We start from the raw sequence: 72,089 nt of genomic DNA, 5'->3' as shown, positions 1-72,089 counted from the left end.
CTCTAGAAACTGAAAATACATTGTGCAGCTTCTTACAAAATTCAGGCTCTCTTCTTCCAGGATACTCATTGTCTTTCACATATTTATTAATTGCAGTTTCTCACCAAGGACATTACTTAGCAATGTGGGAGCATGTTTTCAATATGAGATTGACCTGTGACTTACCAGGGTGAAAAGCTAATGAGGTCAGCAGGAGTACCCAGAATGAGGGGGGACTCCTAAAACTCTCATGCTTTTAAAATCCTCTCAGGGTAAAATGAATTCACTGTCTCTTCTCACCTCTGCAAGCCACATGGATGGCAAAGTAATGGTGGGTAAGAAAAGCAATATATTCCCTGCTGTTCTGATTTGGTTTATATACAGGTCATGCAAGTTTATGTAATCTGGACATACTGCAGCAGCATATATCAGGAAAAAATCTGAAGTATCAGAGGCTGTTCTTGATACAGTAGCACTCAACTTTTTTTCTAAAATTTCTTGGGGAAAAATATGTTGAATTCCCAAAGAAGGAAGTCTAGCATGTGAAATGAGTGGAATTTTAGATTGCTTTCATTGAGAAAGGATTTTAGGATGGGAATATTGTGACGTAATTTCATTATCTTTTGGGAACCTGTTATTAGTGGTATTCAGGTTATAGTCAGATCTCTTGCTGCAGATGCTTCAGTTGAGCAAGAGAAACAGCTCTTATGATTCTGGGAAAGGAGAAGAACTAACTGGTAGAGAGGGAATGAGAGCACCATCAGTGGGACAAGCCTCCTGTAGCCTGAATATATATCCACCATGCCATTTTCTCCTAAAGAGAGCTCTATACAGCTGTGAACAGAGTATCAAGTAATTTTTTTTTCCTGCATGCTAATTTCTCATCTTAGTCTCCTCCTCCTGCACCTTCCTAAAACTATTTCAAAACATCCATATTCAGATACAGGGCAAATAGAATCCTTCTGAGTGACTGGAACCAAAGTCAGGGACTTCAAGTAACCAGTCTGCTTATTTTTGAGATTTGCAGAGGTTTACTGTAGGATACAAAGAAAGATACCCAGCAACAAAACGTGATGTCAGTCAGTTATCTTTTAAAAGGTAGTTAAAAGTACTAATCCTATTTTCAGCACTTTGTGTGATCACCATGAACTAAATGTCCATTAGAGCACCTTTCTAACAGCAACTAATATGGGAAAGAGCCATGCAAATCCACTTCTTCCCAGCCACTGTGAATATTGAAAAGCAAGAAGAAAAAATTACTTCAATCCTATTAAGACAACGATGCCTATACATTCCAGTCCAAGATTAATTTTTTCCCACAAGGGCATATAGTACCTGACTTCAGCCACCTTTCCAAAAGAAAGAAAGAAAGACATTTTGAAGAAAAAGGAGAAAATCCTGATTCCTTAAAGTCATTGAGCATATGTTTAAGTACACGTGTAATATTCAGCAAAGCAGAAGCATGAAGTATAGATTTGGTTTTTAATCATTTTTTGATTAAGCTGAATGTTGTATGCAGACATGGGAAGAAGTAAAAGCAAGTTGAAGGGTTAGCTGTTTAAAAGGCCAAGTTAAACAAGATGTAATTATGGCTTCACTTAATCTTTTCATTCTACTTCAAAGCTTCCATGTGTGGGAAGGGGCTTGACACATTAGAGTCAGCTTTGCTGTCTCATTTATCTTGACTTTTTTTCAATGATCAACACTTTTCCAATATGCCTATTTCCTTAAAATACCACAGGACAAATTCAGCCTACCACCTCCAGAGAAACCACACTGATACCAGTTAGCCCAACTCCTTTATAAGGTTGAACCATTATTTTCCTAATTTGGATTTTATTACTGGCATAAAATCTTTAAAATTACAGACAGAAACAAGCTTTAAGGCTTTGAGAGAAAAGATAAAGGGCCAGGACCATAGACTCTGAATCCTTTATCTTAATATCTAATAATAAGCCCACAGGTAATAGCATGGCCTGTGAGACCTTCTAGTCAGGTGCTTAATTAAAAAGCAAGATCAAAGGTCATTGCTTCATTTAAAATACAAATCTCTGCCTTTGATACTATAAGGGAGGGGGCAGTGTGCAACAGCCTGAAATAGGAAGCTTTGGTTCATGGGTCCCAGGCCAAGCCCAAGGTCCCCGAGGCTGGAATGCCCCAAGCACATCCACCCTCCCTAAACCTTCCTGAGGATGGCATTTTGGGCTTGTTCTGCCTGAGCCTGGTCTCACCTGATCCTGGCTGCAGGCAGGGTGTAGCCCCACATTTCACAGCAAAAAGCAAGGCACAATTCTTCCCAAGAATATTCTTATCATTTGCTGGGCCTGTGTTTGTGCCAAAGTAGAATGCAATATGGAGATTGTTTATCCAAAGTGAGGGTGTTTTGTTTCCTTGTGTGTGTGTGTTGGGACTGCCGGGTGACAGTCACGGGATTCTGTGCAGTGTGTGCAGGGCTGAGTGCTTGGCAGACTCAGTTTTAGATGCATAGAATAATATACTATGATAAAGTAATTAATTAGCCTTCTGATATCAATGGAGTCCTCCTCATCATTCTCTCTCCCCTCATTGGGGGCCCCTGCAAATTCAAAAGCAGGGCTCCAAGGTCCAGGAGAGCGTGGTCAGCACCAGGGTGGTGTCCAGGAAAAGTGGAACCCCTGCCGGTGAGGTGTAGGGTAGGCAAGGGTGTTTCACAGCAAAAGTTGCCTGCCCAGCTTACAACAGGAAATAGTCTGTTCCTCAGCTTTGTCCTAATGTAGCATAAAATAGAAAGCAGGTCGTGACAATATTAAAAATTTTGAGTTTAGTGACAGAGGTAGGTAACATTTTAAGTTCAGAGGTGGGTAGGATTTCATTAGGCACAAGTGAAAAGATTAGACTAGTTGTGATAGTAAAAACCAAATCTCTGTGTAGCCTTATACCTGTTCCTCATATGGCTTGGAGTTGTAAGTGAGAACACCCCAAACATATTTGAAAACTTGAATTTAACAGGAGATATTACTCTCATTTAATTCAGCCAGACTATCATTTAACATAAATCCACAACCCTAAAATATAAAAAATAAAAAAAGAAGCCGTCCATCTTTTTTTGTTTTTTGATTATGTAGTCTCTTCTGAACCTTCTACTTCAATAGCAACTGCCTGTTTGTGGTGTTCTCCCAGTGAAAAACAAGTCATGACACAAAGATTAGTGATTGAAAGTATCTATAAAATACTAAAATAAGTTGATCAGTTGTAGCATTAATTACCTCTGCCACGATGTACAACAAAATTTAAATAAGTGTAAACTAACTTTGTTATTGTGCAAAATCCTGCACAATAATGTGAATTTGTTGTTATGGGATTAGATTTTGATCCCTGGGATTAATTTTCTATTATTGCTGACATAACTGACACTGAAAATTAAGTATCATCAATGCAAATTGTTTTCCTTCAGAGATTCTAGAGGAGCCTTTGGTTTGGGCTGAAGCTCACCCCATTCCTCAGTGTGGCACTTGGAGACACAGTGAAGGACTTGGCAGTGCTGATTAACAGTTGGACTCAGTCTTGGAGAGTTTTCCAACCTAAATGATTCTATGATTCATTGTGAAATAACACCTCTTTCTGCCACATTAAAATCTGAGCAAAAACTCTCAAGGAGCTTTACCTTGTTTTGCAGTTCTTCTCTCATCTAATGGGATTAACATTCAGTTCTCATTGCAGTAACAGCCCAAGCCTAAGTGTTTATGAAAGTCTGACACAAAACCTTTACTAATTTGATTAATTTCTAAACACAATGAATGAAATTTTCTCTCCTTCCTAACATCAACATCATTTAATTGTCAAGTTTTTGGAAGTACCATTTTGCTCTTGATCTTAACATGTAGAGTATCTCTTCTAATACATCCTAAGGATAGTTGGTCACTGTCAAAGTTAGAAGCAGCTATCTTAGTGCTCTTCTCCATTTTTTGCTCTTTTGGCAAATATTTTCATTTTATGTTTGTCTTGATCTGCTCTTCCATCCTTAAAATGAATGTATAGTGGCTCATATTCTATGGTATCAAATGAGTCATCTGAATAGTTAATGGATGATGTCTTTACTTGCCTTCAACACCACTTTCTGTGGTTTGCACAATTCTGGGCATGGATGTTTTATTTTAAATAATAATTGAATTCACTGAGTAAAATTTTTGATTAATGTAGGTGTAAATTATTCCAGGAGCACTAGACACTGGTGAATAATGGAAAAATATATTTTCTGAATAATTTATTTGAAAGATAAGAATTGTACAATAAATTATTCAACCAATATGATTCAACTAGTCTTTAGTAATTTTTAAGGTAGCATGCACTCCCTCTACTGGATGACTCAGTGCTTCCAAAGGAAGCTAAAAAACTGAAGTCATGATTTCAGAATTATTTTTCCAAATATCTAAAAATTCTTGGCTACAGGACAGGGGATCTTTCATATTTATACATAAACTCAGAAGGGCATATCTTATTGGGTAGCCATCTTTTTTAAAGGCCAAAGATTTAAACATAATTACTTGGCATAGTAGGCTGATGTAAAAAAATATGTATAAATTTCATCCTTAAGTATTATGTAACACTCTGTGATGAGCTATGGCTTGGCCAGGGTAGACCAAGGCATAAGACAAGAGAAGTTTTAATTCAAACAATGAATGGTGGCATCATTGACCATGGGAATCCCAGGATGTCTGCAGCACCCTGAGCTTTGCAATCTTAATGCTGGTCCAAGTCCTCAACAAATATTTCACTGTATGAACATAATCTATTAAAATATTGATGATGGGAAATGGTGAGCAGATGTTGATGCCATCAGAAAAGGGATGGGCACTGACAGCTCAGTCTGCTCGTTAGGTGACCCCCTAAATACAGGAGAGAGCATCCTTTCCCCTCCCTCATCATAACTATGGCAGTGGCTTTGATCTGTGTCATAATTAAGGTAAACACATTTCACTTCTTGTCCCAATTCAGCTGGAGACACCAAGCATGGAGCTGCCTGGCAGGACTATATAATTTGAACTATATTATCCCTTTTCCAGTTACTTAGCCTGCCTGGCCCAGTCTCCTCACAAATAAACAACTCATCCACAATTGCTTTTTCTGCACCAGTCCTATTTTGTTATATCAGTACACAAATTTGATGACTTTTTGATGGGTTTCTCAGTCATTTCCACCCTGTATGATATTTCTGATGTGCACAGTTGTCCTTGCAAGGTATGACCATCAAAAGGCTGCCAACAATCCCATCTAAATTCCCATGAAGTTCAGCCTGCTGTCATGTAATTCATGCTAACTCTAACCTTTGACAGCCTCTTACTTTGATATCTGTTTCTTAAGCCATGTCCAGCAGTCATTCATAGTAATAATAATAAAAGACTATGATCTGGTTGTTCTTCCTCAGCATAAGATGCTCGTCTTTTCTTGACTTGCCCTTCAGATCTTTTGATTTCAGACTGTGAGAGGTCCCAGGTCTTTCCAATAGAGTTCATCAGACTCCACTGAAAACTCTCTAAAAGGCTCTCTAGAGACTTCTGCAGAGAAGTGTTTTAAAGTTTGTGATGAGCCTGATCCAGCACATACTGAAGGACAGTCTTTCAAACTGTCTATTCTTTTTCTCTGAACTTCAGTCATGTCCTTTGAGAATAATTTATTCTGACAAAACCAAATTCAATCTAATTTTTAACTTACATTGAAATCAGTATAACTTCAGCGAAGTGACAGAATACAGATACAATAAATGAAAGAAAAAAATCAAACCTGTTTTTTGTGACAGCAAAGGAAAAAAATCCATAATTACTAACATTAGAATTGGTGCTTTAACTGATGGACATCAACCAACCAAATATATTCAAAACCCATTCACTTTCATGCTATAATCTTAACCCCATATACCAATAAAATTGCATCACACTGCCAATCACGCTGCTATCGATGGTCTTTAGATTGCAGCTTTTATGGTGAGAGAATGGATGGCATCCCTTTGGAGAAATAAAGAGAACAGGAAATATATTCATGGCTTCATAAGCATAAATTTAGAGTGGAAATCTTGAATTAATTTGCTTAGTTCAGATTTAAGATTGTATAAATGTTTGTCATTATTTCTTGTGTAAAAATGAAGATTCGTATAAAGAGAATTTGTCAGAATGCTCATCACATGTCCATTATCTAGAAAAAATGTGACTTGGGATCCATTAAATACAAAAGAGTGAACAGCTAACTCACTTCCTGATAGTTATATCAAGATTAGTTAGGGTAATATATCTGTACAGTACATAGGAAAGTGTTATAGATTTACTTATAATCTCTCTAAAAATGGTGTTGAAGAGATATTTTTAGCAAAAAGAAAATAATGTAACTTAAGAGTAAGGGGCAAAAGTGTTTATTGTCAAAACTATCCTTTCTTTTTGTACTAATATAACTAATGTAACTAATATAAATAGTCTCATTGATATTAAAATTCTGGAATTTAAGCATCATTAAAATGGACACTTTTTTTCTTTAATAACATTATTCTTGTTCTTGCCTTGATAACTGCATCAGACTCTGGAACCTGCTTTGGCAGGGGGTTGGACCAGATGATCACTGGAGGCCCCTTCCAACCCCAGCCATTCCCTGATTCTGCAATTAATGTCACCAAAACTCCTACCCATTATTTCCTTCAGCCCAGTAACTCAGTGCACCCTGAGTGTGCAAGTGTCTGTAGCTACACGGTCAGTCTTATTACCTCTGCAAAAATTAATCTCTAAGAGCATGAACACATTTAAAACTGAAAATAACTCATTTTTCTATTTAATTTAATTTCTGTTAGAAGAAAGGAGTCCCATATCAGGATCAGGAGTTTTGCTGTCTTCAGACCCAGTGCAAAACCAGACCCAGACACCTCCAAAAATTACTAGAGACCACACATATGGCACTTTTGCTTATCTCCAGTGGGTCTGGGGTGTGTTGCAGAGACTGTGTGTGTGCATTTTGCTCTGTGCATGAGAGAGAAATCGGATGCATTTGAGATCTATTTCAGTTGTGATGCACACACAGGTCACCTGCCAGGCACCCTGAGCCCAGCACATCCGAGACACTGTGGAAGTGGCAGGTTGAGTTACCCCATGAACAGGTGGCAGGTGACAGGGCAAGAGTGAAGCCATGTCAGCTGGCTAGGAACTTGCCAGGTGGTGGGCTGCCAACTTTACACTTTGGTAGATAAGAAAATGCACCAGAGACAGAACAAAGACACCACATGGAGCATTTTCCAAGCAGGCATGGGAAATGAATTCATGTGCTCTAAATTCCATGTGAACACCCAAACTACAAGACTCTTCTTCAGCTCAAAAAAAAAGATCACGTTGGGAAAATATAATATAGAAAATGTAAAGATATAAGAATAAATTTACAAGTTCTAATATAAATAATATTTCATTTTGTCCAGGACAGCAGTGTAATTTTGGAGGAATTCAGACCCACCTTTTTCTTGCTGAAATATCTGAATTTCAGGAAAAAATTCTAAAATATTTAAAGGAACAAGATTTCCAAACCTGGTCTAACACTAAATATTCCTATTACAAACCCATCTTATAACAGGTTTGAGAGGCAGTATTTTTTATTTGTAAGGAACAGAGAAGCATTCACAGCACAAGCCTTTTTTTCAGAATTGAAATAGAAGCCTACACGACCCTTAGGTTATCAGGCACAGCACTTTTTTTAGAGTGCTCTTTGAAAACATCAGCTGTTACTATGGTTGCTAAACACTGCAGTAAAATGTTATTGTTTGCATGTGAATTGTCAAATCCTAGTAAATACAGATTGAAATGTTATATGTCCCATGACTGCCTCAGACTGAAGTTTTGTGGAGCATTCTGTGTCTAACCATTCACAGTCTTTCTCTGAATGAGGCTAGGTTTTGTCTGTGTTGGAAATGCTGGTGACCTCTTCTTTCATAAGCTCTTGTCCTTAGAGAAGACTCTTGAAATTTGGCAGGAAGGTGTGAAACTGAAGATTCACAGCTGCAGTGGGTGTTAAAAGAAGAAGAACTCCAAACACATAAAATACCATATCATATTACATACTTGAAAAAAACCTCACTAAATTATTCTCTTTTTTGCTTTATTTGCTCCACACCTTTGTTTGACAACTGCAAAATGCAGCTGACAGTACTTATCTTTCAAAAGCACAGGGAAAATAAAGGAAATTTTGTGGAAAGCTGAAAGTCTTTCCCAATAAGCTCCACTTAAAAAAACACATGAGAAATTAATGATTCTGTTTATAGGAGATGGTTTGGGAAATATATGGTAAACAAAGTAGAAGCCACTACAAAGAACAAAGATGAAAAAGTTTTCTATTTTTGCTGTCTAGAGGAGCTCAACCTCTCTGTGTACTGAGGCACAGGTTTGGGTGAGAAGGCTCAGGAGATGGAAACACTGGTTTGTAATAAAAACATGAATAAGTTGTATCATTGCATTACTTAATGTATGAGCCAGGCAAACAAACGTAATACAGCTTGCAGAAACTCTGAGAACAAAGCACCTGGTTCCTCTGATGACAGATGGAGTTCCTAGGTGTAAAAATGTCAACTAATATTACACATGGATGCTACTTTCACCTTCTCATCAAGTTTTCACCAGCCTCTAATGGAAGTAGGCATTTTTCTGTGGATATGAACATTTTTCCTGATCTCTTCTCTTTAATAGATCTTTTCATTTCAGCTCTGGCAACACAAGCATCGTTGCAATTTGGAAAATGTTTGTATCCTCTTTTAATCATTATATGTTAGAGCTCCCACTCTCTTCAAAAAAATGCAATTTTTGAAGCCTGCTAGTGAGATAATTAGGCTCTCAATGCATTCTTGAGCAATTCCTCAGGTTTTATTAGCTTTTACAGAAAGACTGTGCAACTGTATGAAATATATGCAAACTAAATATGGCAGTGTAACCACGTTAGCTCAGATGCATACACTGTGTCTGTCTGTGTGTCTGTGTGTCTGTGTGTAGTTTGCCACATGGAATAACAAGAAGAGTTAAGAATTAGGACTTTTGTCTGTCCTTACTTTAATATCCCAAGTCTGAAGATTTAAGCATCACCCCAGTTTCTCATCTTGCCTTACAAGAATCATTCCCTAAGGACCCAGGCTGTTTATTCCAGTAGAACCTCCTGGTGCCTGGCTGCTAACCATGTGTACACCCATGACACTGCAGAGCTGCACAACATTTTTAGCCAGGCACTCCTCTGTTGCCTTATTTCTACATCACTCACAGAGGTCTGGGACCAACACAAACGACTGATAGGGATTTTTTGCAGTGATGGGGGAGCTCCCACCACCTAGGGATGAGCACTCATGGAGGGCATGGGAAGGTCAGTTTTGGCAAAACAGTAGAGCACTGTGTCATTAGACATTCATTTCTCTTGTAAGCACTTCCTAATGAAGATCTGAGGCTTTCTGGAAATCCTCATCTCTGGCAACAACTGCAATCAACTGTCAGCACCACAGAGCAAAGTGTGACACAAAGTTCATGAGGACCAATTTCCTCTTGCATTCATCAAGGACCACAACTATTATTTTGGACTCAGACCAGCTGTATGAAGCACAGTCTATGAATGCCATGTTCAACTGCAGAGAGAGCCATCTCAGGCAAACCTACTCTAATTGATTTGTACTTTACTGCTCTCCCTTCTGCTATTGCATCAGGACAGCTTGTAAGCGTCAGGGTGTCCTGTGGTTCCCTAGAAACAAATATTCCTTTTCTTTAAATTTTATGTGGCCAGGCATACTTGATTCTAATAGTGTGTGAACCAGGAAAGTCTGTGACAGGAATTTTTGTCTGCAAGTAGCAAATTAAATTATGCATAAATATAAGAAAAAGGTGTAATGTTTATACGATAAGAATGATTTCTGCTGAGATCTGGAGTTTTTTCACTGTAACCTTTCTGAAGCTCCTTTGACACTGTACAGTGGGTATTTTTAAGTTATTCATGCCACCACTTACTAAATAAACATCTGAATTATTTCTTAGATCTAGGATAAACTATATCAATTTCTCTTTCTTCTGCTCTGGGGTTGCTTATATTAAGAGGCCCTGTGACTCAGTTAATCTTTGCAAAGGAACCATTACACTGGTAATAAAATGGGAAATGAGTGCATGGCAAACAACACCTCTATTCAGAGAGTCTAGAGGTGCAAAACAATTTCAGAGAACTGTAGCCATTAGCAAAAAGAGCAGATTACCTGTGACAGCCAGCTAGATATATGCACAATATATTTGATAGAGCTTTCACAAAGAACAACCAGCTCATTGTTATAGAAAATGCACAATAGGTTTTAAAAGAATGGTGACCAGGATGAATGCTTTGGGACTGTAAACACCAACATCAACATCCCAGGTTACAGAAAATCCATGGAAACAGCCCAGAGTGTCTCTGGTGGGTATGGTCCTAACTGTTCTATAAAGAGGCTCTTCCTTGTCCCCTCTTACATCAGTCAAAGGTAAATGGAGACTGAAAGGGACAGGTAAGGAAGAGCAATAGCTCGAGCAGTCTTTGGGGATCACTGGCTTCTTTAGGTGTTTTAAGTCTACATGGATACCATCAGACAAATTAACAGGAGAAAAATCTGTCAGGGGTTCCCAGGTGTGCAAACACCTTTCCTCATCCCTCAGGTTCCTGACTAGCAGTGTCCTGAGGCTGGGAGATGACCATGGGGAAGCACCACCAACACACCCATTCTGTGCTTATGTTTCCCCCTAAACATCCACTACAGCCCACAGCTGGAGCCCAGCCACGGGAAAAGGGGGGTCAGTGGGTCCCAGCCTTATTGGAGAGGAGCTGCCAAATGCTCCAGCAGATGTCAAGGCTTCTCTAAGGCATGGCAGTGCCAGGGTGAGCAGCAAGGCAGCCACAAGGATCACATTTACCCAGCATCCCCAACAAGCCTCTCTGCCACAGGAGCCGATTACCCCAGCGATTCTGGACGAGGACCCCGGGAGGAATTCTGCCCAGGCACCAGTCACTGCTGTTAGATGCTGCCTCCTGGGGGCAGCAACAGAAACCTGGAGCTGCCAACAACCTGTAGAAATCTCCATCTTGTGCCTTTTGGATCCCCAGTGACCCTGGAGCAGCAGCCTTTGTGGCTCTCTGAACCCAAACCCAATCCCAATAACAGCTGGGGGCTGAGGCTGAGGTCCCCAGCACCATTGTTGGCTCACATTAGAATGGTATGGAGAGACCAGCACTGGTGAGTGCCTTTTCCAGGCCCAGGTGTAGGCTTGGTGGCTCTCTGAACCCAACCCTAACCAAAATGACAGCTGAGAGCTGAAGATGAGGCATCCACAGCATTGGTGGTCCAGACTGGTAAAGATTGGATGCCAGTTGTATAAGGCTGAATTTGTGAACTCATGAGTTGCAGGGTAAGACTTAAGCAGGGCCCAGACTGGAGGACAGGCATGTTTTAACAGACAAGAGATATTTCTAGGCTGAGGAACTCATAAGAAGTCTCAAATTTTGGCTAACCTTTTGCTGGAAATTGTTTCATCCCCCACTGAGCACAGAAAGTGAAAAGCACAGCAGTAAGGAAAAGCAATCCTTGCTTCTCTCTAGGACTTGTATTTCTGAGGAAGTCAGAAGAGAAAATATCCCAAACTCATGGGACATCTCCCTTCCAGGTGATTCACAGCAATGTGTTAACTCTGATTGAATGTAAATGTTGCTATACCACACTATTCTCTAGATTCCTTCAACAAGTCAGTGGAGACAAGCCCCTTCAGGGTGTAATTCATGTCATCCTAAGGTAGGTATCTAACTAGGCCAGCTAATTCACACCTTAAAAATGCCAATCTCTTTTATTCAGATTTAAAATTAGGTCATGATGGTGTGTTAAGATATAAACACCTGGTGTAGGAACAGGTAAACTTTGGTGGTATAACTACCACCCATCATCACACAGCTCAGGAAAAGGCAGTTGTAGTGTTCCATCTCAAGGCCATTGTAGTGCCTACATTTTGCTCCATTTTTTTGGCAGCTCTGATCTTGCTGCAGTCCTGGGATGTAAAGCTCTAAAGAGATGGTACCTTTTCTTCAGAATCATCTCAGATAAAAGTCTGTTTTCTACCTTTCTCACAATGAAAATTAGCAATGGGGCTTCATGTTGCAGACCTATGCAAAACACCTTGCTCTTACACAGCTACAAACCCTTTTAAATCAGCCTTACCATAATGGCTCTTTTAGTCACAGAAATACAGCAGGGAACAGGAGAAAATCCACATATAAAATTGTTTCTGAATGCACTGCATCAGTCCTAAACCCCATTTGTTTTCTCTTCTCTTTTAATTAGGTTTTCTGCAGGCTCCAGCCATTAACTCTGTTTTAAAACAAACTGTCCAAGGCTTTTCTTTGATAACGGTTTAATTTTAGCTTTTTCACCAACCTCCGAAACACAATTAACTCTCATGTCTGGTATCTCTCATCAGATTTCCCTGCATCTCCTCCCTTGGCAGTCCTCCAAATCAGGTTCATTTAACACCCACAAAGTTCCCACAATCCCATCTCTACAGATCTCACTTTCCCTGCACATCAGCTCACTATGGAGAGCAGCGGCTTCCTGTATCATTTACATCAAAGCCATCAGATGCTGCGAGCAGCAGTGCTTGTATGACACTGTTTAATCCAATCCTCACTGCTTAAGTGCCCAGTCAGGACATGGAAGGAGACTGCTGCTACTTGTTCTAAATGAGCAGCACAGAGACATTGCCAATGCTGCCACCATGAAAACAACAGCATGGGTTTGGGCTTGGAGTTAATTACCTTCCCTTTTCCTCCCTGCAAAGGCAAGAGATGATCAGTTCTTTTGGATTTTTCACTGAGTGTAGACACAGCCCCACTACAAGCTGGTTTTTCCCTGCGATTTTCAGCCAGCTGTGCCAAGGGACACAGCTTAGCCCTTCCTCCTTGAGGCACACATCACCAAACCAGCACTGCAGTGCTTCGGAGGAAAGCAGTGGGTCTGATGGGGACAGGAATGCTCATCATCATTCCCTGCATTCCTGGAGAAGCTCTCATCTGAAGGTTTCAAAGAATGTACCTTTTCCCAGCATCTCATATAAGGCATAAACCTTACAATACCATTGGCAGGCTAGGCAGCTGCATTGCTCAGCTTGCTGAGTCCCTGGGGAAGCTAACCCCAGCACCACCTAAAGCAGAGGCACTTTGTTTGAAGGCACTGGGATCTCAGTCCTTTGGAGAGCCAAAATACTTCCTTTGGGCCTTGCAATTCTTGGCAATTAGGACTAAAAATCTGGACCACTAGGTAGCACAGCACAGTACTGAGATTTGACACAGTGGAGCCAAAATGCCTTTGCTTAAGAAGGCACACATAATGCACATGGCAGAAAAATGCATACAAACCCACTACAGCAAGTGAACTGAGAACCTGTTCATAATTTTTGATCACCTACGTCTCCAATTTAGAGAACTCATCTCTCTAGAGCCATGGCACAGCAGTGAAGTATGCACCTCAGTCCTCAGTTTTATTTTTGGGGGTGAGATGTCTTTCTCCTGATAAGGAAGGGCCCAATGTACATATTTCTTCTCAGGTTTCCTGAGACTCTGAAAGCTCAATTCAGTGTTATAAGACTACTTTTCTCTCAAGATTTACATAATATTTGGAACAAAAAATAAATAGACAAAGTTAAAAAAATAACACTGAAAAAATTAAGACTACAGCAAAGGAAATTAATGTCAGTCCTAAATGCTACAGAGATCTGCATGACAGAATTTATACACATTCTGTCTTACAAAAATGTAATTGGAAATCTGTCAACATCATTAGATGCCTGGGCATTTTTACAAATCTGCCCCTGAAGGAGCTGTGGCATAAAGTAAATGCTAAAACAAGGGGGTTATTACCAATGATGTTTTCAGCAATGGATTATGGAAGCTTAAAATTATTTTTGTGTTCTCCTTAGCTTTGTATAGAGTTGGTAGGACAATAACATTAATCAATGCGTACAGAACTATATTCCTTGTTGTGAGTCAGTAGTTCAGGACTCTGGCAGGCTGTAAAGCAATTTGCTACAGGGCTGCTGTGTGACTGTAGAAAAGTATCTTTTTTTTAAATTCCTTTTTCTCTCCATTTAGGTTCTAAGAGTGTTGTGGTGGAACTCTTGCCCATAGCACAGTATTCGGAGTATTCCAAGCAAAACTGATGACATGTCCTTATATATCCTTGTTCATCCATAACCTGAAAATTCTTGATTGATAACTATAGAACAAAAAGTGTCTTTGGAAAACTGTGGAAGCAGGAAGTGAATTTTGCACTGTATTGTGGTAGGTCTCCTCCATTTTGTTTCTGTGAAAACTGTGCCACAAGCTGGCTTATGTTTGAGTCCATCAATATGAAAAATTGATGGATACAAAAATAAGTCATCACTGTTGGTGTACACAGGAGGCTTTATTAGAGCCATCAGTGTAACGAGTCAATGTAATGTGGCAATTATATTTGTGGTTGAGACTGAGAGACTGGTTGTAGATGGCAAGGGAAGGAAAGAGAATTTGCTCTAACCACAGAGGACTTTTTTGCCATAAGGCAGGTCTTAGAAGGAGGCAAACTGAAGAAAGCCCAAGCTTCAGAGAAGAAAGGTGCAGCTGACAGGTTTAAAATAGCTGGCAGACTCTGGAGAATGAGAAAGGAGAGCTGGTGATGGAACAAGGCATATAAAAGTCTGTAAGAGATTTGACAAAAATGTTTTCAGTGGAGTAAGAAGAGCAATTACTAAATTGGTGGGTGAGCCGTTAAGTAAAGAGATTAGGAATAGCCAGGGTTTAAGACAGATATAGCCAAGGATGGGGGAGAGAGATTACTCATGAAACAAAGGGGAAAAATAAATCAGGTAAAAGCAAATGAAAATGTATGTATAAAAGTGATATGAATTTTTTGTGTGCGTTCCTTTCTATATTTTATTATATTTCATTTAGATTCGGAACCAAGTCAAGATTGAAAAATACAAAATCCTTTGCAAGAGACAAGGTCTATCTCCTGTATAATCTTTATTGCAAGTGAGTTCTGGCTAAAATCACTTTCTGCTTTTCATGTTTGTCTGATATCAGATTACTAAGACACTTGAATATTTTTGGCCAATTGAAACTTCTACACTTTTGTATAAACCTATCCTGAAGAATTCTGAACCACTTAGTTCCAGAATAATGCTTTTACTTATTTACAATGTATTCAGTGGCAGTTCTCCATGAAAACTTTCAGGTTTATATGGGAAATTGCTTTTCTAGAATATTTAGAAACTATTTTATTTCAGTTTAATTGCTGGGGGTGTGACTCCTTTAGTTGTGATGCAATCCATCACTTACCACTTTTAGTCTTCAATTATTTCAACATATTTTTTTTTAAATATGGTACAGTTTCTTCCAGAAAGGGAACACACTTCACTCTTATAAACTCATCACATGTCAAAGTAGTCAGCTTCCATTTTTTCCCCAGGAAAAGCTTCAAATTACAGATGCTTTTAAGTGGTAATCTACTGACTTTCATTGTTGTCATGACAACATCATTGAACATTTTTCTGCACATCTTTTCCATTCAGGTTTTGCTTGTAAATGTACAATTTTCTTTTAAGATCATTTAGAGGATGAAATGAAGCTATATTAAAGCTGTATTTAGACAGTCTTTACACTTATGTCTCTAAGGTTGCCATCAAATTTCAGTAGATGCAAACTGACATATGCCATATTTTTCAGCTGAGACAAGCCTGAGAGAAACAAGGTCTATGGTTTGGTCTGTAGCAGAAATCAATTCATTAAATCTTATGCCAGTTTCCCAGGCAGTAAGACAAACCTTTCTACAAAGAATAGATTCTCATATCTTGAAAACAAGATGTGGAAGTTCCTGTTTTGCATGTGTTTACAGCAAAAGTGTGGACAGTTAGTCACCTACCTCAAAATTCATTAGTTTTAATGATTCATTTTCCAGTTGACATTGGGACACTGCTCTTGCAGCAGTGAAGGGTAATGGTGGGAGAATTGCATGGAAACTGAGGAGCAGTCCCTGTCTGTAGTGTTGGCTGAAGAAGAGGAAGGGGTATGTGAGCACCAGAAGCAACTCTGCCAGTGTGACAGCACTGAGTGCCTTCACATCCCCTCCTTTGGGCAAGGACCAACTGCTCTGCACAACTAACAAATTATGGCCCCTGGCTTCTCATAGCATGCTCATATTTCTTAAAGCATACAGTTTTTATCTAATTTCTGTTCTCCTTACTCCCCTGCTTCTTACCACATCACAGAGAAAATACACTTTCAGTGTAATCAATTCTAACTGCCAAGGATGCATTGCTGAGCCATTTTTTCACACACTCTTAGTTTTCTTCTTCTGGAACCAGATCCCTTTCCTCTTTAACCCTTTCAAATTCAGAATCTGATGCATATTCTTAATTAGGGTAATTTTTTACTTACATCCTCGTGGGTACTGTGATTCTACTTCATTGGGAACACCTTGATTTAGAAAAACCCTAGAGCCCCACAGCTTTCTTACAGCTCAGCTCTACTGCCAGAATTTGTCATTTCCCTTTCTCCAGGGAATTTGGCAGTCCAGACCATTGACCTGCAATGCCTGCTAGTTCTTGGCATTTCCAAACATTTCATGGCTTCTCTAATTGTATTGCCTCCTCCAGTCATTTGCTCCATGTGTCAGGAAAAGCCCTCAGGGCTCTTGCTCTCCATTGATTTTCAGTTTCTGGCAAAGTGCTAACAAAGTTTCATATCTCTGTTCCACTGTCAGCTGCAAATAAATGCTCCTATTTTCATCTGCTCTTTGGGGAGCATCATGCAACAATTTCTATTCTGTTCAATATGCAAATACCCTGGCTTCCTTCTGTTCCCTCAGAAAGTGAGTAGGGTTTCTAAAGAGAGACAACATATTTTATTAGATTAATGGAGTGAGAAGAAAAAAGCAGAGGAGCTTGAGAGCACAAAAGTTTTTCTTTATTTGCAGAGAAAGCTGTATGCATGCTGCTAATATATATCTGTAACAATTTCTTAGCTGCCTCACATCAAGAAATATCTTCAGATGGGAAGGAATTTAAAAACCACCATTGTGTGGTAAACCTTGTGGGATTGTCAATGTAAGGTGTCTGGGAAGCCCAAGCAGGATGTAGGTCCTTTCAGAGGACACCACACATCCTCTCAGGTATCTGAAATGCACATGTTTTGAAATAATGAATTTTAGTAAAATTTATGCTTTCTGTGAGAATTCATAGCCATATTTCCTTGTTATTCTTCTGTTTGAAAATCAAAGAGCAGAAACTTAGGCAGCAAGTCACATAGCAGGAGTAATGAACATTGATAGTGTGAGTGGATGGCTTGTGAGCAGTCTATATCTCAAATGTTACTCATTCAGATTATTCAGAAAACACCTATGAATAACAAATAGTCAGAGAAAATAAGGGACAATTTAGTGAATGGTCCCATCTGCACTTCTCAGAGCTAGTTATTCGAAGGTCATGGCAGTGGTGATGTTAGTGGTGAGTTTGACAGTATTGAAGTCACTGCAATAAAATCCTATTTCAAACACACTGATGGCAACAAGGGTAAACTATATGGGAGTGCAGATGAGACCCAGAGGAAGACTCTCACTCCCATTAGTTGTGTGCAACAGTGGCTCTGCTGTTAGTTACTCACTCCAGAGTAAGCTCAGAAACCAGCTGATCAGTTAGTTATTCAGCACTCAGGAGTCCTTTATACAATCTACAAGCAGCAGGGAGATTCTGGTGAAGGTTTTCTATGAGGACAGAATAATGAGGATGTATGTTCATGAGGATGTGTACCTTAATGAGGTAAATAAATAATAGAAAAACTAATTTAAGTAAGATGCAGAAACAAAATCTTTGGCTCAGACAAATGATAGAGTCTACCCAACTTCCCAGTGGAGTGGGATGCAGGGATCATAAATAACTGCAAGCTTGTGAGCTCTGGACCCAGAAGCAACATAGCCACATCAGAGTGACACAGTGCTTCAGTTAATTAACTCAATTAGATGGCACTGACATGTTCATGGTAGGGTAGATATGCCTCTAACTGCTTCTAAACAGGCTTTAGGTGTTATGCCCAAAAATGTGATAGAGCAGAAAACGTAATGCCAGAGTACTCTGGTGCCAGATAATTAGAATGAGAGCTGCATTCTGCTGAGGAGTGGGATAAAGTTGTCCCCAGGCAAGGACAGTGGTGCAGGTTGTGCAGTGGAGCCCTGGCCTCAGGTCCCATGGGAATGGAGACACCAGCAAGGGTGAGTTGTTTGTTCCAGTAAAAGGTGAGATTTGTAATCCAATTTGTGCAAGATTTCTTTCTATCTAGTACTAAATTGCTTTCTGCTCAGCGGCTTATCTGAATCACTAATTTTATTAATTAATTATCTCCTGGGTTTTGACATGAAATATATATGTTTTTCATAGAGTTCCAGCTTCCCTCCAAAGACAACAACAAGCTGACTTGCAAACAACTTTGTCCTTTATAATATTATAAATTTATAAATATCTAAGCAAAAATTATCCTCATTAACCCAAGTAGATTTTTGACTGAAAAAAAAATTACAAAGATCTAGTTAAGAAAGAAGAGACAATATGGACAAACACAAGAGTGAGTGAGGAAAACCCTCACCTGGAGCCCCTGTGTATCACTCCTATGGCACATACCCAGCCAAGGATCTCTCTTTCTTCTCTCCTACTGCTTCCCAGCACAGTCAGGTTTTCTTTTAGAGAGGAGATATGTTCTGCACATGACAGCATTCAGCTTTGCTCGTGATCTAATAAGCAGTGTGTTCATATGAAGCCATGTCTGTCATGTTGTCATGTCGGCCTTACAAAGTGATACAGCAGAGCTCTCTCACTTCATAGGAATCAAACTCTTTGTACAACCAGAGGCAACCCAAATCCATTTAAAAAGAAACAGTATGTGCAGTCTCATATTGAAGGAATGTCTTGTAACAAATGCCTTTCAGGGCTGTCTTGTAGTTTGTGATTCCAGGATCTTGCTGAAACACCTGAATAGCATCAATGTGGCAAATTGCTGCTGTGGTGGCCAAGAAGATAATGTGTATTATTATGTATACATTATCTAGTCAACAGCACACAGAACATTAGTGAAGCATTTTAAATTGTACCCTTCATTTTTTACTCCAAACAGTGCACCAAATATTTTGATCATTATTTTTCATTAAAATTATGTCTTTAGCTCCTCTCTCTATCTTGCTATCAGCTTTCACTAAACACATAAGATAGATTAGTGGAAGTAGGATCCCATGTGGTTCAGAGATTAGATAAAGAGATGATGAAAGGTCTTAAACAGAATGAGGAAATAACCTGGGTGTTCTAAAAAAGCAATAATAAAATACTCAGAAAAGAAATGAACTCTCATTTTTTGTGCTTGCAGTGTTTATGAAAAAGCATAAAATACTTGTATTTTCACAAATAAATTGTAAATTTTATCAGTATTTATTTTAAGCTGTGATTCCCAGCATGGTCATCTTAAGGTTATCTTGTTTGCAAAGAAAATTCTTTTGAATGCTGTCATAGAAATACTCACTTATTTGTCATATGAATTTTATTTGTGTCTCACTCTGTTTCCTAATTTGCCACAGCTACTGCATTGAAAGCAGAGTTACGCTATTTCTTTACAATCTCCATGCTCCTGTAAAAGTCACAACAATGTCAGAGTGTTAAATTTGTGACAACCCCCTCGGCACCAAATTTCACAATAAATCATGGAAATCACCAAGATAATATTGCTTCCATGGGATGGGGAGGAAAGAACAATGTAGAAGGTGTGAATGGCTCTTCTGTCTCATCCTGACAGTAGCAGACCAGTTCCCCGGGACCTCTGTCCCTGGTGTCCCCTGTCATGTTGCAGGCCCTGAGCAGGAGCAATCCTCATGGACTGCCACTGCCCTTCCAGTGTCAGGGAGGATGCAGACCTGGCACCTCACCTTGGCATTCTGCATAGCTCTGCCTTGCTGCTTTTGTCTTTGATGGGCTATGTCCCATCAGCTCCCCTAACCACACCTCTCTCCTGCCCTGGATAGTAAGCCTGATGAGCAATCTGATGAAGTTTCTTCACAAAAACTGTCAGGACTGCTCCTGAACTTCAGTCTCTCCTCAAAAACTAGAATATTTGTGAGACAGGAGCCAGATGAAGTAAGAGTTGGGTATTTCTTCAGTTGCCCACAAATTTATTGGTGACAAAAATACTTGCCTTTCTCTCAGGCTGCCTGGCTGCATAGCCTGCATACATGCTTTTGGGTGTGAAAGGCTTCAAAGCCAGCTGATCCAACTACTTACACTGCTTTCTGCTGTGCATGACCTTTCTACAAACTGCAGTTGGAAGATCAGCGCTCTCTACATGCACACTGTGATACAAGGTACAGCAGAGGCAGTAATGACAGTCCCCAGCATGTTCTGCTGGCACTGTCAGCTCCTTTTATGCTGAAATCCTTACAAGATGATTCGACTGATACCAGGCAGATGGAATAAATAACCTGAAATTCTTCCTGTAATAGCCCAGAGGTCTTCTGCTGAAGGCAGCTGGTACTTGTTAGGTAGATTGTACCTGGTCAAAGGGTGCCCATCAGCAAGACAGGTGTGTGGGAGGATGTCTGGGGAGAGCTTGGTGCTAAGGACACGTCTGCATGCTCATGCCTGGCAACTACACACATGGCTGTACATTCTACAAGACACCTGAGATGCTGACAAGACACAGTCTCCACCAGCTGCATGCTGAGCAGCTCCATGAAGTCTCCCTGACACTTTCATTCCCAAGTTCCCATTGGAGGAGGTAGAGCACCCTGTGTTCCAGGAGTGGAAAGGTTCAGTACCAAGTTTAAGATATTGGAAAAATATTTATGTGTTTCATTTCCCTTTAAATTAGTAGCAGTCAGGCACTGAAATACTGTCAAAAACCAGGATCTTGTGGTTTTCCCATCCCTACTGCAATAGTGCGTAATGGAACAGAGAATTGCTATCACATATCTTAACTTCTGTGCTACTTCATTAGCTACTGGACCATTCTCCCACTGTGTGTAACAATATGGTCTTACCAAGGTTACTCTCATCCTACCAGCACCTTCCTGCCTTCTTGCTGCCTTCCTCTCTCCTCCTCTCATGGAAGTGCAGCAGCCCAGGGTGCCAGTCACTGGTGCTGGTAGATGACAAAGAATGATCTGTGCCTCCTTATTTCTTGCATTGTGTTTTTATCCCTGTGTTGAGGGTGGAGACCTAAGGTCTAAACATGCATGTGCAGTTAGAGTTCAAAACAAAACAACTCCCAAAGGAAATCTTTGAAGTTGAAACCAACAGCAGCCTTTTTCTAATTTACTTTTTCCCCCTCTTAATTTCAGTTTTCCTAGAAGGAAGTGGGGATCTCAGCTTGCTTCATGTTAAAATAAGGATAAGACATAACCTATGCATCTCTAAGCATCTGCTCTTCTTAGTGTATTTATATAAAGCACATTTCTGGGTTAGAGCAGTTACTATGGTGTATGTTCCCATGCTGCCATTTTACATCTCTCTAGAACTCGGGGGGGGGGGGGGGGGGGGGGGGGAGTTAATTTCCTATAAATGCTTTCTTTTGCACATCTGTTCCCATGTGAAAGGGCCTTTCTGAGGACTCTGTATAGCTCCTGAGGAGTTCAACAACAATAGGAATACATTCTTAGTTTGTATAGCCAGGATGTGGATCCATTATTTAGAAAGTATTTCAATTGTCTGATGTCATTCAAATTTTCTCTTATTCACTGCTGACTACCTAGCTCTCTGTGGTGGGAGAAAGAAAACAACCCTTCTTGCAGAGGTAATCACACTGCAATCAAACTGTGCAATATGATTAGGTCTGCCTGAGTCCTTGGTGCATTCTCAGTGCATTGAAACAGTAATCCCAGAGGAGCCATCCATTGTACATCATTCCTCTCAGCACCGGCGGCTGATAGAAGTCATCGCCTAAAGAAGCTGCAGAATCTGAAAAACAAACATACTAGAAGGGGAATGAAATGGAAAGCCAGAGCAAAGAAAAACAGCATGAAAGAAAAAAAGGTGTAATTTAGGAGGGGGAAATACAGTCCAAAGGAAAAACACATCCCAAGTAAACAGACACAGTGTTAAAAAAACTCCAAAAACTAACAAAAATAAATTCTCAAGAAAGTAAAGCTTGGTGTGAAAAGAAAGGAAGGGCACGGAAAGAATCAACTCTACTTTCTCTTCAAAATCAAACCCAGAAAAAACTAGGCAAACAGAGAAAACAGAAGAACATAGAGGAAACTTAAGAGAAAAAATATGTGAGGGGAAAAAAAACACAGCTCCTATGTGAAATCCAGACTAGTCTGCAAAGGTGAAGGTGTCTTCTCTCTTAATGTCTTGTAGGATATACGGCCTATAGTAGGGACTGTCTGCAAAATGTGCAGCTCAGAAATACAGTTAGTTAACTGGGATTACTATGTTTTTATCATTGAAGATGGAGCTGGTTTTATCGCCCACAGAGGGCTTATGGTACCATATCTGTTTTATCTTGGATAGTATTGCTCTTCAAAGCAAGTTTAGGGTGCAAATACCTGGTCATGACTTTCAATCTGCTCTTCTCAGGCATCTGGAGTTGTCAAAAAGGAGGCCCCATTGACTCCTGGAGTTGAGTTTTCACTTACAAAGTTTATTCTTTTGGCAAACTTTCCCACCAAGAAAAGCATTCTCTGGAATTTTCAAAAAGCAACCACAAAAGGACAAACCCAGTGCTGCAGTGGAGATGTTTGAAATGACAGGGAGCTTCACCCTTTTTTAGTACTGTCACTTTGAGCTACCTGAAAGTGCAAGCAAATGTAAAACGAAGGTTTTCTTTCTTTGCTTTGCTTACTTCTTCTATTAAATCAATTTATTTCTGGGCTTGTGCTTTCTAACACAAAACTAACATCAGGTGAGTCTGTCCTCCATTGTGAGTAATCTCCTGCCCCTCTATCCCCCTAGTTTTCACTGACTTTCATGTTTAGATGTTCAGCAAGTAGGCCACCCACTAGAAAGCCAATTCCTATGGGAAAAAAAGTGCCATGTTCTATGCAAGGAAACCCTTAAGGATTTATTAGGAAAGCTTTTTCAGGAGTTTTTTTGACAATTTTTTTAAAGATTTCTGTTAACACTGAACTGAAGGCTTTGTGAGCTCTCGCTGTGATACACAGTTGGGAGCTCTGTTTTCCATTTCTGAATCTGTACAAAAATTCCAGGAGATGTTCATTTTATAGTGACAGAACCACACTGTCACTTTCAAATTTTATTTTGTAAATCAAATGACAGAAAGCTTGAGCATTGACTTAAGTCATGACCACATCACTAGTTCTGATTGCTTTAGTTTACATAGTCCCACAGAATTGTTGAAGGTCTGGATCCCAATTATAGACACCTTTGACAGCTGAGTCTTAGTTTTGTCTCATTCACAATATAAGAAAGATGTTGAGAAAGTAGAGCAATCCCAGGATAGGACAGCCACAATGATAGAGGCAGGACTGCAGGCAAAGACTGGGGAATCTAGGCTGGCTCAGCCTGGAAAAAGAGTGATTTTGGGAAGACTAAAGGGCAGCTGCTGCTATCTATGGTCACAGCATCAAGGAAATAGGTCTGGGGTGTTCATAGCAATGCATGGGTGGAGGATGAGGAACAGCAGACTTTGAAACAAGAGAGGTTCAGAATGGAGGTAAGGGAAACATTTCCCCATGTCAGTCCAGCAGTGGCACAAGCTGTACGCAGAGATTGCACAGTGTCTGTCCTTGGAGGTTTTCAAGACCTATCTAATACAGCTGTCAGCAATTTGTCTGGTCTCACAACTGAGTCTTTTCTAAGCAGGAGATTGGTCTGGAGACCTCTTGAGGCCCCTTCCAATCTGAATTTTCATGTGATTCTGTTTTACTGTTAATGACCGGTGACCAAATGAACATTAGGACTTACAATAGGTTTTACACGAGTAACTATGAGTAGAGCCCTTACACACTGCTATTAGAGATAGCCAGATCCATCTGTCAAGTACATTTGTAGATTTTTAGGGCACTTAAGAGCTTGAATTAGCCCATACCAGGACCTTGACTAGGACTTAAACAATGCAACGTTTACCTTTACATTTGTAATATAATAATTGTCTCCTAGGGCTAAAAGGATCTCTGACAGAAGTGCCAAACTGCTCATGAATACAGATAATTAGGAAAAGAGAAACAAATAGAGGTGATACAAACCAGCTGGAGTTATGCAGCACAATTATGCCACATACATAATGCTTTATAGAGAATATCAGACCTATAGCCCTATGCAGTGGTGGAGGGAGATTATTTTACCATGGGCACCTGAATGTTCTGTGGTGTTGAGTATAATACTTTAGTGTTAGTTGTTAACTAAATATGCTATAAGCATTAGTCTAAGAAATATTGACTTTTTGTATAGTCTTCAGTGAAAGCTCTGAATTGCATCTCTGGCCTGTGACTATCTCTAATGGAGAGGCATAACCCACACTGGGTATAAATCATGACACACTATACATCATCTGGCTTCTAGGTTTGCCTCCAAAGAGTCCTGCACATTACAGTTACTTTTGCAAGTAGTGTACAAATCTTTTCTTTGAGCTGTGAGGAGCTCAGCAGCTCTGGTAAACAGCACACAGTGGTATAAGAGCCACTGCAGTCACAACAAAAATTATGTGTTTCTTCCCTAAAAAGCTGCTAGCATGGTCTTCAACTTGACAAAGGAAAGAAATTGCCCTAGTCAGCCCTAAGCACTTGTTAACAAAATTTCTATGGGAATTTTGCTGACAGAAAATCCAGTTTGGCCTACCTAAAACTCCCCTACTGACTAGTTTATAGAATTTCATGGTGAAAGGTTTTTTAACTGGTTATCAGTAACATTTTCTTTTAAAGTCAATCACTATTATGTGACAGTGTAACTTTGCCATATTTTGAGTTTTTGTCCTAAGGAACAGCATCAGTGTCACACACAGACTACAGTTTCACTAGCTGCCCTAAATCACCATGTATTACAAGTCTTCCACAGAGATGAAGACCTGTAACAAATCTTTCTGGCTGTACCAAGCCACAGTGAAACCAGTCACAGAGGGGGACCTGGATAAGCCTGAGAAGTAATTCATGAGGACCTAATAAGGTTCAACAAATCCAAGGGCAGGGTCCCACACCTAGTCAGGGCAGTCCTAGACATGAGTACAGCCTGGAAGATGAGCTCCTTGAGAGATGTGTGGAGAAAGATTTGGGGGTGGTTGCAGACTAAAAGCTCAACATGATCCAGCAATATTCACTGGCAGCCCAGTGAAAGCCAGTCATGTCCTGGGATGTATCCAAGGCAGCATGGCCAGCAGGCCAAGGGAGGGGATCCTGCCTTTCCACTCTGCCCTCATGAGACTGCGCCTGGAGTGCTGTATCCACCTTTGGAGCCACAACACAAGAAAGATATGAACATGTTACAGAGGGTCCAGAAGAGAAGATGATCCAAGGAATACAGCACTTCTCCTATGAAGACAGCCCGAGACAACTGGAGTTTTTCAACCTGGAGAAAAGAAGGCTTTACGAAGACCTCATTGTGGCCCTCCAGTACTTAAAGAGGACTTAAAATCTTGTAATCTTTTGAGGGAAAGAGGTTTTTTGCATGGGCATATAATGGTAGGACAAAGGAGCACTGTTCTAAACTAAAAGAGGAGAGATTTACATTAGATGTTTGGAAGAAATTCTTTATCGAGAGTGTAGCCAGGCACTGAAATTCCTCAGAGAAGAGTTCAACAGAGAAGCTGTGCATGCCCCATCCCTGTAAGTGTTCAAGGCCAGGTTGGATGGAGCTCTTAACCTGGTCTAGGGAAAGGTGTAGGGCACATGGTAGAGGTTGGAACTAGGTGGTCTTTAAGGTGCCTTTTAACTTAAGTTGTTCTGTGATTCTATTATATTATTCTATGATTTAGATATCATAAAAGACAAGCAAACCATCTAATATCCTGACTAATGTGATTTGTCTCAAATCAAGCAAAATAAATATTTAATACAAAACTATGGAATTGCAGGTCAAGAGTTTTCAACTCCCACTGTTACTCATTATTGCAGATCTTGGGCTAGGAGATATTTATACCCTTGGTGTTCCTGTCCTCATTTAAGGTTCCTATCCTTCTTCAGGATCTGAAGAACAGCAACTTCTGCATAATTCAATTGCACTGAGTCTATTCAGCTCATGAACTTTTTTAATAAACAATCACGCAGAGCACAGCTACAAACAAACATTTTTGTCAAACTGACATGTGGCACTTCATCTTGAGAATCTCAGGCATTGTCAACTTTTGATGTCAACTTTATTCTGAAACATTACAGTAGAGTCACTTTTTTTAAACTGTTAATAATACAAATATAAATTGTCTGCATTGAAAACAACATTAATAATGTGGGCAGTAATGTAATAAAAATATCAGAGCAAACAAGTGCTTGATTGAAAACTGGCTGTGATGAATTATGGACTGATGATACACGGTTTTTCTAACTCTCCTTGACGGTCAAATATAATATTATCCCTAGCAAAACTCTGAAGGAGAAATAAAAGGATCAGCAGTCTGGTTAGATCTCAATGTGCAAAAATACCTATATAATTAATTTTTTGTACTCTTAAAAGTTAAGCTCTCAAATACATGTGATGAGCAGCCACTGCCTCTTTGAGTCTCTATCTCACAGCACTGATGTGTGTATTGAAGTCACCAGTGACATACTGGTAAAAGACTGGTTAAAGAGCATCTCCAAGAGCACCTGCATCCTCCTCATTTTAGAGCTGCAGAGTAGGTCTTATCTCAACACATATCACTGAAATGTGGGCTGGCTCAAATGCAAACACCCAGATGAACACTGTTCCCTCAGGGCTGCAAAGTCAAAGAATCACTGGCCACTGAGGATGCTCAGTGATGTGATCGTCACACAGGAGCCATTTATAATTTATGGTTTGAATCTGACCAAGACACAATCTGAACTCCAGGACTGAGCCACTGGAGGAACTTCAGTTGATCAAGAAAGACAAACAGATCTTTGCTGTTGATTTCAGCGTAAAGATTATCTCAGTCTCCATTTGGGGCTATAAACCAGATGATTTGGGGGCATGAAAGTGCCTACAGTCTCTGAAAAGCCACACAAGAGTTAATGCAGCCTAGTGTTCAGTTTCTGTAAGGGTTAGAAAAATAATAAGTGTTTTTCTACGTTTCTATTATTTGTCATGAAGAATTAAGCCACCTGGAATAATTAACTCACAAAGGCTGCCTGTGTAAGTGCTGGCAGGCAAAACATGTTGAGCTAGGAAAACTTCCATAGCAAACTTCATATTTGAAGAATATGAAGAATATTTGAAGAGAAGTTTTTCAGTAGATTTGTATAAAGACAAACAGAAAGTAAGACAGCAGTCATGGAAATGTGTATATTGCAATCAGAAATATTTGTATTAAAGATGACATGCACTCTACAGGGAATAAGCCATTGACATTTTAATTTATGAACAATTTATATTTTTCCTTTTTTTTCAGTAGATTGTTCTCTCTTTTCAGAGAGAAAAATGCTAAATCTAGTTTTATTTTCCATCCTCTACCCTAATCCATTATTTTTCCTTTGAGTGATCTGATACCTTTTATTACTGTGGGTTTTTCCTTTAATATATTGCATTGTTCACACATGGAAACCTCTGTTTTATTTGGACATTTGAAGAAAGAAAACCAGGAGAGCTGTAAATAGCAGCAACAGCATGGTAGGGTAAGTGCCAAGGAGCAGCAGGCACCAGGGGAGGCTTGAGACTTTCCATGGAAGAAAGCAAAGTCTAAGAGTTAGGAATCCAGCTGACAGGGGAATTGAAAATGGGAAAGTAGTGCTATTGTGCCATGATTTCTGGTAAAAATGTGGTTTGTGTGGACAAGAAAGCAGCTCCAAAACAGGAAGCTGGGATGTACCTGAAGGATTTTGGCAAAGGCAGGGCAGGGCAGGGTTCACATATCTGGACAAGCAGACCACAGTCATTTCTTGGACTATGTAATATCAGAATTCTAGCTTCAGTTTATCATCCAGAGCTTCTTCCACAGATAGCTATCTCTTGCCAATCCTCATTTCAAAAGGAAATTCTGGAGACTGCCATGACAATCTTTGTTTTCTCTGCTGGCTTATTAGTCCTTGTGGTCCTTCTTGTCCATTTGGCTTTTCTTTCCTTTTCTTTTGCACTATCCTTTCATACCACATCCTCCCATGTGCAGCATGCAGGCATTTCTAGATTATTATTGAGTTATGCCAGCAGTCAGATTTTCATGTCTCTTGCAGGTGTATATGAGAACATCTCTCTGATGATGAAAGTACACTTTCAAATTTGCCCTTGAAAAGTGAAGCAATCAATGTTGGCAGCATTTATTCCTTCCTGTCAAATATTTTTCTCTTTCTAGACTCAATAAACAATTTAAGAATAATCTTTTATGACAGAGGTAGTGCAATCCAATAGAGTCTCCTTTGCTTTCTCATTTGTCTTACATTTGTTCAAATCAAGGAGTAAGAAATCTAATGGATAGCAGAGGCAGAGTCTGGCTCAATCATCTCATCACTAATTGGTTCTGTGATTAGTTCAGACAAGCAGTGGAGAAGGTGGATACAAGTTTCTACCATTTCTAGGTGAGGGCAGATTCCAGCCCATCTGTTATGTAAAATATCCACTAATTTATTCAGCTTCTCACTTTCCTGATTGTTTGGAATCCTCCTCAGTGACAAAGTTAGGATATCTCTCAGGTTTATTAAGGTGACAGTAGTCTGCTTTTGCACAGTTTGCCTGAACTGTACTGGTTCCCTGCAGCACACACCAAACCTGTTTGCCGGGGGTTTGTCCACATTCCTCCAGAGGCAACATTATCAGTCGAGGCTCACAAGTAACCATTTAAAGAATTTTAATGTTCATGAGAAGTCCAAGATAAGGTATAGAAAACTTCAAGTTAGTTATGAAACCAGTACAACAACATACTCTGAATTTCCCTCAAACATCACTGGTCAGACTAACTAAAATATGGAAAAGCCAAGGCATTTTACACATCCATTCAATTTCTGGGCCTCCCTGCGAAGAGGAATACATTTACAATGGTACTGTGTGTTATCATTATCTCTTCTTTCATCTGAGGACATTTTTGGTTGAAAATCAAAGCTTTGGCACTGTCTCCAAGTTCTCAAGAATTTAATTCCAATGTAGATGATGTTATGGCAATTACTTACAAGAAAAACATATCAAAGCTTATTTCCTGTACATAGTGGGAGCCGAGCAACTTGAAAGACTTTTGCTCTGATAAGTCTAATTCAGACCATCCTTAATACAAAAGAGCAGAACCAATCCTGTGTTCAGAGCACCATATTTCTGAGCCCCTGTTTACTTCCTTCCACCCATACCCAAAAGCAGTACTCAGTGAATCTACTGACTTTCATGGTTGTGATCTGCTTTGAATGTTGTTGTTTACAGAAATTTCTCCCTTTTTACTGTCTAATAGTTTGAATTCAACAACAATACCATTTTGAGGACAAATATTATTAATTAGCTATTTAGCTACAGGGCTTTGTGGTATGATGTACAAACAGATATTGTGAGAACTCTACAAGCTGTTCCCCTAGCTCCACCTAAAACATTGGCCCATGTACACAAAACCCCATTTAGCTCTATATTTCCTATAAGTTCAAGTTGTTAGCAAACACACTCAATTTTCCAGATGTGTCTGGTTAGTAAAGTGGATAAATTAGCATTGTAAATGTCAACTAGATCTGATGCTCTTTTTTCTGAGGATGTCTTCAGGACTTTCTCCTCTACAACAGCATTCAAAGAGTACATTTTTCTCAGTTTGAAGTGATTCCAGAAAAGTAGAGCAACCAATTCTGTAAAGTGTTTAGGAAATTCATGGGGAACAAATAGCTGGGGTAAGATTAACACAAGTTAACCTTAGGCATGTTGCTCCACAGAAACCTACCATGCTTAAAAGGGAGAATGGTAAATTCAGAAAGAGCACTGCAAGACCTCATGGCACAAGATTTGGTCCACGATTGTTCTAGTCCTTCAACATTTATGTAAATGTATAGGGAGACCCAAGTAGAAGTTTAATTCCATCTGTAATTTTGATCTGCCATTCATTTTGAAACCCCCTTTGGAAGACATGAGTGCAACCAAGCTATCTGATATTTCTCTTCTTCAGAGTATCAAGAGCATAATCTGGTCTGGAAATGCTCCCTACCTTTCAGCAGTAGTATGACAAATGATGAGGCGGTATAACCTCAGAAGGGATGCTGAAGAACTAGAGTGAATACTATGGAGATAATCCTTAGTAGTTAGACGGTCTGCTGCTAGCCCTAATGCATATCTCTGCAATACAGAATACTGTGCTGTCCCTCATGAATATGTGTTAAGTGCCATTTTCTGTACATTACAGCATTTTAGACAGCTGTTCACCCTTACTGTTGTGCCTATTGCTGTTTCAACTGCTTATCCTGAAAAGTTAAAATCTTCTGAGGTATAGCAGTCCTTCAAAAAGTACTACTTGTTGGACCTGGTATGTGCTTTTATTCTCATTACTTCCTCATTCTTTTTGAACCTGATGTATAATCCTCCTTAAATGAGTCTCTTTATGCTATAATTTGGAGCTGTTCCACTTGATAATTTATGCTATCGACACTAGTTAACGTGATCCCTAATCTCAGTAGCTTTTATTGAGCTTTTATCAGACTACTACTTTGAGTTGTTTGTATTAATAATAGCTAAGAGCACTGTCTGGAGCAGCAGTGTGTGCTGCCTCCATGCCCAGCTGCTCCAGGGGCTGACCTTCCTCCACATGAGAAGCAGTGACTAATGAAAACGCGCCTCCACCTTTCCTTGTTTTCAGGCTCACACATCCTTGAGCATATACTAGTTTAAAGTTTGTTTGACATCTTAGATCAGCTGAAGGTTGTAAGTAATTTAAAGTCATTCGTCTAAGTCAGCCCCTAAAATGAAAGCAGTAAGGGTTTATTCCACAGGGAGTTACTTGTGAGCAGCTAAAGTGTGTAACAGTCCATTGCACAGTGCAAAGCCGAGCCCAGTGGAAAGTAGATGAAAACCTATACAGAGTTTAAAGGGCATCAGCAATTATTCATTTTACCCCAGACAGTCAGTACAGGGGCCACTTGTCTTTTTATCAACAGTATCTGATAACATGAAGAAATTAATAATTTACAGAGGGCAGGCAGTACTTTTCCATTAGAAGCTATGTGGAAAGGAAGAAAGAACTGCTGGTACAGGCCAGAATGCTCCCCACAAGGTCGCTCTGCCTCTGGGCTGCAAATGTGTTTCTTTTTAACCCTTTCATAGCCAACAAAAAATACAGCTCCCAATTACATTCATATTTACCTTTACTGAGTGCAGAAAATAACCCACAATCATGGACATATAGACATAAAAGGATTTCCCACCTTTGTTATCCCGTGGTCTTGCAAGCTGTATAGCTTTGGATCTAGCAATTCCTTGGGTGGGAGACCTCACAAGAATCCTGGATGCTTTGGGGAAGGTCTTATTCAATCCCACTATCACTGTGGAGCTGACATAGCAAAACTCAACAGTTTACTCAGCGGCCAAAAGAGCAATGAGACGTGGTTTCACCCAAGGTGTTTGCCCACCAGTCTTGCCTTCCCACTCCATCCCTCCATGCCCCTTGTGGCATGCCCTTCTGCAGGGGACATCTGTGGGTGGCTGTCAGCAGCTGCCCGTGTGCCCACTGCCTGTCCCATGAGCACATAAACACTGGCACTGCCAAACAGGATGCACCATCACCGCCTCCAACCTGCCTTTTCCTGGGCACCAGGCTGGATCTCTTCCTGCAGCTCACGCACAGCTTCTTGCACAACATCTGGGGCTGCCATTAGCTCTGTGGCTTTCCTGCTTCTGGGAGAGGGAAGAAAGACAGACAAGCAGATCCACAGAACAAGGACAGAGTTAGTTATGATATATTGTCTAAGTCAGGCTAAAACATTAAAAAAGCTTACTCAGGCCATATGCTAATGTAATATTAGGGCTATATACCGGAAGGAGCAGGAAGTTATAACACCATGATTCTTACAATGTCCTCTGCTACATGCCCAGCATAGTTTTTGGTTAAATCTATTACAGCTCCATCCATGTTGTTAAGAAAAATCCATAAAATATAATGGATGTACAATAGTGAAAAAAAATAAAATTAAGATTTATACAGTTTGTACTTAGATTAAATAATTCCTTAGAATACATAGAAACTATTAAAAATCCAGACACGTTAACATTGCAAGTTAACAGTTTTATACTTGTATATGATTTCTTCCTCTTCCTGATGAAAGTCTTTTTGGAAGACTGTCCTGAAAAGGAAATGAGGTGGGGACAAAATCTGCAGGATTGCCATGCATGGTGTTTATGAATTTGGTTTTTTATTTTGTTTAACCATGTTTAAAGCATGTGCATCTCCAGAAGAATTTTTACTGCAAATATTTTAAACAGCAGTATGAGAGCAACGTAAGACAGCATGGAAAGTGTATGCTGAAACACAAACACAAGAAGGACAGGATTTCATCAGACTTAGTTAAAAGCTTCCACTGATGCCACAGGAGCATTCTCAAAAGTGCAGTCATTTATAGTTTTATAATTGGCCAATCAAGGTTGGATTTTTTTCCTTCTAGCTTAGTTATTGAGATATATTTTTATGATTCATGGAACTCTCTTTATCTGTCAAGTTTTTTCCCCTGATGATATATCAGGTTTCCTTGTAGGCTCCTATTCATCTTCTATTTTCACTCTGTGGATAGAGTGAAGTAGGAGAATTAGGAAGGTGCCCAGCACTGGTTTAAAGTTGAGGCGGAAATGAAATTTCCATTTAAAGGAGGGATCCAGTCACTTTTCTATGCACTAAATATATTCCATTTTTCCTAAAATTACAGTACTTACAGAGTATGCAATGGATTTTCTGAGAATTTACAAGTAAATCCATTATTTAGTTTGAGTTAGAGTTAATTGAAAATAGGTACTTTTACACCTTCTCTCAGACTTTTATTCATCCCTAATGACTTCTGTTATAAAATATAGACTCTTCATTATTCATATATCATCAGAATTATTTGAACTCTTTTCATAGGACATTTTCAAAGTAATTATTTTAGAAATTATGTCCCTTTTTGCTGTTATTCATCAGAGCTGCAAGTTTCTAATTTATCAGTGGGAGAAAGGAAAAGTGTTGCTTAGGGGGATCCTCAGGAGTTCTCTCCTTGGCTACGCCTGGACATTGCTCTTGTTCTGACAGTCCTCAGGGGACAGGAAAAAAGAATCACTTTGAGTCAATGACAGCTTAAATCCTTATAATGCCATAACCATATTGTTATTACACAGCATCACACCAGGACTAAGATTGTCCAAACAGACAAACATTGTTTGGTGACTTAATATTACTGCATTTCTCTGAATTTGAGGGTAGCCCTAAGTTTCTGTGATGTATAATGTTTGTTTGGGAGATAACTCTACCTTCAATATCTTATTTTACCCTGTCTGTAAGTGTTTATTCTTTTATTACTGCAGGGTCTAGGAATTCACAGGTCCCAAAAGCCTTGTACTAAATGCTTCACAAACAGAGAACAAAAACCCGATAAGTTTGCACTTTAATTGCAAAAGATGAAATAAAGAATAGAAAACCAAAGGGAAATGTACGAAAAAGATAAGATATTTTTGGCCTGGATAATAAGCAGTGACCTCAGTCTACTCCTCACCAGACTACTGAGAAATAATATAAACCTTGCAGAAAAAGAGCAACATTTTAAGGAAAGATCTGTAAGAGTCCAAGGATTTCACTATGCAAATACCCTGGCATGAGGGGCTACAGGGGAGAAAATATATGTGAACTGGTTAAGAAATAAATGGAAGGTGCAGGGAGCTGGATAGCTGCAGACAGGTATCGAAATGCTGATGCAACTGAAAGTGCCAAAGGAGGCTCAAGTGATGGGAGGATGTCAGATGAGACAAGTGCTTTCACCCCACAGGAAAAGGGCTGAAAAGGGAGTGGCTGAGTTAGCAGTAAAGAAAATTAATTATCCTTGCTTCACTTTTCTGGAGTGATGGGAAAACAAGAAAAGTAAACATCTTACAGCAAGGTAGAATGTGGAAAGAAAATAATTTAAAATGTGGAAAGAAGTTATATCTCAGGTGATGCACAGTTTTGATATTTTAATGGCAATTTTCAGTTTCTGAAAAACACCTAAAGGAAGATGGATTTATTTGGCTAACGTACTTCAGTAAGGTAATTTAGATCTGTATGCATAAAACAACTAACCCAATGCAGTGTCTGTTAGTTTCCATGACCACAAAATCATAGCAAAATACTGCTCTGTTAGTCAAGGAACTGAGACTTGGTGAAAGCTCTGCAGATCTGTTTGGTATAGACAGGGAAAATTGTGGAAATGGGAAAAAAAATATGTTATGGCTATCAGCTTGCCTCCAGAGTAAATTAATCTTGTAAAAAGTGGTCTTGGCTGGATGTGAAAGTAGGTTTGCTTCACGTGCCTGGGGCAGAAAAATGGAGGGAATGACAAAACAGCAAAAAAAATTGAAGGAGGTTTGTAATTGTAATCCTGTATGAATGGAAATACTCCAGATTAAACAATAAGAAAGGGTGGGCAGAAATATGTACTTTTTTTCCTTAATAGAAAATAATAACGTTGTGTCACAATGAATACAGATGTAAAGTCAACTTAATTGTGCTGCCATTAAAATGTATTTCAGCACTGTGATCCAGACCTTGATCATTATCACGTTTAAATCCCTGTACATGAGTATAAACACTAAAATTTTTCACTGCATGAGGCCACATGAGCAACAGGCATAGCACATACATTGAAAGTCACCAGAGTCACCAGCTCTGCCACAGCACTGGGGTTTCCTCCTCAAAGAAAGAAATTCAAACAGACTAGCTGGCACCAGGGTCTCCTGATGCATGACAAACAAAAAGGAAAGGCTTTGGAACAAATATCTGTGGTCAAGAGAGCTCTGTCATTCAGTCAACTGAGGGAAGAGATCTCAGTCATTGCTCCTCACCCAGGCTTCCTTCCCAAGGGGAATTTGAAGATGTTTTCCCTTCCATTCTGAATTTCTTTTTGGTTTTTTTGGAATTGTAGATCGTCCCACAGAACACAAATTGCAAATTTCAAAGCAGCTGTAATTAAACTCAGTCAAGAGTATAATGCAAACAACTTTTTTGGTAAAAAGGAAGGATAGAAAATTAAAATGCACACAGTCAGTGATTGGTAAAATAGTAGATCATCACATAAATTTGCATTAATTGCACAAAAGCTGAAAGTACTTCATTAAATGCTCTCATAATACAGTAACCTCTTTAGAAAATTATTTCTGGTATAAGCATGTAAATAATTACATACTCTGTGTCCCATGTAGTTTTATCTGCCCAAGCAAAGGGGAACAGAGTGTTACAGCTCAAAAGCATACTGATTTTTGAGCAATTGATTAAAAAGAACAAGCATTTTAATGATGTTCATCAAAAGTGTTATACGTATATGAATTGTATATTCAAATATCTGAGAATTTGAATTCCTAAGCTCAGTTCAGTAAGGAAAAATCAAGTGTATAAATGATGTATTGTTAGGAATCAGTGCTGAAGATAAGGATTTGAGAAAAAATCTGATTAATTTCAATGTAAATGAGCAATGTGATACTGAATGTAAGTGACTGGTCCATGCAGGTCCCTGTTGCAATGCTTATAGTGAAAACTCTTTATTCCTAATGAAAAAGCTTATTAATAATGACATTTCAAATCAGTCTCTATTTTTAGGAATTTTTATTTCCACAGTATCTGAACATTTTATAAGAAAAAATGCTGCTATCCTTTTAACTCTAGTCTGGCATTAGATAATTTCTCTTTTTGCAAAATGTTGGGATTCCAAAGTTCTCCCATTCCAGATTAGAAAGAAAAGTTTCCAATTGATGAAAAAGCAGATAGAATTTCTTTGGAATGGCCTAGATGTTGCTCTGAATTCATCAAGAGCCCTGAGAATATTCTTTATTTTTTTTTTTGCCTGGAACTTCTGTATCCTGTAAAAGAATGACCACAGTAGGCCACAGCTGAAGTGAGTCTCCAGAGCATTCTCCTGTAGAAACCTGGCTTGCATGGATCAGCTCTGTTGTGTAGAAAGCAGGCTGGATGTCCGGGCCCAGAGAGTGATGCTGGGTGGAGCTACATCCATCAGTGGTGTTCCCAGGGCTCAATATTTGGACCAGTCCTTTTTAGCATCTTTATCAATGACCTGAACAAAGGGATTGAGTGCACCCTCTGCCAATTTGTAGATGAAACAAGTTGGATGTGAGTGCCAGTCTGCTGGACGGAAGAAAGGCTCTGCAAAGGGACCTAGACAAGCTGGATCGATGGGCTGAAATAATTTCTATGAGATTCAACAAGTCCAAGTGCCACATCCTCCCCTTGGGTCACAGAATCACAGAGTCACAGAATCAGCTGAGTTGGAAGGCACCCACAAGGATCAGCGAGTTCAATTCCTGGCCCTGCACAGAACCGTCCCCAAGAGTCACACCATGTGCTCGAATGATCAAATGATCCTTGAGCTCTCTCAGGCATGGGGCTGTGACCATTGCCCTGGGAAGCCTGTTCCAGGGCCCAACCACCCTCTGGGTGAAGAACCTTTTTCTAATATCTAAACCTACCTTGGCACAACTTCAGGCCATTCCCTTAGGCAGCACTACACGCTGGGAAAGCTGCCCTGCAGAAAAGGATCTGCAGGAGGTGGTCAATAGCTGAACATGATCCAGCTGTGCCCAGATGGCCAAGGCCAATGACACCAGGCTTGTTTCAGAAATAGTGTGTCAAGGGAGACCAGGGCAGGGATCGTTCCCCTGTATTTGGCACTGGTGAGGCCACACCTCAAATCCTGTACTCTATTTTGGGCTCCTCATGACAAGAAAGACACTGAGGTGCTGGAGCATGTTCAGAGAAGGGCAAAGGAGCTGGGGAAGGTCCTGGAGCACAGGTCCTATGAGGAGCAGCTAAGGGAGCAGGGGGTGTTTAGCCAGGACAAAAGGAGGCTGAGAAGAAATCTTACTGATTTCTTTCCTCCCTGAAAGGAGACTGTAGCCAGGTGAGGGCCGGTCTCTTCTCCCAGTCAGTAAGCAGTAGGAGAAGAAGTGGCCTCAAGTTATGCCAGGAGAGATGTGGACTGGTTATGAGCAAAAATATCTTCCAAAAATGTTGTAAAGCTCTGGAACAGGCTGCCATAGGGAGTTGTCATCCTTGAATGTATTTAAAGGACATGTGGGTGGTGTAGATGGGGCACTCAGGGACATGGTTAATGCTGGGCTTGTCAGTGTTTGGTTTACAGCTGGAGTTGATAATCTTAAAGGTCTTTTCCAACCTAAATGTTTCTATGATTTTTTTTTTGTTTATTTTAGCAATACTCTCTGGATCTCCTTGACAGAATGTTTGGTGAAGGGATTTGATTCCTAAAGCAATGAAGACGTGGGCAGATTCCTGGAAAAATTTTCATTTATTTTTTCCAGTTTTATCCAAAGAAGAATTTAATTTTACAATTTTAAACATCACCACTCAGAGGTGGGAGTTTGCTATTCCCCTAGATCTGATATCAGATTTGGGAGTGAGTAGTAATTATAAATTTCATCCAAGAATCCAGAAATTAATGGCAATGTCACAGATCCCGACCATGGATCTTCCCAGCTTTGCTGTCCTGTTAATATGAGGGTAAAAACTATAGCTGCCCATGTGATGTGTATTGCAACAGTAAATTTTTTTGAGGCAATGCCAAAGGACTTTCACATTTCCAGATGTAAACGGAAAACTTGCTTTGGCTTTCAATTGACAGGTTCTTCTAGTCTTCACTTCTGATTTTGTTTCAGCTGACTACAGGAAGGAGGCATTAGTTCAAAGGATGCTTATGAACACCTATTTTAGGACAGCAATAGGCAGGTAGCAGCATCACAGGTTAAACAGCGTTGGTCAAAGGGGTTTGCTTTCAGAACAGCACTTTCAGGCTTTGCATCCAGAAAGATCCAGGAGTGTGTGGGAGGCAACCTGGAGTCTGAATGCCTTGGAAAGAGAAGGCAGAAGAGTATAAAGCTCCATACATATTGCAACTGCAGCAGTAAACACCCACTATGTGTACAGTACATTTGCTGTTTTCAATCATAAATGCCATTTCCTTTGTGAACCTATGATGAAATTATATCATATATTAGTTAGGTAGAAGTGCCCTGCTCTGTTCAGTTATAGCCAATTATCAACCAAGAGAATCACTTCAGGCCAAATTTCCTCCTTAAGCTGAATGTGTGAAATGTCAGTGTGCATCATTCATCTGTTTGTCACTTCTGGGGAGCATTTGTTTACTTATTACCTGCTTGTAAAAGATTTTTCCTTTCTTTTGGTAGTGTTGGCCCCAGTGCTTCACTAATGAATGAAGCATTTAGGCTCATATTTTTTCCTAGGTCTAATGACAAAGATCCAATTCTGTTAGATCTTTTCTCTCCCTCTTCTAAAAAATGACAAATAAACTTAACTCAGCTGAATTACAACTTAACAGCTGACTCTGCAGGCCCATGCAAATCAAAATGAAATCTTAAAAACACAGATGTAGTTATCAGAGTGCTAATTATTAATTTGACTGCTGCCTCTCCACTCCAGATCTTCACTGTAATTGTAAAACAGAGGGGAGGAAGTATCTTTGGGTCATATTCCACCTGGTGTTCCATGGGGAGTGAGCATGAAGCATTCTTTTTTGTGCCTGGATAGGAAATGTGCCACCTCCAGGAAAGCAGCACACAAGCTCTCTCTCCAGGATGGAAATAGCTGCCGGAAGTTCCTGGTTTGTGGATGTGTATCAGCAGTGATAACTGGCAGAGGGAGGTGCAATTACTTTTGTGTCTCTGTTAGCTACAAGAACAAGGATACAGAGGTCACCATGCACCAAACCATCCATGTGGCCTCAGTCCCTGTAGAACAGGACACTCCTCAGTGAGAGTTGGTAGTTTTCCTTTTCCAGAGATTATCCTTGCTCATACAGATCTTGCATTCTATCTTATGTGAAGAGATATTCTGCATCCTCGAGGCAAATTTTCCTTGAACCATTGCAACCCCAGCTGCCATCACCTTTTCACCATCATAAATGGGGGACTGATATCATCTTCAGTACTTTGGAATTGTTCCTTTCTTTCAGGAATGAAAAAATTAATCATGCTTTGGCGAACAGTTGTGCTGCACCCTTTAAATTAATTATGCTGAGATTTGTTTTTTTAATCATCACACTTTGGGGAAAGAATAATTCTTGTTTAGAGGTGAGAAGCCCTGACAGCTGGATTCCATTCTTTACCAACCTCCTTCTCCTCCCCAGCCGTGAGCAGAACAGTCTCTTAGCTGTACTGTCATAGTTATAGCTTTGGTTATGGCTTTTTGGAAGACATGGCGTTCTTTTCATTTTAAAGCTCTCTCTTAGCTGCTAAATAACCATAATTCCATCTTTGTATCCAGTTACAAAAAAATAGCAAAGGTACACTTTCAAAATTTTTATAATTTATTGATTCTGGTACTATTGTGACTGTATTGTTAATGCTTACATTATTTGCATATAAAAAGTATGTAACTGACTTATTAACATATATCAGTATTTGTACAGTGGTGACAAAACTGTACCCACATAATGAAAAACTCATGTGGTCTGTTAGAAAATCTTTATTGTTCAATGAATTAGAAGATTTACCCAAACATATGCATTGTATTCAACTGGACAGTGCCAGCTCTTTGTGCTTCTTCCTAAGTCTTACAACCCTTGTTTTCTTAAATTTTCAGTTCATGAGGGATTTTATTCCTTCAGAATCTGAAATGTTTGTATCTGTAGAAATATTTTTCTAACCCTCATGATCAGAAAGAAAAGCATTAAAGCAAAGACAATAAAGCCTCAAAAAACAGAGATCTTAACGCTTTTTTGTTATAATGGTGAGAGATATAGGTAGAACTGAAAATTTGAGCAGGTTGCACCACATTATTTATAAAAAGCAAAGAATTAATTCTCTTAAGGATTAATCAATGAAAATCAATGTGCTCTTAATGACACATCTGTAATTAAGTTCCTCTGAGTCTGCTGTACATTTAGACTATGACCATTTCATGTCAGTCTGGGAATATAGGGAAGTTTTAAAGATGTTGTAAAGTGGCCAGAGAGCAACAACGATTAGAGACAGCACTTTAAAATATGGAGTTATAAAAAGATGTGGGTATAAATGTTCCCATATTCAGGGCTGCAAAAGAAATTTCTATTGAAGTCAAGAAAAAGGAAAGGGGGAAAACAAAAGACAAATTCTAATGAAAGCACTTTTCAAACCAGCTATATTAATAAGCCATAAAAATGCAGATTATGGATACTTTAGATAGCATTAAATCCTCCTCACACAAAACTTGTGGCCACAAAAACCTTATTCAGCAATATGGAAAAGAATTTTCTTCTTGTCTAGATAAACATTTTGTGCTTTTCCAGACAGCCCATATTGTGGACTTTTGTGTATATATCCCTGTGAGTGATTTTTCTAACTTGGCTTCTCTGAATGTGCAACATTTGGAACTCAATATACACATACTGCAAGCACTCACACAATACATGCCAGATCAATATTTCATGTTTACAAAATGATTTTTTCAGCAGAGCGACACTTTATCTCCTCTAGTCCTTCATCCTCCCTGTCAAATCCCTAACACAGAAAAGTCATTTTCAAATTAAGAAGTCATTTCTTTCTCCTCTTAGATACAGTAATAGTTTTCTAGTTGCAATGGCATGACTGTATGCAATGAACCAAGCAAACCTGTGCCTCTCACTTTGCTGTGGGCCAGTTCTGCCAAGAGCCCTGTGGCTTTCCTCATCTTAAGCACTGAACTTTTGATCAACCCTGAAGGAAAAACGTAGGGAAAAAATAATGGGCTCTGAGATATTTCTTAGCTTGGAATAAAACCTCCTCCAGGCAGCAAATGAAATAAACTAAAAGGCTTTGGTAGTAGCAAAAGAATTAGCTTCCTTCCAATTTCTTTGCAGGATTGACTACAAAATCTTTGTATGGTAGGTAAGACCAAAACTTACCCTGATAGAAACACACCCTACAAATTCAGGAAAGATTCAGCCACACACTTGGGTGCAAAGATTTACAAAGATTGTGTGATGAGGTGTATCACATTTTAGTGTCAAAAGGTTGGAGCATGTGGATGTGGCTCCCCAGGTGCTCCTAAGGGTAGCCCAAAACAGACTGTGGTCACTGATAGAGAACTAGGGGACCTGCAGGACCGTGCTGTGCCTCAGAGAGATGGATGGATGGATGGATGGATGGATGGATGGATGGATGGATGGATGGATGGATGGATGGATGGATGGATGGATGGATGGATGGATGGATGGATGGATGGATGGATGGATGGAAAAGTGAGTTAAATACTTACTCTTCCTTTAGTACCTTCTGGACAGTGTGGAGGGACACACACATTGGCACGCAAACATTTTGGTTTTGCTGCATCAGAAAGGTTTTTCTCTACAGGAATGATCAGCAGAGCATGAAAGGGTATGATTAATTTTGGATGAGAATATATAAATTTTTATTCTTTTTCTTGATCTTGAGAACAAATGAATTCTGAGAATCTGAAAAACTATGGACAGGTTCTGAAGTCTGCATGCTTATCCCAGTCTCCTGCTGCATCTCCTCAGATGCAGATACACTAACCCAGGCTTTTTCAAGCAGTGGCCCTAGTGGCATTTCCATAATGGTCTAGTCTAGTCTAATTTGAGCCTGGCTGCTAATCTAGGACATTTTACAGATTTGCAGCTGTGAATTCAAGAATGCAGTAGCTGATACAAAGTGGGATCACAATAATGTTCTTTCTTTGCCAAGACTCCTGTCAGAGGCATTCTGTTAGAGCATTTTGCTGCAGAATGTGGCTTTAAGGAGAAAACTATGTCAATTTTAGTGCTTGGGTTTCAGTCACACGACAGAGAAAGCATGCATTTGTAACCAAACTTCTAAAATAACTAATTCCTAGTATTTTGTTCTCTCCTCAAAGTTGCAGCACTTTCTAGCTTCAAGTTTTCAAGGAAATCTTTCCAGAGGAAAGTTCCTTAATCATAAATTCAAGCACCACCTGCCTCATGCAGAGCTAAACATTGGAAACCATCCATGTAACCTGATCCTGTGAAAATTGTGTTAGTTTCAAATGTGGCCAGAGATAAATGAGATTCATGCAGAAGGAGGAATAGGAGCTTGTCAAGAAATCGCAGTTTAACATAACACATGAACAGGACATGAGATGGTCCCAAGTTTTCATTGTTTATTTGTTTACCTGCACTCCTGATTCTCTCACCCCTTAGTGTCACTAAGTTTATATTGAACAGGGTTACACATTTTTATTTCATGGTATGATAATTGGAAATAATCTAATAACCCAGAAAATAAGTAATGGCACTGTAGGGGACTGAATTCTGAATACTTCAGAAGGGTCAGAATACATGATATGTTTCTTTTAAGGAAAGCACAGGAAAAAAAATTGCCTCAACAATAATACTAACCAGGGAAAAAAAAAGTCATTCTTCCAATTCTCATAGCAGAAGAAATTCTAGACATAAAAGCTAAGGAAAATAAAAATAAGTTAGGTATTTTTAATCATTCCAGCATACTTTCTTTTTAAATATGACTTCTTGAATCTCATTTGAAGAAGGCCCATTAAACCTAATGCACTGAACATTATGTGATCTGAATAAAATTGTGTCTATAGAGCTAGCCCCTCTAATGCAAAGTCATAAGGAAAAAATATAATAAACTATGTCATTAATTCACTGCAGTAGCTCAACACTTCCTGAGTGCTATAAATTTTTGTTGCTTGTTTTAACTATCTCGACTGATCTTATTGACATAAAAAATTACTAAGGTAGTGTAAGATTTCTGGAAGCTTTCACATAACAAGTTCCTTACAAACTCACAACTAATCAGTTGGTCTGTTTAAAAATTATTAAAATCTGTTCTTGGATCAGATGCCAAACTTTCCTTCAGATGTTTTCTATTTGATCTTCAAATGTACCTGGATAGTATAACTATGTATACCTCTGTTTCTCAGATACAGTGAAGATGCAATGTTATTCAGATTGGAAAGATGGTGGGTTTTATTCAGATCTACTCTTTAGCAGGTCAGTCCCCAGCCTGTGCTGGTCCTTGGGGTCATTCCTCCCCAAGTGCAGGACCCCACACTTGCCCTTGCTGAACCTCACTGAGTTTCCCTCTGCCCAACTCCAGCCCATCGAGGTCCCACTGAATGGCAGCACAGCCCTCAGGCGTAGCATAAATGCATACCTGAGCCACTCCCCAGTCTGTACCACCAGGAAACCTGCTGAGGGCACATTCTATCCCATTGTCCAGGTTGTTGACAAACAAATTGAGTGAGACTGGACTCACTATTGATTCCTAGGGAATGCCATGGACTCCTCTGCTGCCCACAGCCCTCGGAGCTCTGCCATTCAGCCAGCTCCTGATCCACCTCACTGTCCACTCACCTAACCCACATTTCCTGAGCTTACCTGCACGGATATCATGGGAGACAGCGCAAAACCCTTGTGAAGTCAAGATGGACAAATCCACTGCTCTCTCCTCATTGATCCAACCTGCCAGGCAATCACAGAAGGTCAGATTGGTCAAGCTTGATTTCCCCTTGAAGAGTCTACGCTGACTACTCCTGATGACTTTCTTTTCTTTTATATTCTTGGTGATGACCTCCAGAATGACCTTTTCCATAATCATTGCAGGGATGGAGGTGAGGCTCTCTGGCTGATTGTTTCCTGGGCTCTCCTTCTTCCCCTTTTTGAAGATAGAAACAACATTGGCATTCCTCCAGTCATCAGGCAGCTCTCCCATTCTCCATGATTTTTCAAAGATTGTGGAGAGCAGCAGAACAGCAACATCTGCCAGCTCACTCAGCAGCCATGGGTGTATTCCATCAGAGCCCATGGATTTATGGGAGTTAAGTCTGCCTAGCTGATGACTCAAACAACCCCCAAATTCTGTTTCCCAGAAAAGGATAGCTGTAAGACCATCACCTAATTATGGTAGTTGATGTAAAATGAGAGGAAGACAAGAAATGTCCTCTAATTTTCTCCCATTAAAGCCCTTCCACAATGCATGGAATAATATTCATCAGTAAGGAAAAGGAGACCATGTGTGGTTATTAATGTACTTAGATTGTACAGAGGCCTCCCTGTGGCACAGAGAGCCCAGATTCCAGTCCCTGCTCCTCCTCTGCAACTTTCCTCCTATGTAATTTTGCAGTTATCATTCAATGTCATTGAAAAACTGACCTCTGTCTGACACCACAGGCCTCTCTCTGTATAGAAGCATCATACTGTTACGGGAGTATTGGAAATACTGTCCTAGCAGCTCTCCAGATAGCCAGTGCTGGGAAATATCTGAATACCAAAGATTAAATAACACTGGACAGCGAAAATTTATTGCTTTTAGTTTGGCTGAGGAGTGTGAAGAGAGGCGATAGACAGGTAAAAGTGACTGTACCTGTTACAATAATTTTCTGACATGCAAGTTTTCTTCTATTCCTGAGACTGTAGAAGGTGAATGACATGATATCAGTTTTGGTTTTTTCAGAGTTTTTTATTGCAATACATTTTTAGAGAACCTGAGCAGCTGCACTTCAAATGTCTGTGATGAAAGAAGGTGGAGGGGATGCTGTGAACTGGTGGCAGACGAGTGTCAATGCATGTTCAGTGAAAATGTAAGTGATGAGCAGTGAGGGTCCTTTCTGAACTAAACTGCCCCACTTTTTCTTCTCTCCTGCTGACAAGACAAGCGTCAGAAACTTTCATCAAGCCTGCCGACACTCAGGGAACATCAGCAGGAAATTTAGCAAATAATTAGCAATCAGAGTTTGCTTGTGAAGAATCGAGTTGCAGGAATTCTTTTTTCAATCTCAAGGTAGCAGGTTGATAATGAGGAGCTCCAGTCTGACATAAATCCTTGTTTTCTCATTGCCTCTTTTTGTGTTAGTCTGAAGATAACAACTGGAAAAAAAAAAATCACACTCATATTTCTAGGTCTGATATTTTGTCCTTTGATGAGGACACTCAGCATGGTTAGTCTAATTATTTTCTTCCCACTGTCTCTTATTGTCAGCCAAAATGACGAGTTTGCATAGGTAATGGTTTACACAAACTGCTTGTTCTCTCAGCCCTGCCAAGCTAGTGCTTTCAAGGCGCCAGCTCCAAGTGGAGGCTGCTTTAGAGATCAAGCACCCACAATTTCCACAAAGTCATTAGCAAATTACAGGCATATATTGTCTATTAGGACTAGATCCTCTCTGTACAGCTCAAAGCTTAATACATGAAACTCTGCCTAGTGCATCATTCTCCCAACCTCATTAAACACTTAATTACTTTTATCTTGCACCCAGGATCATACCAGGAGAAGGAAATGATGGCTAAACACATTTAAAACCACACCAGAATTGTGATGCTCTTGGTAATGGAAGAGCTATCTACCAATTCTGCTTTTCCAGGGATACTAGGAGGGAGGCAAACTGTCACCAACATGACTGGTGTTAATCAGCTTAGGGAATAATGAGAGACCTATTTCTACTTGAATCCTCAGTAAGACTCCCATTCATTTTAGAAGGTCAGAGATTTCCACAAATACGTCCATGCATTTTTCTGCACATTTGCTTACGTAGCAGGCACAAGAATCATAATGCCCAAAGCATAAAAATGGCTGCATGTATCTGTGTTGAACCCTTGCCTTGGAGTTAATGGTCTATTTACAGAGTGAATAACCATGAGTCAGGTTCATTTCCCATACAGCTCACAGCAGTTTTTTTAGGTTTGGCATAAGGTACAGAGAGGTATGGAGAAGGAATGGTGCAGAGTTTACTGGGATTGGGAGTGGAGTCGTCTGGAACAATTTGGTCCTGAGACTATATGTGGTGTAGAGCTATGTAAAATCTGACTTCCTGGAGATTACAGATGTCAAAATTGGCAGGATGTGCACAGGAATTTCTGAAATACATAATTTTTGCTTTTGAAATACATTTTACAGAGTATGAGTTTTATTGTGACTTCTGAGCTGCCTTTTTCCCATGGTCACAAGTAAAAACTTTTGTTAAATCAAAAGATACATTTAAATTCAAGTTACACTGTTGATTTCACTTAACATTGCCACTAACCTACATTTTTATGATCAAATAAGCATCATAAAAACAAAATCAAGACAGGTTCATATAAAAAGTGTAGTAACTGTCATCAATATTCAGGAAAAATTCCATTTTCTTAAAAAATAATACATTTACTGTATTAAATTGATTTCATTTTCTAATTATTAAAGGAAACAAGAAGCAGGACAGGAAAGGAAATGTTTGCACAGGACAAACAAGCTGACCAGACTTGCATCAGTGGAAGCCATGGTGCACGACCTGCCTCCTCCAGGAGCACCACTGACAGCTTTATATTCAGCATTTGCCTTTTCAGGATTATTTGTAATCATATAGTGTCTTTCACCTGAGGGTCTCAAAGGGTTTAAAAACAGTTTAATCTATCATTGCTCACACGCTGCTGGAAGGCTTGCTCCCCATTCTCATCATCCCAGCTGCCAGCCTGCAATCCATCTCCTGGTAGATTTTCAAACTGGAGCTGTCATTCCCAGGCATAGGAGGTGTTCCCTGAACACAACCCTAAAACTCCTTCACTGATCTCCCTCAAGCCCTCTTGGAAAAGAGCCTCCTGTACCCAGTTATTTGCTCACTTCTCCATGGACTATGAGTTGCTTGAGTTTTTTTATTCTAAGCCTATGAACCATTAAGAAGTTAGGTCCAGATATGTAACTTCCAACTCCTAGATGCTATGACCTTGCAAATATTCTAGAAATAAGTAATAAATCTGACAAATGTAAATGATCCTTCCAGATGTGAGGAAATGAGAAGCCAGGCTCTTAGTTAACTTACTGAGTACTTAATCACACAGTCTTTGAGGATCCTTGAGCATACCCAATATAGCTGAAGGTGCATTTTGAGTGATAAATTATGGAGTGCATAACAGTAATTTTTAATATTCACAAACCCAGTCTATTCATGTTCAGAAAATCACTCTCTTTACATGAGAGAGAAGTAAATGACCCCTTGGATACATGACAAGTTTTACCACTAATCTAATATATTTCCTAGGCACATTACACTGGAGCATTGAGGACCAGAGGTAACATCCAGTGAAGTGACTGGAAGGAGTCCCATTGAATTGGACAGAATTTAAATCAGGCCTGAAGCCAATTAAGAAAGCTGGACATTGCTTGACCAGCACAGCATTTATGCTGCTTTCCAGTGTCTGACCATATTCATTAAATTTTAAATGGAAACACTTTTAAATTGGTGCTGACGCTGCTTTAGCACCATAACACTGTGAAATTTTCACTTACTATTGGCTTTTCATTTCTGTGATATTCCCATTAAGAGTAATGTCTATTATTTGGAAGGGTAATATGGAAAGAAATTACACAGTTTGCATTAACTCTGCTGTTGTGAGCTGGTAAATCTCAGCAGATGCCTTAATGAGGCAATGGCATGAAACCTGTATGCAACTATTTATTCAGCCTATTCATTATTGACTTTTTATAGTTCCTTGCATGTATTTAAAAAGAAGAAAAAAATCATCCAGCACACTTACTTCTCTTGTTTAGTACCATGCTCTAGCCGGTTTTTGGGCTTCTCCTTCCCTTTACTCACTAGCCCTCAATGAGAGAAGAAAGCTGTCTTCCTCTTTCTAAATTCATGGCTCACAGCAGACAGATGAAATTTTTCATGAAAAATATGTATCTTCTTAGTCAGGCTGATAGGCACAAGTAGCCAAAAGGAGCAGAGGTACTGAATCTGACTTATGTCCATTTGGAAGGTAGTAATCTCACTAAAAGGTCATTACTTGTTTCTTGCATCTTTAAATGTCCACATGCAATCATCCATAAGCATCCCAAACTTGTTGCATGCTTGTGTGTAATCAGAGAAAAGTAATTTGAAAAGTGCAGGTGGATGTCTCATCACAAGTGGAAACCTGGCCACACAACTGAGAAAGGGTAAATTAGATAACTGCCTGGAAGAGGTTCACTAATCAAGAGGTCTTAACACAGACTAAAAACAAGGCAGTAATAAGTCTCCCTGTAAGATCTGTTTCATGTGTACTTCAGGAGTGATGCCTCACTTATTATTTTGAAAATTAGAAATCCAGTGCTTTTAGAACGTTTGGGGTTTTTTATTCCACTTTCTCTCTTTTAACATATCTTGCATTTATTGCTATCAATATTGTGTCAGTGAACAACATGAAGACAGTAGGTAAGGAAACTTGTTTTTGAAGGGTGCTGCACAATGAAATATTGTTTTGGTCAATATAGTAGTTTGTTATTTTGATGTATTTTCTGCCCCACAAAATTGTGCTTACGTCTGCCAGGACACGTGTGAACAAAAGTCGACCAAAAAGGGAGCTGGTGGAAGCGGTTTGCTCAGCACTGCAATTATTTTGTTATTACAAAAACGTCTCATTCTCTCCTTAACTTAAAACAAGACCTTTTCTTCTGTGTTTGATTGACTGGCAGAGAGCAAATAAGTGGTCACAATGCTGATATCAGAATGACCAGGAATCTTAGCATCGAGGCAGTCATCTAGGAAATGGGAATCGTGGCTTCTATTTTTATTTTAAAACTTGTTCTACTGCAACTGAAATTAAAATCCCTGTTGGTTATAGTTTCAATTTCACATATCTTGTACTTTTTTTTCAGCCTATTCATTAGCTTGTTTAGAACCTGAAGTCAAGGGGAATTTCAACAGTGACTTCAGTGGGAGAAGTGTCAGATCATTAAACCTCAGTACTTTTGAAAGTATGTTTTAAAAGCCATTCAGAAGGGAGCCATGGGAGAGACACTAAATGAAGTGACTTTACCTTACTTCAAAGCTCAGGAAAAAAAGAAAAAAAAAGAAAAAAAAAAAAAAAAGAAAAAAAAAAAGAAAATAAGAAAAAAAAAAAAAAAAAGCCTGCTCTTTTTATTCTTTAAATGCAGAATCATGTACAGCCTGAAGGAAATATTTTAGGAACTCAGACAACTGAAGTCCTGCTCTGTGATGGTGTTCAGTATGATATGGATGCCAAGACTAATCGATGGCATGCTTACATCAGCTCTGCTACCTGATTAATTAATTTGCTGATATCTGGTATTCTCCAAATCAAACTCATTTCTTCCAGTCCAGATCTGAAAATCTTCCCTTTGTTTGTTTTATTTAAGTTAAATTATTCTTGCTGTCTTTAGAGTACCCCTTTACATCTAGCATGATTCCAGCTTGCAGAACAATCCTAATATTTTTCCCTTGGTCCTTTGCACCTCTTGCTTCCTACTTCTCTTTGTCTTGCATATTAGCATCATTATTAATCTTCTCCCTTCACCTGGGAGATGCTCTAATAATAATTGGAGCTCTAATAATAATTTTGTTGTCATATATACTTGAATTGTCCCTGATCATGTCTTTTTCCCATGACATTTGCATCTTCTGTAGTTTTTTGCTCTGTAGGGAGCAGTTCCAAGCTCACTTCCCTCTATCTGTTGCTTCCACATCTGGAAAGGGTTGATGGCTTTATGCAGCCAGCAACCTCAATGCATTGCTCTGCCATCTGAACCACCCAGCTTTGTAAAGAATATGAAAAGTTATGTTGAAACAACCTTCCTGCAAATTGTTTTACATGCCAGAGGCTGAGCAGTGACTTTGATGGAGGAAAACCTGGGAGGTCAGAGATCATCTGACATCAGCAGGGCTGGAGGGCCTGTTAAGTTTTAGTGTGTTCTTCCAGTATTTGGCATCTCCTGGGCAAAAGGAATGCCTCTTGCTGCCAGTGTTCACCAAGTTTTCTATTGAATGGACTCATTGGCTTCCCATGGCATGTCCAAAGAGCAGAGAGACAAGCAGAATCAATTCTGCCTGTTCCCACTCAGCAGTAACACTACTGTGGTCTTGGCAAGTGCAGGCAGACGGCCAGATTTTGAACTTCATTTCCCTTCTGCCCTCTGATGCAGATTTATTTATGCAAGTGCTTTTTGAAGCAGCAGCCCATCACCTTTAAGTACTTCCCTGATCACCTGCTGATTTCTCCAGCCCTCTTTTCTCTGCAGTTAGGGCAGCACTAGACCTGCGAGTGATTTAGGAAGAAAGGAAATGCTAATGGGGAAGCAAACACATGCTAATGGAGAAGCAAATACAGATGGGAGGTATTGGGCCTATTTTCTCCCTTCCCAAACCAAAGGTCAAACATACATTATCAGTCTGAATAACCTTCGGATAAAGAAAACCATTACCATTTGGGAAAGCAAAAAACAATGCCTTTAAAATATTGCCTTGACATCAGCTTGCAAAACAGTGACTGATAGGTCTAAAGAGACTTCATAATTTCAGTGTCATATCTGAAGGAAAAAATCTTTATTCCTCAGAACCAGCTAAGGGCTTCTCAGCCTGAAAGAATTTAATGCCTATGAGAACAATTTCTACCAATTGAAACAGTTGGCTTAATAAAACCTTAACTCTTCTTGTACACCAATGGTTACAGAGAGGTGTATGAGTCTACAGAGCTGTGTGCAAAAGGCACAACAGCTTAGGAAGCCTGAAAATATATATAAAGCTCTCTGGGGATTTGCAATGGGAGAACTTGATAAGACAAGACCAGTTGGAGTAAGTGCATCACTGTATTCAACTATGGTTTAATATTATGGTCATCACTGCTACTGAAAGGCTGGATCTGGGTGCAGGAGACACCATATTTCTTATTCCACTACAAATTTCTCCGCAGAAGGGCATACCTGCCAAACTAGACACTCTGACTGCCGTATCTGGGTCTATGACACTGCCCCCTCACAAGCTGTGACAATCAACTGCTTTGTTTTTCTGTTGAATGCCCACCAGTTGTGCTCATCTTGTGTTTCCTCTGTTGACAAGTACCAGGAGTAACTCCTGCAAGAGACATATCTCAGCTGGTTCAAAAGCCAGATTAAAACGAGTTATAAGCATTTATGGAACTTAAAACAAGACCTTCCTTTGGATTTCTGGAATCATAACAAAATTGTCCTCCAAGAGCACACTTTTCTAGGAGCAATCATGGAGTTTGAGTCAGTGACAGAAAGCAAATGCTACATCAGTGTGATACAACAGCAGCAATATTTCAAGATGATTGATAAGAAAAGCACTTCCTGGAGGTGATTTTGGCAGGTGCCCATTAATTCAGTTCTCCAGCTGCCACTTTGGGTCATAAACCTGCCAGGAAGAAGGGACCACAAGCGGCCACCTACTCCCTCCTCAGAAACAGGCTTAAGCTTACACTTTGACCAGACTAAGTGTGTATTGACCAGACTAAGTTTTATATTCATACACTGAACAAGATTCTCTTACCAGCCTCTTCAGTTTTATTTCTAACATTCAACCTAAATCTTCTTTGCAGCCAATTTATTTATTTTGTTTTCTCTTTGTAAAAACTTTTTCAGTTATTCAAATACTGCTACCTTGTCCCATATTTATTGTGCTCTCTCCTGCCTGTATAAAACCACATTCTTTTAATGTATACACAGGCCATTTTAATTGATTATCTGATATTTTTACTCGTCTTTTTTGGGATCTCTTCAGGTGGGGTTTTTTTAATGGATACACTATTCGGAGCAACAACTTCTGAAGACAAATGGAAAAGAAAGATTTCTCCTCTGTCTTCTGTATGACAAACTTACAGTACCAGTCCTATAATTACAATGTCCAGTATGTAAATGCTGCTTTTCCACACTGGTTTCCCAGTCTCTGTCTTAAAAAATGTCTTTCAGTTTAATACTAGAATAAAACAAAATGTTAACTTGTACCCCAGCAGGCCTATTTTTAAGTCTGTTGGGAAAAGCCAATTACGTCTTTGTTATGCTTACAGTCTTTGTGAAAATTACAGTAATTCTCAAAATGCCATTTTAGAAATTCTGTGTTGTAAGATTTTAGGAAAAACTCTTTCTGTTACCATTCTTTGACTTGTTTAACAAAAGACAAGGGTGATGGACTCTGTTATTTGGGGCAGCAGATGCCATCCCATGGTGGATGTGCCTTATAAAGTCAATATTAGTAGCTCTCAGGACACAACCATTGTCATCAAGAAGGTGAACATCCATATCTTTAAGGATCAGATATAACAGAAAGCAATGAGTGAGAAAAGATGTAAGAGACATCTAAAAGCCAGTCGACTTTGCCAACTTTTTTCTAGTCCTTCAAGGGAAGGTTTCAGGACCAAAGTGTTGCATATCCATCTCTTTTCTACACTGGAAGAGGAAAGTGAATTTTTCTTCACAGAATCACAGAATGGATAAGGTTTGAGGGACCACAGATGGTCACCAGTGGAACTTCCCTCAAGCAGGGCCATCCCAGAGCACATGGCACAGGGCTGCATCCATGGATCATCAGATGGTTCTTGAATATCTCCAGTGAGGGAGACTCCACAGCCACTCTGGGCAACCTGTTCCAGTGGAAGGTCACCTGCACAGTAAAGTTCTTTCACATATTCAGGTGGAACTTGCTGCAAATCAGTCTTTGCCCATTGTCTCTTTTCCTATTGCTTGGCAGCACTGAGCAGAGCCTGGCTCCATCCTCCTGCCACCCTCCCTTCACACACTGACAGACATGGATGAGCTCCCCTCCCAGTTTTCTGTTCTCAAGACTGAACAGGCCCAGCTCCCTCAGCCTTTTCTCATGAGACAGATGCTCATGTCCCTTCATCATCTTCATTGCCCACTGCTGGGTATGCTCCATGAGCTCCATGTCTCTCCTGTGCTGAGGAGCCCAGAACTGCACACAGCACTGCAGATGTGGCTTCAATAGGGCTGGGTAGAGGGGCAGGATCCCATCCCTCCCTGCTGGCAATGTTCTCCATGATGCACCCCAGGGCACCATTGGCCCTCTTGGCCCCCAGGGCACACTCCTGGCTCAGGGACAGCTTGCTGTCCAGCAGGACCCCCAGGTCCTTCTCTGCAGAGCTGGGCTTTCCACACTGGCAGGTGTGCTGGTGCCTGGGGTTATTCTTGCCTTGGTGCAGTACCCTGCATTTGCCCTGGTTGAACTACAGACTTCTGCCCACCTCTCCAACTTATTGAGTTCCTTCTTAAGGGCCACACTGCTCATGACTGGGTTTATTTACACTGTGTCTACTGGTTCACCAGGAAATTCTGTCTGGACGGCACTCACACAGTTTCAGTCAGAGTACCAAGGGAGCAGTCCTGCTGAAGGTATTGGCGTGTGTTAAAGAGGTTGAGTGAAAGAGTGAGACAAAGAAACTATCCTGAGGCTGTTCTTGTGTTACAACCTTCATAACAAAAATCCAACAATCTTATGTTTCCTCAAAGATCAAGAGTAACTGAATACAGGAAAAATACTCTTGGGAAGATAGATATAATGGCACAAACTGTTACCTGTTTCTATCATGACCCAGGTGTCAGAATTCTTGTTCCCTGAATCAGTTCCAGTGAAGAGACCAGCTTTCCACCATATCTATCCAGTGTGATGCAAAGCTTAACGCTGAAGTAATTTAATTTCTTCCTAAGTGTGACCCCAGGATCTGGTTAGATGACATTTTCCCTGATACAGACAAGCCTTTCGAAATGCTTCATTTTCTCTGTCTGGACAGACAGTGCAAGTTACTGTTTTATTGAAATTGTAATGAGGATGGAATTGTCTTTGAGAGGCTTTTGTTGAGTAGAAGCTATACATTCCCACTTTCCTTTTACTCTGCAGAAAACTCATTACTGTGGCACTGGCCACAGAGCAAAGTGTAATCTCTTTTACCCTATTCTTTGTCTTATTAAGAAAATGTCCCATCTCTTTGCCATTATTTCTTCTTTTTGGTCTGTGTAATTAATACCGAGGTCCTTGCAATGTTGTGTTTCACAGACCATATTGGAAATCAACAGTCAGAGCCACGGACTTAGCAGAAATCCAGGTCCCACCATCCACCAGCAGGCCCAAAAGGAATGTTCATCACTGCTTTCTGCTGTTCAGTCTCTTCACTCCGGTTTTTCTGACTTTCTTTCTCAAACAATGCTCAGCCCCCCACATCAAGTATTGCTCTGGCTCTGAACTTGTTATTGACCCTAAAATTTCCAGTTCCACCTTTCCAGAGGGTCATTTTTTTCCTGTTTAGCTGGTAAGAAATATGGTATAGGCCAAAGACTTATCCTTTAGAATCTCTTCATATCTGAACAAGCTTCAGATGGCCAGAAGATTGTCTAGCTAACAAAAATACTTGAGAAACAAAAGAAGAATGAAAGAAGGAAGCCACAAGTAGGTGGAACAAAATCAGTAATTCTGAATATTTAAAATTATTTGGGGTACTTTGAACCTCACTTGGAAAACACAGAAATACTTTATATTCTGAGTGCTAATAATTTATTATTTGATATGATTAGTAACCATATTACCTTATAAAAATCAGAAATGTGCTAGTCAGCATGTTTTAAAACACATGCAATTTCCCTACCCGAAGGAAGGTATGTAAGTTCCATGCAAGGTAAATTTCATGTGAAAAGAAGGTCAGACTAGGCCAGAAGTTTACAACTTCAAAGGAACTCACTATTTCACACTGGCAACAAATCTGTTTTTCCAAGTTCCTTGCAAGCAATGCAAACAAAATATGTTTGGTTAAACAGCAAAGAAGTGGAGCATTCCTTCCCTAAGAGAGTCTTGAGGAATGGTGTGTCTGTGGAAGGGAGTGGTTTCTTCCACATTTTTTAAGGTGATAGAAACAAGGAGAGACAGTCAGACAGATTTAAACTTAACTTGATAAAAGGATTCAAGTACATAAATCAAACATTTTGTGTGAAGCAAAAAACTAAGCTCCTTCATAAGGAGATGTTGTTCAGTTTGGCACTGTAGGAGAAATTACACAAACCATTGCCCACAGAAAACATGGCATAATGAATAAAATTTGTCTTGAATTATTTAATTTTAGTGCTTTATTTTATCTCCTCTATCTTGCACGGCCTAGAAATTGTTCTTGATGAGAGCTTTTTGAGCATCTGAGTCTCAAATTAAAACAACACATTAATGTCTTCTATACATAGAGGTAGAAAGATTAGAGTGGAGTGCTTAGAAATGCACTAGATTCAACACTTTCCACTAATGGGACCACTAGTGAGCACCACTTTACTGCCTTAAAATATATCCATAAGATACAGTATTCTTGGTTGCATGATGACTGAATAAAATTTAATAGATGCAGAAGTGACAGAGCAGAACTAATCCTTTCTAAAATACCAGCTCTATAATAAACCACATTTGTTTGGAAATCTGATTAAAAACATGTCTTGCAGCACTAGCAAGACCTTAGAGAGTGGAAAATCAAACCTAGTGTGGGCCATAAATTTTAAATGGCCAGATCACCCATAATTGAAGTGATTTTTTTGTTGTTGTTTGTTCTTATTGAGGAAGGGTTTGTTGTTGTTGGTTTTTTTTTGGTTTTTTTTTGTCTTTTTGTATCAGAGCCCAGTATCTCTTTAACACCTTGCAAAAGCCAAGCCTTCCTGACTGTAGTAACAAAGAAGAACCAATCCTCCTGAGTATGTCTGTGCTGGGCTTCCAGATCAGAGAGGATGATGAGTGATCTTCAGCCCAAAATGCCACCACATCTTAATAAGTGATTGTGCCAGTGCAGGTGCTTGTGTGCTCTCAGCCCATCCCAAATGTCCTTAGTGAGAGAGGATTTAAGAAACCTGTGCCATGACCAAAGAATATACCTGTGAAGAATTACCAGAGCTAATGGTGGGTAAAGGGCATGACAAAAACCAAGGCAAATACATTGCTCATTTAAGCACTTAGTCTACCTACAGTGGTCCAGTCTGCTGCCAGTCTGGTGGACTGAATGGACACTCAAACTGAGATCTGGATTCCCTGCCAGATTTACCACACTGAATCTCTAAATTTCCTCTTCTATTTCAGTACTTTTCTGCATATTAGATTACACTATAGAACTACCTCATAAAGGAGAAGAGGACAGGAAAAGTGGTGCAAGACCTACATTTACTTTCAAATACAAAGTATTTACCAGCATCTGTGGGTGGTACTACAAGTTTTGGCTATATCAAACTGAATATCTTGATGAAAACACTATCTAAAATTAGTAAGGATAAGAAAAGCCACAAAGAAAAATTAAATACTGTACTGAATTGGTGTTCATGCATTGCATACTGTGATATAGTTAAAGAGAACCAATTCTAAACTTATTTTGAATACAGAAAACAGGCCTGTGAAGGTAGTTCAGGCTAAGTTCTCCTACTACTATGCCTAAATAGGCCATATGAGATATTTCCTTAAGCATTTCATTCATTTTTTTTCCTTCTACACCTTGCAGAAGAACTCAGAAAACCCTCTGAGAGCACCTTTCTGACAACAGACTTGGAAAAGTGACCATCTGAAAGTTTATTCTTTCATAAAAATTCCGAACACATTTACTTCTATAATTTTAATCACTGTTTTCTTCAATATGTCCTTTGTTATCATTGCAGTCCAAACACACAATTAAGTTGCTGATGTTCTGTGACAGAACTACAGAATGCTGAGATACTTTCCCTGTTTTGATTTATTTTTTCTTGGAAGAAATCTTTTTCAGTAAGAGCAGATCTTTTATATGAGAAAATGTCCATTACTTCAAAAACTTGAAATTCCATTGGCAGAAAAGGCATTTCAATTGATTCTTTCTCTTAGTTGAAGTATTTAGGAAGCAGAAGATTACGCTGAGAATATAAAATGGGGCCACACCTCAGAGTGAGTCCTATCTGTGGACACTGACTTGGTTACTCAGGCAAGTAAATACTGGGTTTACTGCCTTGAGAAGATTTGTAAGTAGCCTGTAAATCATGCATCTAAGAGACCTCAGGAAAAAAACAACCTTATGTTTTCTTTGAAGAGAAATAAAAGTCCAATGTAAGTGTAAGGAAAAGCAGGAGGGTTTGCTCCCTTACAGCACCTACCACCCAGGGAAGATGCCCTGCAATCATAAAGATTTGTGTCCCTCTTTTTAAGCTTGTGATTCCTGCTCCTCCCTCTCTGGATGGGTGCTGACCCCTGGTAAGGTTTACCCTCTGTTCAGCACCAGAGCTCACATTGATTCAGAGACAAGCCTGCTGTAAGTTTCTCTCAAATATTTAACTTTCATTTTTATGAGGAAGCTTATTTATAATGGATGTAAATGGAACTGCACCTGTAATGTAGATTATCTTTAAACCTGTCCCTCCAAAATCCCATCTCCCACGGCATAAGAGGGCAAAAGAGAAATACAGGCTCCCTGTCCAGGTCTGTCTTACACATCTCAGTTTCATGGTTTTAAGATTTATGAACCTAGGAGCAGTCAAATTCTTTGGAGACCTTCTAGTCATGTCTCACAGGCACTGAAATGCTTTATCAAGTGCTTTATCTTCATCTTGTCTTTCCTTCTTACCTTGGCTAACTTTGTGGCAACACTAGAGGTCCATATTGGGGAACAACCAATTTTTAACCTCAAAATCTTCATTAGTAGATGGGGAAGTCTTTATTCCCTCTCTGTGTAGTAGAGAAGTAATCTGTCTCCTTACTCACCACTTTCTCAGACTCTTCCTCTTTCTGCTTAATATACTTTGAGTAAGATGTTCTAATTTCAGTTTTGGCAGGAGAAAAGAAGAGGAGATCCTGTCCATAGAAGACACACGTAATAGCTTGCTGAACTCTTACAGGGAAACCAGTCAGACTCCAAGATGCAATAATAAGTTTCCCTCAAAATATATCTGATTACGTAACAGGTTGCTATGTTAAAAATTAAATAAGGCTTGAAATATACAGCAATTTGCAGGCACTAGGGAGCATGCCTAATAAAGAGAGTGCATTAGCTGTTTCTGCTTTCTGAAATCCAGCCTATAAATACTGTAACATCTTCCTATTTACTTCAGTGTGGGAGGACCAGACTTTGTGAACCTGCTTGTTAAAATCAGCACTCAGTTGAGTTTGAGTGACATTTTTTTAGCTGTGCTTTGGTGTTTACATCAGTCGAATCAGCATCTGAAAATTGTTCAGATCTCTGGACACTGTACCTTGTGCATTCTCTAAACACAGCATGAATGTGGAACTCGATCCTATCAGGAAGAGTAACAGGGCCTGAGCAGGATCCAAAGCTCTCCCAGGGGCCATGCAGCAGTTCATGGGACTCAACAGTGTCACACTAGTTTGGTAGAGGTTATGCTAACACCTCTATTTACACTCCAATGCAAATCAGACATTTCTCAGAGTTGTACGGAATTGCTTTCCAACAAAAGTTAGTGAGGCAAAGTCTATTCAGAACCATCCTACTTGGTATCACCACCACCATCTTGTGGTTCCCAAACACACTTAAAAATCAGGCCCCTATAGGCACAGTTCTCACTGAAAATCATACACTGACTCTAGGTGAGGTATGAACTCACACAGAGGCAATTCAAAGGCCCTCTATGATCACGTTTCATGGAATAATTATTTATTGGAAAGGTGAGCAGGGAAGAAGGAGTCAATAGACAAGCTCCCAGCTTACCTCCGGGGCAAAGTTTCAGTCCCTCTCAGAGTAGCTGTTCATGAATTTTACACAAAGAAAATCCCTACCAAGAGCCAGAGTCCCTTGGCTGGAGTCCAGGACACCTGCTGAAGATGTGGGTGCCCACTTCCGTCCAGGAGCAGAAGACTCTGACCCAAGGGTGGGCTCAGCCCATGAGGCCATGGTTAGAAGGAGCCATTGCTGCAGGTGGGGTCCTGCAGGGCCCTGTGCCTGTGCCCCACAACAGCAGCTCAGAGGTGGGTGAGCTCAGACAGATGGTTTGCACCAGACAGGCACAGAGGATGATCTGAGGATCACAGAGGGACCAACATTCTCCCACCTAGCTACTCTAAGACTGGGATAAAAATTTTTAGGGCACTGTCATGTCATTCCTGGGGTGTGCCTCCGCAGCACTGCTCTTTTCCAGCCATGCAGAAAGAAGTTGTCAGTCCACTACTTTTCAGGAGTACTTTGCCCTTTTATTTTTGTAAAGCTGCATGGGAAATGGTAGGTATATGAATGCGTCTCAGAGAAGTTAAATGAAACAACTGTGCATTGGGCTTGTGCAGTTTCCTTCCTGTCACATTCAAACCCATCAGCAGCCCAGTCCAAGCACACACAGGGCTAGGTTAGGGAGCTCATCAGGCATGCTATCCTCGCCTTCTGACTTCCTCTTGGAAATAAAAACGGTGGCCCTAATGAGAATTAATTAGGATTGGGGGTGGAGAGGGGGATCCATCATGGTTTTGTTTGTGTTGTTTATTTTCTGTAAACCCATGGAGGGAAAAAAATCATATTACTTCTCTGTGCAATATAGTAAACGTAATAAAAAATGAACACATGGTAATTAGCTTCTCCATTAAGTATACCAAGCATAGACAATGGCAATCGTGCAGTGCTGATTACAGACATTATCCTTGCCTGGACTTTTTTTTTTCCCACCATTCAATCAACACTGCTAAATAGAAACTTCAGTGTTCAATATTATAAGACACTAGCTGGCAGTTATACAAAGATGCTTTACACAATGTCATCTGGCTGCTTGCCTGATTCTCATATTACCTTCCTGTCTTGCCTTATACGCTAATACGCATGGCTGATTAGAAGAAAAATGCAGAAGCTGCTTCCCTCTCCTCTAGCTTTTTTCTCCAGCTTCATGCCTTGAGGGAAAAAAGGAATCACATTTGCTAATTTCGCCAGCAGAGCTTAACCTGGGAATGGAACAATTCTCTTTCAATTCCTCATTAGTTATAACTCATACACAAACACTGCCTTGCACCAGACTGATCGGGCAGTCTTTGATTCCACTCAGAGAAATGGTGATTACTGTTGTTGTACAGGAGTCCTCTAGTAGCCTTGCTAAAGAGGGTCTCAGAGTTCAAAATAAACATTTTCAAGGGCTGTACAGTATCCAGGGGTCAGATGTCTGGAAACAGGATTTCAGACTGAAAATCCCAGAAGCTCAAATGACTCTGGAAAATGTCGAGTAGCTCCTTAAGTGATTGCTTTTGGGTGGATTTGCTGATATCAGTAGGTCCCTTGGGGAGTCACAGTAGAGTTTGTGCCAGTTTCCCGAGGAAGATAAGCCTGCTCACAGGAAGAATAATTTTCACACATTGAAAAAATGTGGGGTTTTGTACTCTTGTTTACTTATTTCTGTTTTACTCTTTTATTTTTTATGGTAAAACTATATCAAGGCAGATGTTGTAGAGTCAGGTTTCTCAGACAAACATTCGTTTTTCCCTGCCTATTTTAGCCAGGTTGAATTTGAAGTCTAGTCAGGTGTCCAGGATTTCCAGATGTCTAGCAGCCACATCAGAGCAAATTCTGCGTATCTGAAAAACCTGGCCATGCATATGGACATGCTTTATAGTAGAATAATCAGTGCCTAGGATGTCTCAGACATATGTTCAGGTGCAAGTCACCTTCATGGCAAATGTATCACAAGTCCAGTCATTTCCCAGTTCCTCAGTGAACCTTTCAGGAAAAGAATGGGGGAAAATGTGGAACGCTTATATTAATAATAGGAATGTTTTGCACTCTTAACTGATCTATCTCTGCATAGATATAGATCAAAGATCTTCCCTTGCAACTCAGCAATAGCTCTGGAGTCAGGCTGGCTTGTGAAAATGTGGGTGCTGTAACAATTGATCTGAGTGCACATAGGGCAGCTGGCCCTGTGTCCTTCTCTGAGGATTGGGCACTAAGCACTGCAAACAGCCAGCAACTGAAAGTGTGAAAAACAATTTTCCCAATTTATTCCACCATCACAACAAATACCCTTTAAAGTAGTCTGAGAATTTAACTGGACCTTTGAATTTACACATACATACATAGGTATGCATACGTAAAATTTAAATACAAATGTGTTACTATATATTGAAATGTGTTGGTGCTGTACAGTTGGGGAAACTTTAGGCCACCTACAAACCTCCTCCCTCCCTAGCTTTGTAACTGCTATCCCTAAGCTTATGCCAATGACATGATATACAGGGAAAGCTGAGGACTACAAACAAAGCACCAGGGGACAGAAGAGTCTCCTTGAAATAACTTTTTTTAAATATGCACCAATGAGGGTAGGATTTCTGTGGCTAGGAGGTGAATCCTAGGATTTATGGGCATGACAGCAGAGTTTCAGTTGCTTCTGTAGCCTCAACACAATGGCACAGAAAAGTTGGGCTGGGGACACCTCTGCTCATCTGCAGTGGCTCAGGGACCCTGAGTGGGAATTATTAAGGTTTGACTCAATGCAAGAGATATGGAGTGTTGCAATTAGTCCTTCTATTCAAAGGTAGTGGTGAAAGCAGCTCACAGCCCACAGGATTGTACATCTCTACAGAATATTTTAAACACCAGGAAACCCCTTTCACATATTTAATGTTTAAGCTAAACAGGTCTGCTTTGCCAGAAATGTGTTCTTTTGATAAGTTCTCCCCCCATCAATGTGTACACAAAATGTAGTTTCACTGCTGGTGCTCTTCACACATTATGACTGGCCAAGAAAAAAAGGCAAAATACAAGTCAAGTGCTGCATTTAAAAGCATATCTTAAATCCTATCCAAATTATACACTCTTTTTTTTAATCATACCTACACTTCAGAGAGTGATACAAAATCCCACCTGGTCAGCTGCATATGGACTTGCTTCTTTCCCCTGAGCAGAGCAATAAGCAGGACCTCAAACACCCCACCTAACTCTGCTGTTAGAGAGAAACAGCTCAGTGCTTAAAGAAAGCTTTGAGGGACGTCAATCTGCTGTGTCAGACATCAAGTGCTGTTTTTTCCTTAAGAAGACATTGAAGTTAGGCTGATGGATGGAGACCTCATAAAAAATTAGGTTCACACTATGGTTAGGAAATGTGTCTTTTTATCTTTAATCTCCTCTCACTTCCCTCAGCACCTCTGGCTCTTGAAAAGGCTGCAGCAAGTAATTTTCAGAATTCAGAGAGTACATTTTAAATACAAGGCTACTTAAATATATGACCTCTTAACCCAGCATATGAGAAGCTGTTGATGACACCTATGAATGCTTCAGACCTCAAACCCAGCCTTTGTGACCCAAAGAAGACACAATCAAATGCCCAGCTTTCCTGTTTTCTCATGAATGTATGAGTGCATTCCTGCAGAGGAAACAACTAGTGCTAGAGTGCCCTTCACTTCAGGAAAAACAGATCTAGGCCTGGTGCAAAGCTGATCTGATGAAAAGGTACAGTGATATTTTTGAAAACAAAAATGTAACAAATTAGTAAGGAAATTATTGTATTATTCCTCTGTGTGTGTCTTCAAATTCAAGCTTCATATTTTTTAATAAAAACAAGGTACTTGTCTCAGAGAGGAGGTAGCTGGGTAATACTTTATGATGCGTTGAAATTATTATTTGTCTACAGAAAGGCTGGATTCTGTTTAATTCTGAAGAAAAATACCCCTATACATGTGTAGAGCATGAATGAATGAAACCACACACTCACAGACACCTGGTCCTTCACAGGTCAGGACCATTTCCACAAGACACCTTGCACTGTGTTCCTCCTGGCTTCTCCACCACCACTACTCACATCTTGCATGTATCCACAAGAATAAGGAGTAAAACATCCCTCATACACCACCAACCCTTCCAAAAATACTTTAAATAAATGTGTTTTGAAGGGCAGCTGTCACATCCCTCAAGTTCCATAGGCTGCTGAGCACATAGAACCCTGTTCAGCATCAAGATTTTGATATAAGCAGTTACTGCTCCACTATCTACAGGACTTACTGGGATTTAGATGCCTTGTAGGTACTCGCTTTGGACTGTAAGAGTTAGTTCTTCCAATTTAACTGGAAAAGAAAAAGAAAAAAAAAAAAAAAGGAAATTAAAGTTTCCCCTAACTAGATCTTTATGTTACTTCAAACAATTTTTAATCATGCTTTTCTGTGCAAATGGCTGCTTCTTTACACTAGTTAATACTAACAGAAAATTTCTTCAAAAGGCATTTTACATGTGCATCAGTGTTTACTTTGGTAATGTATTTTGAAGCTTCCTGCAGACTTTTCATGGTGAAATATCCTCTCTTGTACACCTTACAGTAACCTTATTAAATGATTTGCACCTCTGATTTCTTAAGTCAACACATGGCGTAATATGACATCAAATTACATCTGACCTTCTCTGTTCCTTCAAAACCACACTTCATCAGAAATATGTGCATTTTACAGTAGATATATTTTACTTTAAAATGTGGTCACAAGAAGACAAAGGTTGCCAGAATTACCTATCTTATCTGCAGGGCAGCTGGTAAATGCATACCCAGATTGCTACGGTCATTTTTCTTCTCCCTATTTTCAAGCTAAAATAACATTATAGCTTATAAACTACAACCAAATAAGGCAGTGAACTCAGATAATGCTCAGGGGAGATGATAGAATGCCTATCTCCTCACAAATTAGCCACAGTCATTTAGGATCTATAATAAAATCTGGCATTTTGCCAGTTTCTCAGCTATTTAATAAAGGGTTATTTAAACCATGATTGAGATTTTTTTGTTTCTTTCTTTTGTTCTTTTTGGAGAAACAAACAATGTATTTGAATTCTTGAGCTTAAATCATTAGAAGATGCATCTCTGAGTTAAAAGAGGTATTTTGTACTGAGCTGGCATGGGTACTTTGTCCTGACAGACTGTTTTCACACAGTAAAGCAGATTCTTTTGGACAAAGTTTACCACAAGGTTTTAATGTATCAGGCCAGAGACAAAACACAGTGAGGTAATGCCACGGGATAACACTGAAATATTAGTGAGGAGGAAAGCTGAGAGCTGGCAGCCTCAGTGCATCAGGCTGAGGTTTTATGAGCATCTGGGCAGGCTGAAGGGATGACCAGTGCCAGCAGGCAAAGCATCACCCTTTCCTTCTCCCGCCACACAGTTCTGCCCCTCCTGACAATGAACAGGAAAACATGCACTAGGAGCTGCTCTCACATCTGCCATTTAAATAATTTTTGTATTGTGCTGTCCCAGCTCTGAGCACAGATACCTGACTCTTCTTTACCCTGGATCTAGACTTAGGTTACACCAGTAAAGGAGCCATTCCCTGTACAGGATGAGCCAGAATCCACTCCAGCTTCAACACTTCATTTCCCTGTCCCAGCAAGCTCTGAATGTAAGCCATTGGTGGGAAAAGGGACATAAGGACACTAATTCCAGCTCTGTGCCAAGCAGGAACTTACTCACAGAGAAATGGAGTAAACGCAGCATTTATAACAGGAAGATGCAGTGCTACAGCTGGTAACAATAAAAGAAGCTTTACTGTATGAAAAGATCAAGTTTTACATCTGTATAATCTAAATCAGGTTGGTTTAAATGCTAATGCCTTCAGTTCTGCAACACATTTTCCCCTTAGTTTAATATTGCCTTGGTAGTGTGACCTTCAGCTTTTTTCACAAAACCCCTTTCTCTAGTAATTTGGCGAGAGAAAATTAAGAATAAAGCTCTTGTGTAGGAGGACTACTGGTATGAATAAGCTTTTTCAGAATGTAGTACTGAATTTTTCCCAATTTGCATGAATTTCTCAGTGTATTTTGTATATAGGCCCAGAGCTTTGTGTGTATTTTAATTACATCTCAGGATATAGAGTGCTGGCTCTTGTTGTTAATGTTGTCAGGGACATAAAGCTGATGTTAGGCAACAAAAGACTGAAGGAAATTTACCACAATTTTAGTTTTTTCTAATTTATATATGATTTACTTGGTTCCTTGCTCTTACATTAAAGTTCTTTCTTTACCAACAGGCTTGATAAATCTGGTGGCCTGAAAACCTAAAAGAATGAAACAAATATGTTTAATTATTTATATGAGGAATAGGTTTTATTTTATTTAACAGCTTTCTCTCTCAGATAGCTTATTTCTAAGAGGGGTTTGTTGGGTTTTTTTTTTTGTATAATTGAAGTAGTCCAAAGAAAGGAACAGTGAATTTCACAGTTGCTTTCATCTTGTTGCTCCATTTCTTATTCTTTTTCCAACTAACCTACTCAGATTCTCTCCACATTTATTTATTATCTTTTATTTTCTATGCCTTTGTGTTCAGGTGCTACATTTATCCTGCACAGCACCTAACACATCAGAGTACTGACCTAGTGAGTTATGTTTTGCAATTTAAATCATATTCTTGTAGAATCATCAAACCATTTATGTTGGAAAGGGCCTTTAAGATCATTGTGTCCAACCACTAACACAGCACTGCCAAGCCCTCCATTAAACCATGTGCCTTAGAGCTATGTCTGCATGTCCTTTAAATACCTCCAGGGATTCCACCACTTACCTGGAAAGCCTGCTCTAATGCTGAACAACAATCCCATGAAAGAAAACATTCCAAATATAAATCTTTCCAATCTAAACCTGCCCTGGAGCAATTTGAGAACATCCCTCTTTGTCCTGGTTGCCTGAGAGAAGAGACCGACACCCACCTGGCTACCAACCACTCTGAGGTAGTTGAAGAGAGTGATCAGAGCCCCTCTGAACCTCTGTTTCTCCAGGCCAAACAGCCCCAGCTCCCTCAGCTGCTCCTCTAAAACTTGTTCTCCAGACCCTTCTCCAGCCTTGTTGGGCTTCTCTGGATTTCCTCCAGCACCTCAATGTCCTTCCTGAACTGAGGGGCCCAGACCTGGACACAGCACTCGAGATGTGGCCACACCAGTGCCGAGCACAGGGAAGCAATCATTTCCCTAGTTCTGCTGTATCATTGCAGGGTACCCCTCAGGCAGGGAATAATGCACTCCAACTCCATGATTTCAGAAGGCTGAACAATTGCTCTATTAAGCTATACTATATTACACTAATACTGCACTATATTAAAGAGATACTACACTATACTACACTACAGAAAAACCCATGACCCTTTCCAGACAGTCACAACACAGCTTTGACCCAGTTGGTCAATCAATCCAAACAATCATCAGCAGAGTCCAATTAACAAATTCACTCTCAGTAAACAATCTTCATAACACATTCTACATGTGCCAAACAACAGGCACAGCAAGGAGAGATAAGAATTGTTTTCTCCTCTTCTCTGAGGTTTCTCACTGCCTTTCCCTAGGAGAAATCCTTAGGAAAGTTGTGCCTGCTGCTCTCTGTGAAGAGATCTGTGGTCACACTACTGGACATGCTGTTTCTGCAAGGCGGTGAGTACGATTCTGAAAGGAACACATTTTCAATGTTGTCACCATCGGAAACTGCCTGTGATGATTATTTAGCTCCTTGTTTCCTGACTCTTAAATACCCTTTGACACCAGATTAATTCAAGAACAACTTTTGTTCATCTTCAGAACTCAAAACTGAGTGAATTGTAGTGAGTATCATAACAAACATTGAGGCAAAACCTCAAATTTGAGAAAGTTTCAGCCACCTTTCTAGGCTGAAGTGGAGTACTTTTACTTATTGTTTTTTTTTTTAAGGAACAAGCATTCTTTGGCAATTATATCAATTTGATAGATTATTTTTTCAGTTGTTGCATAATGTATTAATGAGTAATGATTTTCATTACCCTGGTCACGACTCCACTGAGACATTAACAGGCATTTTTCCTTGAAGAGCACAGTTTGGTAAGCAACCAACTGTTAATACATGAACTAGAGGAAATGGAGTTGAGAGAACAGAAGCTGCTGTATGGCTGGCAGCTATAGATGTACCTTTGAAAGTGAATTTGCAGCTGGACTAGATAATCTACGCAGTTTTCTGTTGCCCCAGGCCCAGTATTTCATCCAAATCATGGTTGCTTACTCAGCACTTGCAATAGAGCACGTGTGCATGTGGGATTTCAGCAGAAATGTGCCAAGGAGCTCGCTCAGCCAGAAATGTCAAACTGCATTCAGGCTAAAGTAAATGAAAGTTTGTCATTTTGGCCTTTATTAAAGCAAGGAAGTGAAAAAACAAGCCAGGATACGTGTCATGTAAATATTTGTGTGAAGCTGACTAATTGCAGATGAACTGAGCACGGGAGCTGAATTGAGCTATGGCTTAGTCAAAAATAAACTTGGTCACCATTACCATGACTATTTAGTCACCGTTACCAGCCATAGGGGAAAATGACCTTGTGGGTGAGGAAGTAGTCAGGGATTGAGCCTGGGTTTAGTTCCCTGTTCTGCCACAGGAGCTGCATGTGACAGGATTAGATGGTAATATCCTGCCTCAGTAGGGCAGGTGATTTTTCAGAGAGAAACAGGAAATAAACAGGTCCTGAATAGCAACTCAGTGCAAGCAGGGCTGATTGTGTGTTAATGAGATGCTGAAATAGTTATTCAGTAGATGCAAAACCAGACCTGGCCCCAGATGAACCCGCATAAATGAAAAGCATTAACAGTAGTATTAAAAACAAGCCCTTCACCTTCACATACTTCAGGTCTTCATTTGCAAAGACTAATATACTGCTTTCAGTAATATGTCTTCTGTTCTGTTGATGTGAACACTTTGGATAGAGTGTCTTCTAGTTGTATGAACACCAGTGGCCCAGAAGTCCTGATTTTAGCTGTGAGAAAGGGAAGGGATTCTCTGACCTTCAGCCAATTCTTTACCCAGCACAATGTGAACCTGCTCATCCCACCAGTCATCAAATCAATTAAGCAGGACTTTCCCTTTTTAATCCCATGCTGACTGTGCCTGATGGCTGCATTGTTCTTTAAATGCCTTTGGATAATTTCCAGTATGATCTTCCACACAATTTGTCCAGGAACTGAGGATAAACTAACAATTCAGTAGTTCCTATGTCTTTCCTCATGCCCTCCCTGTAAATTGGAATACCAGTGGCTAGCTTTCAGTCAGTGGAGATGACTCCAAACTCCCAAAATCTTTGAGAAATGATTGAGAGGCATCCTGCCATCACATGCACTTACTCCTTCAGTGCTCTGGGATGAATCCCATCAGGCCCCATATGCTTGTGAGTTCTCAACTGGTACAGCTGGTCCCTGGAAGCATCATACCACATATTCATCATATCATGTACTAACATTCCAGTATGATATATGCTTCCTTCTTCTCATCTCTCATTCTCTTCAATCTCTGTACAACTTCATCTGCTGGTGGAATTTAATAGCACTTTTTTATAAAATTCTTAAAGTGAGGGGTAAAGGGTTTTGATTTTCTTGCACTTACCAACTGGGACCACCAAAAGATTTGTGAAAATAGAATTTTCAGTGATAAAGCTGCAATCCACAGTGAAAGTACCTGAAACCTCAGGAGAAAGACCTTTCATTCAGAATTTCCAAGCTGCCTTGCTAGAACTGGGAGCTTCTGATTATTCAGTTAATATTGGTAGGAACAGCACTGTAGGGGCATAGCTCTTCTGTTCACCCTCTCCCTCAATCCTTGACTACAAAGTGTGAAGTTTCCGACTGGATTCACAGAGTTTTCTCTGCCCACAGAAAAGTCTATATTGCTTAAAACTTTTATTTAACTTGAGTCTCAATTCTAGATTTCAGACCTTTATTTTTTTTTCTTTTTGGTCTTTTTTGGGGTTTTCAAAGGACAAAAATAGACTCTCCTTTCCTTATCGGTAATATTCTACAGTTTTTGGATTTATGATCATTCCTATAACTATATCTGGAAGTTATCAGAATTGTTAACAAACTTACAGAACTCTTGACTTCACATGTAATGATAAATAAATATATTTTGTCCATAGACTAATGAAAATTGCTCTCTACACATTAAAGTTTAAACAAACACCCCCTGGCATGTTGCAAGCACTTTTACCTGCAAAATAATAACATTTCCTTTGATTAAAGCTTGGACGTCTTACAGTTCATTGATTTATAGGAAAAAGAGTGTGACAAGACGTTCAAGGAGGGAGTGGATATTGAATGGAACTCAGATTTTGCAAAACACTCATATTTTTCTTTTTAAATAAGGACAAGTTCCCTGGTGAAAGATGGAAAATAAATCAATCAGTTATTTTAAAGAGATATTCGTTCACTCACTGTGATGTGTGTCTTAATATAAACACAAGTTTGTTTAACTCTCTCTAATACTCCCACTAAATTCAATATATTTGGAAACTGAACACAAGGTTTTTGCATTAACCAGTCATTTCATAGCTCTGAAGACATTCCCCTTTTCACCTGACCATCTTTCTCTCACCTTTTTCCTGTTAGATCTCCATGTACATTTGGGTTGGCTGTCTCAGAAGTGCTCCATGGTTTTCTGAGGCACAGCCTTTGTTTGCCAGAAGTCTTTTAAACTGCTCACAGGTGAGCGCTCAGTAGGCCACAAGTGTTACACTGACCTACTGACAGCAACAGAAGGTGCTAATTTTTCATCTTTTTGAATAGCTGGTCTTTATTCAGCTCCTGGAAGAGAGGCTGATGTTTCTTGCTGTTTCTACAAAAGAGTCCTCTTGAGAGTTCAGGGCACTTTATCTCTTGGTTGAATTGTGTACAGCCCTTTTATACTTTTTTTTTGCAGCAAGCTAACTTACATGTAGTTCAGTACTAAATGCACAAGAACTCCCTAAAAACCATCAAGAGATTAAATCATTAAAGCTCAGAAAGGACCATTAGATTGCCTACTCTTCATATCACAGGCCAATTATACATCATTTTCACACAGAGCCTAAACTGGTTTCTGACAAAACTGTAACTTCTCCAAAGGTATCAAATCTTGATGAGCATACTAAGCAATGGAAAATAATCCATCTCTCCCAATAATTATCTGCTGTAATGGAAACCACTAGTAAAAAACTGCACTGTGTTTTTCGGATTAATTTGCCTGCATTCTGTTTCCAGGCATTGATTCCAGAAAAGCCCTTTAGAAAATCTTTTCTTTTTTCATTAAGTTATTTAAACACTACCAGCAAGCCTTGTGTCTGATAGACCAGCTGAATTTGCTGGGTTTTTCTTTGTGAAGAATTTCCTCTTTTTTTTCCTCCTATCTTTCTACCAGTCTCAAATTTCTCAACATTTTTTTAAAGGAAGGTGGCAGAAGAAAAGATGATATTCTAGTATTAACCCTATTCTAGTTCATGGAAGTTGAAATAATTTCCTCATTTCTCATCAGTGATCTCCACTGTATACATCCCCAGGTGGCAAATCTTGGCACATTGTGAAAACAGTTTTGGAATTAGGACTTTTAGCTCTTAAAACAAACGAAGAATCCCAGTCAGTGGCATTTCCCTCTGTGCACTAATTCCTTGAGGTCTATTATTTTTCCAGGGTTTAATTCTATTTCATGTATTCAATACTGATATTAAAAAGAGCAAGGTTTTTTAATCATGGTCAAATGCAGTGCTGTCATAGTCTATCCATCTATCTTGACAAACCAAGTCTTAATTAAAATTAAAAGAATACATTGGGTTTGATTCACGTGACCTCTTTGACAGAAAATCATGTATTTTTCATACTTATGCATTTTTATTTCTTTTCAGATTTAAACTTTCATATTTTCTACCTTTCTAGCTTGTTCTGATGGCAGGTCAGCCAGTCTCTGTGTATTCTGTTATCCCTAGTTTGTGGTTTCTTTTAGTATTATCATAAATTTAGTAAATTTGGTATTTTTCTATAGGTTTCTCTGATTCATTTCTAGCTAGCTGTCTTGGAGAACTTTGAAAAGTTCTCTTATTTTTACTACATGTGTTTTTAATACACACACTGTCTTCCTTAGCCACAAATGGACTGGGCAGTCCTTCCCAGCACTGCTGCAAGGAAGTGCCTCTTGTTCCTTCCTTCCAAATTCTCTGGAGCCTTTTTGCCTTTAGTAGCCAGAAGAAGTGTAAAGTACTTTTTAGACCCCCTTCCCTTCTTGTCAAAATACTCTTCCCATGATTCTTTTTGTGGCTGAACTTATTGGATAAACAAACAGAGTTAGGCAGTTCAACCTGCTCCAGTACAGAATGCAAGGGTCTTATGTTTATTGACTAAGTCTGTTAACCAAAAACATTTTTAATCAAACACTGACTTTCTTGATTCAGAAAAGTCACACACCCTATGACCAGAAGTACTAACTCAAACTTCTACTTCCCACATCCCTTGAGTATTCTGTCCCTCAGCCAGCTGTCCTTGGACTCACACGAGGGATCAGAGTTATTGGGAGGGCATGCACAGGTGGAAGCACTGCAGGTGCAACTTGGCCAGATTTACCACAGGTGGAACCATCTAGAATGCTGTTAGAGAGCTGGAATAACCCACACAGAAAAGAGACATGGAATTTTGGCTTGCTTTGCCTTGGCAAAAGAGAGTCTGAAATTAAATTTAATAATGTGGTGTTTAATAAATAAATCATGGGAGATGGGCCAGTATGTCTGAAGGAGAAAAGCTGGTTAAAGCAGCGGTTTTGACACCAGGATAAATGTATCTATATTGGCTAGAACTGGATGTAGGCTCAAGTCCCTGATGTAATGTGGCACACTGCAGCATGCTCACGCTCAGCAGTTCCTTCCACTGCTGTGTCCCATGATTTCATGGTTCTGCCTAAAACCCACTTTTTTGAGACTTATGCCGGTCTACAGCAATCTGTGTTTTCCTTAAGAAATAGCCCCAGTTGCAAAGCAAGGACCATTTTTGTCACTCTGCTTATCAAATGCTATAACATGCATTTGGGTAGAAGATCATTTCTGAGCAAAAATATCAAGAGCACATAGTAACCTGTCTGAGCATTTATGCAATGCAAATAAAGATTTCAATGGAGAGGGAATCAGGATTGTTTTTCATATTATTTCCTTTTTTGTTTGTGTCTTTTTCTTAACATAAAAATATTTTTTCCTCTCATTTGAGTAATCCCGATTACAGCTGTCACAGGTGGTACTGCAGTAACCATTGCCTAATAACAAAATAAAGAGAAGGTAATAGCAATGTCAAACAGCTGCTGCAAGTATAAAGAAAAAGAAAAATAAAAGAGAGTTCTTTGACACTAGATGAGTATGAACAAATGAGGATTTCTTGTTTCAATATGTATTTTAGAAGATACCTTTCTTCTTCCAGAGTTGTACCTTTGCTCT

At 39.7% G+C, this 72,089-nt stretch overlaps 1 long non-coding RNA gene across 1 annotated transcript; it reads right to left on the bottom strand.

The window, feature by feature from the left end:
- Window positions 1–44,966: 44,966 nt before the first annotated feature.
- LOC134419086 (uncharacterized) lies at window positions 44,967–68,373 on the bottom strand. Its single transcript, XR_010027973.1, has 3 exons — window positions 68,255–68,373; window positions 62,894–62,955; window positions 44,967–45,091 (listed from the first exon to the last, which is right to left on the bottom strand). It is a non-coding gene; the product is annotated as an uncharacterized LOC134419086 (long non-coding RNA).
- Between the last annotated feature and the right edge of the window lie 3,716 nt (window positions 68,374–72,089).

This window comes from Melospiza melodia, chromosome 5, assembly GCF_035770615.1.
Source record: "Melospiza melodia melodia isolate bMelMel2 chromosome 5, bMelMel2.pri, whole genome shotgun sequence".
NCBI classification, from domain to species: domain Eukaryota; kingdom Metazoa; phylum Chordata; class Aves; order Passeriformes; family Passerellidae; genus Melospiza; species Melospiza melodia.
This window is presented reverse-complemented; position numbering and strand designations above follow the sequence as displayed.